We start from the raw sequence: 72089 nt of genomic DNA, 5'->3' as shown, positions 1-72089 counted from the left end.
AATAAATTCTTATTAGCTTATTAATCATGTGGGGTGCATCAGCAAATGCAAACACAATCCGATCTGCGCAAGGATTTTTAAAAGAAACTTTAAAATTCAATGTCTAGGAAATCTCAAGAAACTTATACCTGGCCCTTTGGTGTTATTCTCTGTTATTTCAACCGTATATTGAGCATTGGAAACCAAGAACCTTTTTGCTTCCACGTGCAGTTTCAAAATAAGCCGACAAGACGGGCGGCCGTCAGTGACGTCATATTTTGCCACCGTTCACGAGTGTTAGACCTGTTTATCTAGATCTTGGTTTACTCTATTAATCTCCACACCAAGGATTTTTCCATTCAGATTTGCACATCACAAGGAGAACCACAAAACTGCCCTCCTGTATTCTTCTTCTGCTCGTTCATCCTGAACGTTGTAAAAGATTGTCGGGGAAAAGATCTGTAAGGTTTTGAGAGAGAGACAGGTAGTCAGGTACTGATAATTTATTTACGTTCTTGTTGTTGTTGTTTAAGGGTAAGCTGACTTTATGCCAGCACGTGCTCTTGCTCAAGAGCAGCCCGTAGGTCATAAGAATATTTTGTATGTGGAAAGGTGAGTTTAAGGACATGAGGTGAGCCTTTATTTATGATTTCTATGGGATATGCAGGTGAGATGGTATGATTTGCAAGTGAAAGGAAAGGTGAACAGGCAAGGGTACGAACCCCTTTAAACCCTAAGTTCTGGCGAGTCAGAGATAGCCAGTAAGGAAATCGAAAAGTTATCGTCGTAGAAAAACGGAAAAAAAGCGCACAACTCTATGGAGTTAAAGTACCATATTTCATTAATCGAGGATAGAACAAAAAAAAACACCTATCGTTAGTGGAAGAGATCGATGATAGAAAAACGAAATATTATCAGTTTTAGGAACAGCAAAACAAAAGTTAGCAACATCTTAAGCGGTAGTTTGAGTGACAGCAGAAACATTCGGTCGTTAGAAAAACGGAGGGGAAAGGAAGATTGTTGAGTAGTAGAAAAAGATAATTACCCACTAAACAGTAAAGCAATTATTTGGTAATTTGGTAATTTGGTCCGAGGAGGCGATCCGGGAGAAGTATTTTGTTTATTTTGATACATTCAGAGTACATTTCCTTCGCCAGCATAGATGAAAAGCTTTTCCTTGCTTGTTTCACAGTCTTCTGTAGGAGATTGTGAAGCTCTGGGAAGGTGAGAAGGACCTTGTTGATGTAATCTTCGTCTATCGCGAGCTTAAGCTTTGTAGGTCCGTTGAGGAACACTCCAGATAACTTCTCTGACGGAGCCTCCATTTCTGTAGCTGGCATTTCCTCTGTATGGGTCGATGCTTCACAATATGTAGGTCCTTCTGTCTGCATTTCTTCGACGGCGATTTCTTCGGGAGACTCTCAGTTTGAGTTCCTGCCTCAACACGTAAAGCAAGAACCGGCGATGATGATGATGATGCAGGGGTTGGAGAAATGAACTGAGGGGTTGAGGGAACAACCTTAGGGGTCGGGGGTTGGGGGGTTGGAGGGGGTTTGGGAGCAGGAGGTTGGAGGGAAGGAAAGGATGAGGGATTGGTGATATTTTGGCGGGGTTTAGGACGTTGTGCTGGGGAAGGTTGAGGAGTTTGCAGTGTTGGAGGCAGATTTGTCCATGGGCCAATCCTTGGCTTGCTTGGAGGTCGTCTTGGGGACGATGGCTGGCGTTCTTGAGGTCTTGCAGGCGGTGGGGGAATGCCCTTCATCCTCCAAATCTTCTCCAGTCTGACGGGACATCCCTTAAACCAGGTATGGTGTGACTGGTGACAGTTTGGGGTATCGGGCAACAGCGTGGCCTTTGCTTTGAACTTTGCAAGGCAAACGTCGGTCTCGTGACGCTGCAAATCCTGCAGACATGGTGGGCCGTTATATCCAAACCTCTGGCACTTGAAACATCTGAGAGGTTCGGGAATAAAGGCTTCGGTTCGGTAGCTTCCGAGGATCCCAAGATATTTATTTACGTTGTTGTTTAAGATTAAGCTGGCTTTATGCCAGCACGGGCTCTTGCTCAAGAGCAGCCCGTAGAGTTATTTACAGGTGAGCTTAGGTTATAAACAGGTGTGCGGACGGATCTGTAGTGCGCGACCGACACTGACACAAAAATGACACGATCCGATCCGGATTTGTTTCTTGACATGCTAATTTACATGAATATTTACTATACAGAGTTAACATCTATGAATAATTATGCTGACGTGAAGGCCGCAAAGTAAGGTTGTGGGGTTGGTGGAAAGTTGTTTATTGTGGAAGAGGAGGGCTTCATTCAGGGAGAGAAAGTGATAAGCTCACTTCTTGAAATATAGAACGTCGTCGAAATCAGCGATAACGGTGAAATACTAAAGCTATAAAAATAATTACAAAGAGCTTGGAAACTAAAGTTTTTGAGCACTTCCAGAGCAATAAATATGTAAACCATGCCTTTCTAGACATCAAATTAACCCACAGAACCAACTGACAGTAATGTATGTACTGGTATTCAGTAAATATATAATTAATATTATTTATGAGGCTTATACAGTAGCTTTATATATAAAACTGCCAAAAATAAAACCTTAACAACAACGAAATTAGTGATGGAGCTATTCGAATTTCTAAATTTGCCCTAACTGCATCAAAGTACTAGTGTTCATTTCATAATAGTTTTTATACCGTAATCTTTTCTGTCTGTGTCAAATATCAAGTGTATCAAGGTTGTTATAGTTGCGCAGCATATAAATGTCTCATGCTGATTATTTTTGCAACATTAAAATTTCAATTGCCATCGTCATCTTTAGGTACCTTTATACTCTGTTATCTTAGCAATGCGAAAGTGCTTGATTTTTATAAGTTTCTCATGAGCTCACGTTCGTATGGAATATGCCTGTAAGGCCTCTAGCTTGAAGAGGATATTTCTACCGAATATTGCCCTTATGTGAACATTAAAAAACCAAGCAGAATGAGAAACGACAAATGTTAACCACAGGTAAGCAACATAAAATAAATGACAAACATGAAAAGCAGTAAATGAAGAAGGCCAAGGTTAGCCGATTGTCACTTTACATTAGCAGTACAGCCACTCTTAAACCTAGAATGTTATCAACTCCAATAATGGTTACTGTTATGCTTCCATAATAACTTGAAAGGAAAGAACGGAAACGACATCTAGTCGTGGGGAGTGTGACAATGCTCTCATGGCGAGTAGCATGCATTTTGCATTATAGTTGCTTTATTTATTTATTTATTCATTTATTAAGATAGGGCTGATGATAAATACTTCTAGCCAGTATTATTATCTTGTATGGTGGACGCTCGAAAAAGCCCCATTTCCAAGGAGCACGTGGAGTCTGAAAGGTCCACTGAATCCTACGCTCACGCGCGAACCCTCGAAATTTGCCCTCATAGTAGACATCCTGTAGGAAGGTGCTGGCTGCACGGAAGGTCTGGTGATTATCACAGTAGATGCTACAAGGCATTCCATGTGTCGCAGCACATCAACCTCATCATTAATAGTAACCCTGTCACATCGAGTTTTGGACAATAATCGAGATACCTATACACTGCAACTGCTCATAGAGGTGACCAGAAAGATGTAGCCTAACCCCCCTTCCACCTGGAGTGGGCCGGTGTGGTCTACACTGATGTTGGTGAATGGGCATGTCATCTGTGTTTGTGTGATGGGGAGTGGCAGCGGAGGTGAACATCATAGAGGGGGCTTGAAGGATATGATACATGTTACACAACGCCTTTCTTCTTTCTTAGCCAAACATCTCAGCCTTGGACACCAACATCTGCCGAAAAATAGCCATTATCAAATTCATGACACAATGCATGTTAGAAGTGTGCAAGTGTCTTAGTATGACAGCACTAATTTTGCTTTTGCAGGCAACAATATCAAAAGGTCTCTATTCTCTAAAGCATTCTTAATTATTTTCCTAGAATATATCTCATCATCAACTAAAACTAATCCTAACTGGTTAACTATAAATTCACAATATTGTTTGGTACTTTAGATCCCTTCTCCAAATAGCTACAAACAGAAGATAAATAATGCCGCTGTTCCAGACGGACAAGTTTCCAAAAATTCCATTAGCTTTACTCTTTAAGAGCTTCAATACACAATGCATCACACCTAACAGAATACTGAATTTTACGATACCCCCCATTATAAACCATCATTCAGCTGGTTCAGCCATGGCAATTTCTTCCTGGTGCTCATGAAGGGCAGCAGCTACTGGTGTGGTAACCTGGCTCATCAGTGATTCGTCGAGGCTCAGCAGTACATCAGGCGGCCCTTCACAATGAAGAAATCAGGGTCCATAGAGCCATAACCGGCACCCTTTCAACTCTCTCAAACTAGTTCCTCAGGACAGGATATCGGCTGGATTACTCTTGGTCGGCACATGCTTCACATTCATCCCACTCTCCTGTAGAATAGAATTAGCCTCCCCTAACCTATTTGCTATAAAGGTGTATCTGTTCTCCTCTTTGCTATATAGCGACCTTACTATCGGTCCAAATTACAACAGTTTTGAAGTTCAACAGATTCTTTAATTTCCTGGCTAACTTAATTCCTAATAACAAGGGTAATCATTCTAACTTAGGTATAGTTAACCTCAATTGCTTCCTTGTTGTTACTCTCATTTTACTAGTCATTAGGTTACTTTCTCCCTTACCACTGCCCCATATGCCTTGCGTGAGGCATCAGTAAAAACATGATTGTTCTTACACGGTATACAAACGTTTCAGTCTTTATGTAGGAATTACTATTCAGCGAAGCTGGAAACTGGCCCCTAAATGGATGGACATACTCACAGGAGTAGCAGTAACAGGTTTTGGGTAGTGGATGGAGTCACTTATGGTGAGTAACATTATAACGCACCATCAATTTGGGGGAATCAGGTGGGAAAGAAGTGCCATTACAGAATTCTATGGCCCATAAATTCACTAATGGCAACTTTTAGACTGGCTAAAATGAACTTCTGCAAGAATAATTTCCCTCTAACAAAAATTCGACCTGGCAGGCCTAACAGATCAAAGGACCCTGCGTTCCATTGGAACCCAATCATCTGACAGATCCTTTATCCTCCTGAAGGGTTTCAGTCCTATCTGCTCACTACTTCTATCCCATGACATTCCCAACACCGAGTTCAACTGGTTCTTTAGCTCCTCACCTTTAAAGGCTATTGCTTGCCCACCCTTTCAATGGCATATTAGCTTCATCTGAAAATTGTTTAACCATTTCATAATTATACCGCATTTCTCCTTCAGTGGCAAAGGTTGCCATATAGTTGTCGACACAGAACGACTTGGCCAATTCTTCCCTCCTGGCTCCCAGCAAATGAGTCTGGAGGACTTGTTGAAGGAGATATGGACTCTCTGTTATTCCAAATACCACAACACTGAAGGTGAAGTTAGCCGCATCTGCCGGTGCCTTGTACCACAAGGGTCGAGCAGACTTTCTGTCCTGCGGATCAAGGAGGACTCTATGGAATGCTTTAGATATGTAGGTATTTACTCTAAACTTTAGCAATACGTCGTACAATAACTCAACTAATTGCCGGGACCTAGATATAAGCAATTGTTTAAGAAGTTTTCTACTTTTGACTTGGATGATGAGTCATTCAACACAATCCAAAGGGGGGTGGTGGAGCTCTCTTTTCTTACACCAAAATGAGGCATATAGTAGCCTATTCTCTAGTCAGGAACTTCCTCTATGAACCCAGCTTCAAGATAAGTCTGAAGGGCCTGTTCGTAAGCTGTTTGATAACTATAGTCTTTTTCAAATCTCATTTCCAGAGAATTTAAGTGTACCATGGCATTACAGTACTTAACAATTCTACATTGTTCACTGCAAAAGGGGAGTCTTAGTTGATAACCTTGGTTAGTTCATACCACACTATCCTTTACCTTTTGCATTGCTATGTTATCTGATACTGAGAACTGCTCTTTGGGGTTGATACCAATTTTGTTGAGTCCACCACTCATCAACATCTCTTACAGTTCAGACATTCGATAGATGCGCAAGGATCTTCCTGCAGACGAATCAATTCCCTTTAGTGCCCACTGGGAACCCTCCCATACGAGGATACCCCTTGATTAGTTACAAACAAACTCCCATGTACTTATCCATACTGGTTACAAAATGGCTGAAATAATCAGCTCCAATCAGTATATTTACATCCTTTATTACATCACTATTAATTATCCGGTCTGCCAACCTGTACCCTTGGATCTGTTAACATTGTTTTTTTGTTAACCAATCCCAAATTGTACATGGGTGTGTTCACATTGTCATGTACTGTTAATTTTGTCGTTACTACCCTGTTTCCCATCTGAAGTTTACATGAAACCAAATCATATTCCCCACTAATAACTGTAGCCCCAAATGGTCCAATATTGAGAGACTTTTTACAACTAGTAGTTGTTAATCCCTCGCTAATTTACTTGACACAAAACTATGTTGGCTCCCCGTATGCAAACACTCTGGTGGCAGCCTGTTGGGTCTCAGCAGACAAAATGACTGAAGCGGTTGGGAACATTGTCAGTGGTAACCTTAGGTGAGGAGATGCATTTACAGTTTTCGCATTTACGCAGGGTTTTTCCTCACTCTTTCTACTTTTACTTTGGCCACTTTCGATGGAACTCTCAGAACCTTTACTTTTAGCCCGACTTTTTACCGGCCTTGATGTTTCATGATAAGATGACTGACTCAGGACATTTACATTACTGGGCTACCTATTACTACAAAACAAATTACGATGTTTACCATTACATAACTTGAAGTTCTGTTTATAACACTGGCTGCTACTGTGGCCTTGGCCTAAACATTTAAAGCATCTGCTAGAATACATAAACTGTCAGTTGCAGTCTTCAACGGTGTGTTTTAAATAATCATTTGTTGAATGTTCCCCTTGGCAGAACAAGCACGTTCTAGCATGCTGGGCTTGAAATGCAACTGTCTTTGGCCTAACAGACTCGTCTTTCCCCCTCCTCCAAACTTCTAATGAGGAAATCAAGTGCCTCGAAAACTCATCCAAAGTGTAATCACACTTTCACAATCTACCTCTTTCCAATATACGTCACCTTGAGAGAGCTTTTGGTTTATTAAACTCATGACCGTTCCCTGCTCTTTATCTACTGTACTTAAATATTTAATTTGTTCTTACAACACAGTGAACTCAATACAGAAATTTTTCAGGTCCACATGGTTGAATTTGGGCACAAATATATTGCCGAGTCGCCTATGCAATATTACCAGCATCTGTTATTGATTACTGTAATATCAGCCTAACAAATTTAACACTAAACCATAGTAGCAGCTGTCACACTCAAAGCTTTAATTATCCTAAGAGGCTCTTTCTCGAGGGCACCAAACAGATACATAAACTTAGTTACACTATTGACATGAACATCAAACAATTCCTTAAAGGCAGCATATTCACTAATTTCACCTCCAAACACCGGCAAGGGAAGTTCTGTCAACTTCGAAATTTAACCTGTTGCTGCGGTAAGCTAGCAAAGGATTCAGTTCCAGCAATGAGGAGCGAAATTACTTTGTTTGCTTAGCTGAGCACTTAGTGAATAGACAGATCAAGGAGGGATTCAAATTTTATTGTGCTATTTAAATAGACGTTTCTCAATGACTGTTCGTCGGCCCAAATACAGTCAACCAGATTCTGGTGCACTGCCACGGTGCATGTTTCCAACTATTTACGTTGGGCCTTAGCTCTTACACTGGACAGCAGGGCAATTAAAGATGTAATTTGCAAACCACCTGCTACTGAAACAGCCATGTTCTTCCAGTAACTTTAAATTACTACAGAAAGACAAAAAAAAAACACCAACACTGGCAGTCCCTCTGCCCCTCTCAGATGTTGAGCCCACAGAAGAATTGAACCCTGTGCCTGGCCCCAACATGGTCCAGTGCCAGATCCAGATCAGGACACAGATCCGCCTCCAAGAGATCCACCAACCTTTAATGACTTCGTTTTAGCAACTTGTGAGCCTGCAGCACCCGACACTACTTCCTCACCACCTCCATCTCAGAGTATGAACCTCTGGTGGACCTTACTGCTACACCTTCTCTGGGAGACCACAGAGCAATCAGCGGGAAGGTAAGCGCGTTGTTTTCAAAAGGGTGACTCCAACGAACTTTCCAAGTGTGGGAATTTTTACTATAGGCTCATAAAGGAGAGTATGATTGCTAGGACAGTTCTTAGGATCCTTAGCCTTAAGACCCACTTTTCTTGGACTTGTGTACCAGGCTGTCTTTGTCATATTCCAGATGACCAGCGACGGTTGCCCAGGTATGCTTGGGGGAAGAGCTTGGAAGACGAAGCGACCCTGATTGATCCACCCTACATCCAAGGTATCTAGAGAAAGAGGTAGTGTCATCCCCATTGAAAGCTGTGGTAACACAAACCAAAATATGATTTTCTCCTGTTTGTTTTTTAAGTTTCACTATAATAGAAATAGTTTCGCAAGCTTAAAGGAAAATTTAGACTTTTTGTTGCACTCCTGATACTGATAATGACAATGATTATAAAATAAAAGCAACAAAAAACAACCCTTAAATGAAAACTTTCCTCTTTGTTCTTGTTGGCTAACAATGAGTGACGTCACTAAGCTCCTCCCCCCAATTATACCATGCTCATCATCTTTCAGTTGTCACAGCGGGAAGGCGGTCTTTTTACTAACGTTGACATTTAACATAGTCAAATTAAGGTGCCTTGTGCCACATAAATCAGAAAAACGTAAGGAAATTTGCAAATTTTCATTGCTTTCCAAGAAATATTTCCGTAGGTAATGGCATAACTGTAGTATGTTGTTTTCATCTGTTTAGCAGACAAATTTGTCAATCAGGCTTGGAGTACTTACATATACTTTATGTGAATTATAGTTACAATTATAATTACCATTCCTATTAGCAAATTACAATTACAACTAAAATTAATATTAAATATAAATGAATAATTACAAGTACCATTACCTTAAAAATGTGTAATTAATTACATTTCAGTTAAATTACAATTACTCCAAGCCTGCCAATCACTCACAGCCATGGTGTAAAGGGGGCGTGGCCTAGGCAGCCCTTCACTCCAGATACAACCCTCTTTCTTATACCGACCTTTCCTAAATCGACCTTACTCTCAGATCCGCAGAACTCGAGACCAGACGAGTCCCGTGCTTTCTCTAAGCACTCTTTGTCTTCCATCTGTGTCTCCACCACATGGGAAGAATGTTATTCCCAGCAGACCAAGGAAGCCTCATGCAACTGATCATTGCATTATACAACCCACTGTTAAGTCGGATTGTGACAATTACAACCAGTTTTCTTTCTCTTCCACTGAAATAATCATTTTCTTGTTCCAATTCTTCATCTCTTAAGAAGCCCTTAACTGAGAACCCATATTCCCCTTTATGAAGTCATATATTAATTGCATTTTGTTGTGTAGTGAAATAACCAACACCGTCCATGGTGTTAAGAGTACTATTCCTGGTATAAGATTCGTCCTTTGTGATTTACTTAATTACTAGTGGGAGCTTCTTTAGTGGAAGATTATTATCTGGATACTTATTTCCCCGACGTGTGTATATACCTTGAGCCTGGAAATTCCCTCTTGCTTAGAGAAGAATCTGCATTGTCAGTGACAAGAAGCCACAGTTCCGCGTTCACTGAATTCAGCTGTTTATAAAAGCCCTTTGAGGAAGCTTATTTAATTCTGCTGCGTGTATTTCACTTAGCATTAAGTTATCCCATTGATATGGAAGGGAGAGATTGGAGAGACAAGTGATGATCGCGTACATGTAAGGTGCCATTGTTATGCGCTGATTCTGAGAAATGGTAGCGTCAGCGACTACAGAGACCAGCAGCAACAAAGCCACTGCTGGCACCCAGTGCTGGGCCATCAACTGTGTTCTTTACAGAAACAGGATCACACAAGAACAGGGAATCATATTTCAAGATACGTAGTAAAATTTTTTCTTTCATGAAAATCTTTATATGTTGAAACAACCTCAACTAAACATGTGTTAGATCACAGACAACTTGCAGTCAACGACACGCCTGCTTTTTGATCCAATAAAATAATGAATGTTGTAATAAGCTTTTTATCAAAGCCAATTTGACATTAAATTCATGTATCCACATAAATTAGCATGCAGGGTTACTGTCAGTCCAATGATTAATTATGATCATTTTCCTTACTACTAGTACTAAGTGTACTACATATCACGAGGCCTATCCCTAGGCCTGCTGCAGTTTTAAGTGTTAATGAAGTTTTATAATGTTATTTACAATGCCATCAATAAGTTCTCAAACCTCCTTGTATGCAGAGGACTTAGCTGGATTTGATCTGCCAGGAACACTTAAAGGTAGTAGCTATTCTTCAATCTTAATATTTTCATTTTGACCCCATAGTTCAAATTTATCTTACATTATAGCTTTAGAAGTAAACTTTTCCAACTAGCTAGCGTACAAGTAAACTTTACCAACTAGCCAGTCTGCCTGGGTTGATCATCAAATAACCAAGGATCGCCTACCATAGCCTCTAACCTTAGCTTAGCAAAGGTACCCATAACCTTCAGGAATGCTGATTTTTCTATGTCCCCCTCCACAGACTAGGAAATACAGCACAAGTTATTCTTACAGGCTAGCCCAACTTAAACTATACAGTGTAAATAAATATGTTGCATTACAGGTTAGTATGATTGTGACATGTTACACAGTTTTATATATGGTTACTATACGACTGCAGCCCATAGTAATTATTCATAAATTAATATTTTGCAGTGCCATTTCTCTAACAGTATTCATGTGCATTTATATCAGATTCCGTGTTAACTTGTGTTTTATTTTTCAATAAACCTTTTAATGGAGCCCTCTATTTATAATAGAACCCTTTTCAGAATTATTTTATTTTTATTCTTTATTAACTGTTTTTTGAACAAATACATTTATGAACTGTATTGTTTAGTATTTTGCTCAAGAAATAATTAAATTTCTCGTTATCAAGAAAAATATACTTGAAATTTTTAATCTATTTTCAGTACTTTATCTTTTTCTATACAATCTTCGTTCTTAACAGAAATGTGTTTCTTTATTGAATGTTACAATGGAATCTTGGGAATAACAAGTTAAATAAATCACTGTTTATTTTGAAATTCAAAACTTTTATAGATATATATATATATATATATATATATATATATATATATATATATATATATATATATACTATTATGAATAGAGGGCTCCATTAAAAGATGTATTGAAAAATAAAACACAAGTTAATACGGAATCTAAAGGGGTATGAATACTGTTAGAGAAAAGACATGGCAAAATATTAATTAATAATAATTACTATGCTGCCGTCTGTAGACACACACACATGAATAATATATATATAGATTATATATATATAATTATTATATATATATATATATATATATATATATATATATATATATCAAATTTTATTTTTATATTTATGTATATATTGATAGATAGAATATATATTATATATATATATATATATATATATATATATATATATATGATATATGTAGATATATATATATATATATATACTAATATATATATATATAGTAGATATGTAGGGTATATATGTATATATATATATATATATAAGATATATATATATATATAATATATATATACATATAGAAATATATATATATATATATATATATATATATATATATGTTAGGCCTAGGGTTATAATTAATTATATATTGCCAATATGTTCGCTGTGACCTAATGGAATGTGGAGAACAGAGCCGAAGCAACGACCCGAGAAAAGCTGACAAATGATTTCTGTGGGGTGGCGTGATATAAAACTGCATAGAAGACAAGTCAATGTACGTCAGTTTATGAGCTCTTTTCAAAGTGCCTTTGGGAAACTGGTTGTAGCCAGTAATGTGAGGCGTTAACGAAGTGTGCGTTTGTATGTGCGTGTGCGCCTCTTCTGTTCTTAATATACCCCTACCCAAGTCTATGGTGGATTTGGATAGAGACGTCTTTGGAAGAAAGACAAGATGTCGGGGAAGCTCAGCGAAAGTTTCTTTAAAATATAGTGTGTGAAATATTCCAGCTGCATGGGTGAGTCTTATACTATTTTAGCCAAAGAGTGGCTTGTTGTCTGTTTAACATCTATGAGAATATCCAATCTTTAATCTTTGTTGTTAAACTTATGTGAGTACTTACGAGTGGTTTCTCATGTCTTTGAAACAGACGGTTCTGGCGGAACGATGGGGGGGGGGGGGGGGGGGACCGAGAGAGTCCCGATGGGAGAATAGACATTTGGTGTGACTAATTACATTTCAGACATTTTAATATTGGGGGTTTATCGGAGTTAAATTAGTCTGTGAGACTTGATTGATTTACTATCTTTCGTTGTTAAATAAATGTATTTTTATAATGCAACTCTCTCATTTTGATTACCTGTTAGAATGGAGAGAGAGAGAGAGAGAGAGAGAAGGTCGCGAGCCGTTGGTTGCTTAGAGAGAGAGAGAGAGATTTGTGTGTTGGTTTGCCTGACGCTCTGAGTTACACGTTTACCAAATGAATAACGAGGTTCATATCCTCGTTACATATATATGTGTGTGTGTGTGTGTGTATGTGCGTGTGTGTGTTTGCATAAGTTTTGAATTTCTAAATAAACATGATTTTTTTTTCCAAAATTCCAATACAACATTCAATAAAGAAACATAAGTTTCAATTTTCTGTTAAGAATGACGACTGTATAGAAAAAGATAAAGTATTGAAAATACAGTTTTTTAAAATTTCAAGTACATATATTGAAATTAAAAACTTTATATTATGTATACACACACACACACACACACACACACACACACATATATATATATAATATATATATATATATATATATATATATATCTATATATATATATATATATATATATATATATATAAGTTTTGAATTTTGTTTCAAAATAAACAGTGATTTATTGAACTTGTTATTCCCAAGATTCCAATATAACATTCAATAAAGAAACACATTCCTGTTAAGAACGAAGATTGTATAGAAAAAGATAAAGTATTGAAAATAATTTAAAAATTTCAAGTATGTGTGTGTGTGTGTGTGCATTTAATTTTTATAGCATCTGGATTACACTGATGAAGCTTTCAAAATAGATATTAATTAGCGTTCCAACTGGAGACAGTATTTTCTGTATGATATCATTAACATTAGTTGTCTAGCAAAGGTATTTAGTATTTCAAGAAATACTTGCATACTAAAAAATCCAAATAATTTGTTTATATTTTGCTAGATGACATCAAATTTCCCACTGTAACTCCTTGATATTCTCACCATTAAATACCAGCAAAAAATTTTTCCTTTTGTTTTATTATCCCTATTATTAAGATTTTATCTTTTTTTCCGTGTTAAACATATACTTTGAATGGTTAACAATGAAAATATATCTAAAGAGACAACTTATTTCCCGGAAATCTCTGAATTATTTTCCAATTGTCTCGAAATCCTGGGATCCAAAATCGGGTTCAAACTGGAAGAAACTTTAATTGTGATCCTACCTAAGATGACCTTGTTGCACTTCTCATATCAGCCAACAGCATAGACGTAAATATTGGCTGTTAGGTATCAGGCTATTGAACCTAGGATATTATTAATATTATTTTATATTGTGCCTATGGATGAAGTTTCAATGGGATGACAGTTATTTTACCAAACTGCTGTCAAATTTTATTGTGTCAGTTTGACCCATGAATAAAGAATGACAATTAGTTCTGCCTCTAGAGAGTAAAACAAAGCTGTAAATTTGTGGTGGAAAGAAAAGCACATAACGTCGACAAATTGGTCAACTACAGCAGACAATTTTTTTTTATTTCTACATATAGTATGCACTGTCCTTGGTAAATGCTGCAAAGATATTTTACCAATCTTTAAAGAATGCTACCATAATGTACTTATGCCATATCTACAAAACTTTATGTCTTAACTGTAGAAGAAGTATACCAGCAAAATTAAATACTTTTATTTTTGCATAAAGTAGATATTCTATATAGTATATCGTGCGTAAATCATTTGACAGTCTTGACGGACATCCGAGAAAACACGTTCTAAAGAGTCCAGGGTTTCATGTATGGGTTGCGCCTTTGTTTATTTGATAATCGCATGGCGACGGCGCCAGGCAGCACGTCAGCTGGTTTGGCTACTATAGGATCATGTCCAGTCTCGCCACTCTGAGTCTACATCTATGAGTTATCCGTCCTGATTAGGCCTAATTGTTGGGCTGCTGTTAGCTCCTTGTCAATAAACCATTTCCTTCCTTTTTTTTTCGTTGCAACTTGTTTTCCAGTAAGTTATTAATGAATTCCTGCAGTTGTGTAACAAACTTATATTTTGTAATCCTTAAGCTACTGATAAGAACTTTAAAATGGCACATTTTGCTCGCTAAAATGCTAGTTCTGTATTCCTTTCTTGGTTTGTATTTATTATATACATTTTTTATTAGATAAACAATATGAATGCAAATTTACATGTGCATCCTAACAGTTGTGAAATGTGTATATTGTTAGGAATTTATTCCCAAATATTAAATTGAATAATAGGATTTAATATTAACGTAGTAAAATCATAATTGTTATGATTAATTAATAAGTAATTCCCTTTTTATCGGTAAATAAACGGACTTACATTCTAAATTAGACCTGTATGTTCATATGTATTATTATTTTAAATAGTAATAATAGGTGATTAACGATGTATGAATATGCAATTGTTAAGCCTTATAAATAAATATATCGTTTAAATATATTGTTTTTTTCAGTAATATTAAATAAGTAAATATGAGCTTCGATTGCATAACAATTCTCAATTGATAACGTCTTGCGGTTTAAGCCGATTCCGGTCCTTAAGTTTTCGTTGGATAAATTAGGTATGCGATTCTTAACTACCGATCAAGAAATGTTGTAATCCATTATTAAATGATACAAAGTAATTAATTATTGTTAAATAAATATCTATTCATAATAAAATCAAGTAATATATGTATTAAATGAAATATTCTTTAAAGCACTTCTCATTGTTACAAGGTCACGATGTAAGGATAATGGGGGTTCGCCACTTGCACAACATACTGAAGTGTTTGGAGAAGATTTAAGGCTCCACTACAAAGTCTCAAGCCTCGAGTGTGGATAGAGTCTAAGGACTTCAAGGTACTTTGTGGTGCTGACCCGTAAATTGGACTTCCATAATCTACTTTGGATAAAACTAGTGCTTTGTATATCATAAGTAATGTTTGTCTCTTAGCTCCCCAATTAGTATGAGACAATTTTGTTATCAAATTTAAGGCACTATTACATTTATTTTTTACAAAGGCTATGTGTGCTTTCCAGTTAAGATGAGTGTCAAAAACCAAGCCCAAAAATTTTACAGTATTACTAAACTGAATGAGGCTATCACCTAATTTAAGATCTATGTCTTGATTCTGTTTCCATCTACTATTTTTGTAGACACATAATTGCTTGGGTTTTCTCTAATGAGAGCTTAAAGCCTACCGACAAAGTCCAGTTGTGGATGTTTTTGATAGCTTTATTAGGAATTCTTTGTAGATGAAGACTGCTTGAGGAATAATATATAACAGTCATCTATATACAAGGAATTTTGTACACCCTGTGGTAACTGCTTTACGATGTTAATAATAGCTAGAGCAAAAATTTTCCACTCAAAACGCTCCCTTGAGGGACCACAGTCAAAATTGAAGGAGTCAGAATATACATTATTTATTCGTGTCTGAAAAGTTCTTTGATGGATGAAATTCTCGATAAATATTTGTAAGTGCCCTCGAAAACCATTTCCGTGTAGGGATTTTAAAATTGAGTATCTCCAGGTCGTATCATATGCTTTTTGGATATCAAAGAATATGGCAACTGTAATTTGCTTACGTTCAAACCCTCTCCGTATATAATTTTCTAGATGGGAAAGTGAATCTAAAGTAGATCTTTCAGATTGTGAGCCAAATTGAGTTGAAGACAGAGCCTGATTCTTACGTAGGCACCAAATTAGTCTATAATTTACCATTTTTTCTAGCAATTTGCGCAAGCAACTTGTCAGGGATATTGGTTTATAGTTATTTGGATTGCTTGGATCTTTCCCTGGTTTGACAACTGGTATGATTATAGCATGTTTGCATGCTTTTGGGAACAGGTGATTTACCCATAAATGATTATAAAGCTTCAATAAGTATGTTTTTTCTAAAAGAGCCAGGTTTTTTATCATCTCAAAATTTACGTTGTCTTGGCCTGGAGCAGAAGAGTTACAGTTAGATAAAGCATATTCAAATTCCTCTTCTGTGAAAATCTGGTTATAATATATATCCTCTAATGTTTCAAAATTCAATGGGACAGCTTCTTCACGGGCTTTAATGGCTGGAAAGTGATCATCTATGTTGATTATACTACTTATTGCTTGGATGTTACGCCCTAAAATATTCGAAATTGCGGTACTATCATGTACTGGTTGGCCATTATGTATTAGTGCATGTCTCTGAGATCTAATATGAGATCCATTAATTTTCCTACATTTTTCCCAGACTTTACTTATTGAAGTTGTGTCAGATATTTTTTCCATGACATTATTTTTCCTCTAATTGGCTTCCCTTCTAAATCTCGCCGAGATCCAATTGTAATGAGGTTTTAGTAGACTGATTTCTATAGTAATGTCTACAAGTTTCTTGGCAGTGTTCTCAAAATTTAGAGGTTTTTTACTTAAGGCATTAAATCTATTATGCAGGGTTTCTAATCTTCTTCCTATAATATGTTTTTCTTGTATCAGGTGGGATAGTGCGTCAGACCACCAGGGTACTGAATGCTTTGTAGGAGTAGTAGTTGACTTAGGAATAGATTCGTCAGCAGCTGTAATTACAAAGTTTGTGAAGAAGTCTACAATCTCATCATGACCTTGCACTCGTGTAAATGGAGGGATCTGGCTGGTTTTAAATTTATACTGGTCCCAGTCTGCCTTATCTACATTATATCGTGGGATAGTTGGTGTTGGGGTATGTCCCAGACACGATATTAAAATTGGAAAATGATCACTGGTATATGTATCATCTAAAACATTCCAATCAAATCTGTCAAATATGTTAGGTGAGCAAATACTTAAGTCTATGGATGAAAAATTTCCATGGGATTTTGAAGAGTAAGTGCTAATATCTCCATCATTTAAAATACAAAGATTATGACTGTCAATCATGTGTTCAATTTTGTTACCATGTGAATCTGTTTCATTGCAAAAGGAATCCCATAATGGGCTTCGGGCATTAAAATCTCCAACCATTAAAAAATCAACACGTATATTCGGTAATACTTGAGGTAGATTTTGTAAATCATAATTACATGAAGGTTGGTTGTAAATATTATACAAATTAAAAGTAGAGTTGTTAATATGAAGTTTAATTCCAGATAGTTGGAATTCAGAACTATTAGTCAATATAATTTCGTAAGTAATTCGGTTATTGACGTAAATTGCTGTTCCTAATGTATTCATATCAGGAACTGAATGCGATTCTAATGTATAATTGCCTATCCTCGAGACTTTTTCATTTGTTTGTTGCAAGCATATTGCTATTGGTTCATATTGTTTTAACAATCTTTGAATTTCTCTTATTTGTAATCGTGTTTTTAAGCCATTGACGTTCCATTGAATAATATAAGAGTTGAATGTTATTGTGGAGGAAGGCCTCTGTCAAGCAAAACATTATTTTTGCTTACCTTTGTGTCTGCATATTCATGTAAAGCTGCAGGTTTCTTAATATTTGACTTTATGCTAAGTCTCCTGGTAATTGCTCCTTGGGACTTTTGTTTTTGTTTTATTTTTTCCAATAAATGTTCTATGCCTCTAGCACTCGATGAGCGAGTTTTAATAAGATGGTCTACACACATGCAATCTTCGGAGTGTTTTTCTAGCTCTTCCTGTCGGTTTTTTCTTTTGAATTTGATAAAATTATTAATCATATTAGTGAGGTTGATTGTAGATGGAAGTGTCATTGTACTCAACTGAACAATGAAACATTCATTACATCCACATAATTTATCATGAGTGGATAAGGTATTTATATTTCGAGTGATTGGGTGTCTTGTTTGTTTTACCGAGACTGGGAGAGGAATCTATTTCAACAGAGGCGGCTTGTTGATGAATATTGTTAGTTGGTTGGGGTTGAGGATGAGTTAAGGATTTTCTTCTTTGTCCTATTATGGGTGATGGAGTTATATGAACAATGTTATTTTCTGAGAACTCGTTTCTTTGTGAGGTGGTAAACGTTTCAGCTTCTACATCAATGCTATTTATATTACTTTTTAGCGGATGGGAGTCATCTTTGTTGTCAAGTTTTTTTTATTCCGGAGGGGTCCCATTCCCAGGGTCTCGCCTTTTTCCCCTTGCTCTCTGATCTGGTAGGGAATCATCAGCAATGTCTGCATTGGAAGGTACTGTCTCTATACATGAAGTATTGCCATTATGATCATCTAAGAGCAGCCTATTTGTTCGTTCTTGTTATTTCGGGTATTGAATTTCTGTTTTCTAAACAAGCATCAGATATTCGGGGAACCTTATTTTTTAACATATTCTTATATGATGGATTTCTGCTTGGGTCAAGTATCCCTCTAACTTTTAACTCAAGCTTAGCCTCTCTTGCTGCCATTCCAGTTCTACTCATCAGTAGTTTTAATTCTGTATTGTACATATGGAATGGGCATTCTTTTGACTTTGCATGGTGAGCACGTCCACAATTAGCACATTTAGTATTTGGGCAATTCCATTCTGTTCTATGTTCTTCTGAACCACACACTGCACATATTTATTTTGGCATGTCTTGAATGTGTGACCAAATTTACAACATTTTTTGCATTGCATTGGTTTCGGTAAGTGAGGGCGTACTTCTCTATTTTGACCAAGTACTTTAAGCTTTGCTGGTAAATTTTGGCCTGTAAATTTGATTTTTGCTATTTTGATGGAAACTTCCTGGTTTCTTTTGCTTGGAATCTGATATAACTCCAGGTCATGAATGTTATCGTATCTTAATTTGAGTGACTCTAATATGATATTCTTTTCTGGCAATTCCTCTTCATTTTCAATTTGAGGTAGTACAACTGTACCCTGGATATAGTTAAGCATGTCATGGCTTTTCACTTTTACATTTACCCCGTGAATTTCTTTTAGGTTCTGAAATGTTTCTGGCTGGGCTTTTGTTGTGGCTTCAATCAGCCATACATCAAATTTCAGTGCTCTGAAACTCATTTCTCTTGTTGGGTGTGAGCTTAATAATTTGTTCTCTAAAACATAGGAAGAAATTTCCCTCTCAGTTTTGAGAACAAGAAATCTGGTCCAATTATCTGTCCCAAAAATATGGTCAAAATGAACTAATGTTGGGTCGGGTTTGTACATTTTTCTTTTCTTATTATTTCTTATTAATGGCTCATATGGTGCCATCGTTGTCATGGTAGGCTTATTTTCTTGGGTGAATCCAGTAGCCAAGTCTAATTCCACGCTGGGGTCATCAACATTAGGGCCTAATAATGAATGCATAAACACGAAAGTGTAGTTTTCAGCCAGGTAGTCCTCCACCCACCATGGAACCCAACAAGGGAGGGGTGTGGAATGCCAAGTTCATAGGCCACCCCTAGAGGCTACTTCCTGGTTATACACCAGATCCCCAGCACTTAAGGCGTCGTCAGTCCGTCGAGATCCGACCTAGTACTAGGGACCAAGTTTGACATAAGACTTTCCCCTTGCTCACATACGTCAGGTAGTTTTACGGGTGAGGAGGAATGCCGCCCATCCCCACCCTCCATCACATTACAGGAGTTGTCAGAGCCATCATCCATTAACATATTAAGGTCATCAACTTTAGGTTTGTCCTCACAGGGGAAGAAGTGATAGACTGAAAAAAATAGAAGATTCAAAAGAGGATCAAACTTAGTCTGGGTGCTCAGAAATGGCGCTAGTAGATTGGTTGTACCTGCCAGGGTAGAAAACTGCCCGGCTACCATCGTCCACCTCTTCCTTGCACCTCACAAGCCCCACCACCACATCAAGGTGTCGAGCCATTGGTGGGGGATGGGGTGGGGTACTGGGAGAGAAAGGCACAGGTACAAGTTGGTAAAGCCACGCTGGGATATGGTGGGAAAAAACAATTCCCAATAAATATCACCGACATCAAAAGCACTAAACCTTTAGAACACCAAAATACAATTGATATAGTGGTACCTCAGTATACAAAATTAATCGTTCCGAGGCGGCCTTCGTAACCTGAGTTTTTCGTATCTTGACCCACATTTTAAATGTAAATTGCCTAATTCTTTCCAAGCCCTACAAAAACACCCCAGTAAATTTTATTATAAAGCTAAATTGACCAATAAACAATGAAATGCAACAATTTGGACCATTCAATACCTAACTTAAACTACATATACTACTAATATGAACTACATACCTGTAAATAAAGTGCATTAGTGTACATGGTATACAAGGAATACTGTATGTACATACGTACGTATGTAGTAAAATGTGGAACCTTACCTTTCAAGTGAGGCGATCTCCGAAAGTGGCGACAGAGGAGGAGGACAAATGGCAGAAAACTTGAACACTTAACTTTACCAAACACATTAAAAAATGTCAGGAAACATTAACAGTAAACTATACGAAACACATTAACAAATGGCACAAAACGTTAACACTTTACTTTACAAAAAACTTAAAATTAGATTCCTTTTTATTTCTCTCTTTTTTTTTTTATTTTTACATTTTTTTACTTTTTTATACTTTTTTTTTTTTTTACAAAATTTCAATTTCTTCACCCCTTTCAACTTTGTTTTTTCGTAGTATCACTTGGATCTTCCTGTTTGCTTACTCCTACTAAAGGACTCTTTAAAAAATAACTATCCAAGGAAGATTGCTTCTGGCTGCTTTTCACAATGTTTCTGAAAGAACTGCGCAAGCATACGACCTGTGTAAGCCTTTTCGGGGTGTCTTTTCTACAAATGATTGCACCTTATGAAAAGCAGCTAGAGCATCCTTAATTTCTGCCGTTGTCATAGGGTTGTCCTCCTCCTCCTCGCCCCTGCTAGAGAACTCTTCTTGAACGACGTTATGTTGCATGGCCTCCAACTCCTCCAGGTCATCCGTCGTAAGCTCCTCTTAGTGCTCCTCGCGAAGGTCATTGATGTCGTCCTCGTCGACGACCAGCCCCATGGACTTGCCGAGTGCAACGATCTCGTCAAGATCTGGCTGCAAAACAGTTTTAGGATCGTCAACTGTTTCTGAATCTGCACCAGCTTCACCCACGTCGAAGCCCTCGAAGTCTCGGGCGGATACGGCATCAGGCCAGAGTTTCCTCCACGAAGAATTCAAGGTTCGCCTCAAAACCTCCTGCCAAGCTTGATCGATGAGTCAGATGCATATCACAACATTGAAATGCTCCTTCCAAAATTCACACAAGGTGAGGTTTGTGGTATCAGTGATGTCGAAACATCTCTTGAAAAGATGTTTTGTATACAGCTTCTTGAAGTTTGATATCACTTGCTGGTCCATGGGCTGGAGGAGAGGGGTGGTGTTAGGCGGAAGATAAAGAACCTTGATGAAAGAATACTCCACTATGATATCTTTCTCGAGGCCAGAAGGGTGAGCAGGGGCATTGGCCGAAACACAGATTTACCCACTAGGTGAACAAAAGTCTCGTTACCCAGGTTTTGCATTAGCCCTCCACATCATTGGAAGCTTCTCCTTTAGCACTTTGTGGGTCTTGAAGGCTCGAGGAGTCTCTGAATGACAGACAAGTAGGGGCTTCACTTTGCAATCCCCACTGGCGTTCGAACAAAGTGCGAGCGTAAGCCTGTCTTTCATAGGCTTATGCCTAGGTAGCTTCTTCTCTTCCTCTGTGATGTACGTCCGACGAGGCATTTTTTTCCAAAAAAGGCCAGTCTCATCACAGTTGAAGACTTGCTGAGAACTGTAGCTTTCGTTGATCGTCATCTCGTCGAACGTCTTAATAAAGGCTTCAGCCGCTTTCATGTCAGAGCTGGCCGCCTCCCCATGCCGCACCACCGAATGGATGCCAGTCTGTCACCGGAATTTTTCAAACCACCCATAATAAGCCTTGAAGTGTGGGGTTGCCGTCGATGTCCCTTCTCCTCCGTCATCTTCGGCCTGGGCAATCAAATCGCCGAAAATAGTGCTGGCCTTCTGGCAGATTGCAGTCTCAGTTATCGTATCACCAGCGATTTCTTTGTCTTTTATCCATACAAGAAGCAGCCTCTCCATCTCATCGTGCACGTGGCTCCTCTTGTTAGACAAAATAGTCACGCCCTTGGAAGGTGTAGCTGCTTTGATGGCTTTCTTCTGCTTAAGGATGGTGCCTATCGTCGACGGATTTCGGCCGCATTCCTTAGCGATCACACTCGACCACATGGCCAGCTTCATACTTCTTGATAATCTCCATTTTTGTCTCCATAGAAAGCATCCTCTTCTTTCTGTGAACTTCAGCAACTTTCTTGGGACCCATGACTATACTGTGCGTAATTAAGTTATGTAGTACACTAATTAAGTTCTCACACAACACGATAAAGTAGTACAACGAAATCACTAACACAAATTAACGTTAACAAACAAAATCATATATGTGAACGAACAAATTCCGTGTGCGTACGATAACGCTGATGCGAAGGAGTGGCCGAACAAGAATGCCTTTACGTAGAGCATGATGGGAGAGATGCTGACCAATAGGAGAGCAGGGTCTTATTACAGTGACTAGCATCAGGAACCAATGGGAGAGTGGGAGGATGGTGGCGAGCCTACTCAGTTGGCAGCGCTCGAGTTTTAAAATTGTTCTCGGCGGTCCAGGCGAATCTCGGGACTTTACAGCAACACCCTTTTGTAACCTGAATTATTTTCGTATGTAGAACCAAAAAAAATTTTGTATATGCTTTCGTAACTTGAATTTTTCGTAAGCTGGGACTTTCTTATGTTGAGGTACCACTGTAACTGAATAAAGTGCATAAAGACTACGAACCTTACCTTAAAGGGGTGGAGGATAGAGTTCAGCAGCTGCTTTCACAAAGGCATGGAACCTCGTCATGGGGTCTTGGAAGTGGATTTTAAAATGCGCCACTGCCAAGTAATCAACAAAATTGTACCTTCTATGCCCATACCTAGCTAGGCGTTGCCTCACAAAGTTCCCTCCACCGCCTTTCAATTGTATTTGTATGGGCACCAGTTACTGGGTCCACGAAGTTGGAGTGGTTGACGGCTAGGTGGATGTAGCCTTCGTCCGTCAGTCAATCATAAACCTTCCAGCTATCAGAAATAACAGTGGTCCCTGGTACAATGTAGTCCTTAATCACAGTAAGCAAAGTTGCAGCACTCCTGTCTTTCACTGGAACTGCAAAAAACTCTCTGCTCTACCTACAGACCCCACCAAAAACCCACTGACCTACGACAACCCGGCCTACATTATACTTTCTCTTGCCGAACTTTGCTTCATCAATCTCAACAGTTGTACCGGGACCACCTATTAGTTTCTCCTGCCAGATGTCTGTTTTCTCAAAAGGCCATGATCTAGACAGAACATTACCAACCTTTCATACTGCCCTGAGTAATGGACTGAAAAGTCCTTACGTTATGTATGAATATTTAATGATAATATTCCTGATATTATTCATGTATTTACCCTACTGTATATGTATACCTCTCATATTCTTTCAAAAAAAAGTCCCTTATGTCCCTACTACCAAATTCCTCGTATTGTGCACATTGGGGTACCTCTTTCTTATACACAGCCTTTCTTACTTCATGCTCACTCTCACTTTCACTTTCTCTACTTCCATTCTGACCCTTTTTCCCTCTTCCGAATACAGCGAATCCACTTCCATACTCACGCTCATATTCCTGACAACACTCTTCTTACCCTTCTTTCTACCCACCTGTTTCCACTCACCACTATCTAAATCACTCTCATCCCTTTCCCCAATGTATTCAGTCCTAGTCTCATCCTGTCCGTCACCCTTACTAACCTTCTTTCCCTTAGTCTTCTTCTTTTCCTCAGCCCCTTTCTTATTCTTGTCCACAGATTTATCCTTATCCTGTGTCTTCTCCTTCCTTCCCTTACCTATCACAACCAAATCACCTCCGTCACTCGTACTCTCATCCACTCGCTCTTTCACTTTCTTTACCACTCCTGGCCCATCACAAGACCCAGTAGGCCTACCTCATACAGCTCCCTCTCCTATGAATCCCATTATCATTTCCTGCATCATCTCTTGCACTGCATTCATCATTACCCTGAATTTTTTGTCCATTTTCTCAACCATTCTCTCTTACGCTCCTTTTACTTCTTCTTTCATTTCCACTTTCGTACTCCTTAGCATTCCTTTCATTTCCTCTAACTCGCTCTTCAGCTCCTCACACTCTACCCTCAACCTTTCATTCTCCACTTCCAATCATTCCTTAGCTTCCCTCGCCAACTGTAACTCCTCCTTCAGCCTCTCTATCTCCTTCAACCTTTCCTTCCTCACTTTCACCACACAACTCACTACCCCAATTGTCCTGTAGCTGCAGCACCAACAGTCCCTGTTCGGGCGCCAAAAAATAATGTGGCGGGATCACAGGTTTAAAAACAAGCAGATAAATCCCCCCCACATAAACCTAATCAATCCAGCTGCCAAACTCACCCTCTGTCACACTTTCCTCTTTACACCACAGAATACATGCAGGACAATTGACCCATACCTACACCAAAACAAAAAACTCTCAAAACACATGTACTTACCAACCACTCCAGATACTCCGGGCTATGCTATGCTGTCCACTGGTCAAGGTCACTGAGAGCCCAAACTACAAGACAAAACCAAGAACCATAACCCCACAACTCAATAACAACACAACAACCAAGGACGACAACACAGCAAACCACAAGGAACTCAACCACAACTCAACAACACAACAACAAACAAGGAACACAACCACAACAAAAGACCACTGCACAACCGCCCACCAACACAAAAACAACAACACAAAAGGGCAACACACACCCACTAACAACGCCAAAACCAAAGGATCACAACAACCCCCCAACAACAACAACCCTCAACTACAACAACTCTCACATAACTCAACAGAAACTCACAAGCACAACAAATCTAACAGCACAGGCACAACAACTCCCAAACAAACAACACCAAACTCAACAACAACTAACAACAAATCAAAAACACATAACTTATCTGACTTTCACTGCCTTCAATAAACTGCTGCCAACACTACTGTCTATCACCAGCTCTCACCAAAGACTGATTAAGGACTGACTGAAAACACAGAACTCTAAACTCCAACAGCACCAGCAGACAACCCAGAACTCACCAACAGTCAATTCAGTCGTTAACCATCCAACCATCAACTAACCCCTCTCTCTATCTCTCTCCTCTCTCTCTCTCTCTCTCTCACACACACACACACACACACACACACACACACACGTTGTCAAATGCAACTCCATAACTCCTCCATATTGGCAGCAAGTGTCGATGAGTCGGAGACCTTGCACTGATGGGGAAATCAGAACCATATCATCAGCATAGCAGAGGTGGTTTGTGGTTGTTTCATTGACCGTGCATCCAATTGGGAGCAAGTTCAGTTTGACATTCAAGGCTTCTATGTACATATTAAACAGGTATGGAGAGAGAATGCCCCCTTGCCGAAGCCTGTTTAGGGAGCCGAAGGTGTACGATAATATGTTACCCCATTTGACACAGAATTGCTGTATGGAGAACCAGCAATATAAAATGCCAATTAAATATAGAGGTGTGCCTCTTTTATGCAGCTTCAGGAAGAGCTTCAGGTAGTTTACTCTGTCAAATGCTTTTCTCACCACCACAAAACAAAGGAAAACAGGAGAGGCTAATGATAGATAGTAGTTCAGCAATTCTTTCAGTATGTAGATGCAGGTGCCTGTTGAGTGGTTTGCTTTAAATCCGAACTGGCTGTCAGTGGTGTGTCCTTAATGGTAGTAGTGCTCCAGTGAGCACATTCTGGTTCACTGCAACAGTTATGTAAATGAGAGGCTGATGTACCATAGATGGTAAAACTATAACTGAAAGGTTAGGAGACAACAATGATGTTGGCCATTATGAGTTTTTTAAAGGCTTGTGGCTTTTTTAAAAATATCTAGTAATTTTATAGAGATAATTTTTTGTATCTTATTTATAGCAGTTTTTAATTCCATTAGAAATCAAAGTTCTCAATTTTACCATTTTAAACATTGATCATTAGGGTATCTATTTTAAACTCCTTATTTATATATTTCCATTTTCATTCATTGTCATCATAGGCTGAATGGCTCTGTGGGTCTCAGTACTTGGCTTATGCCTAAATCACATATTCCATTCCAACATCCTCGACACAGTCATCCGAAACAACATTTACTTTCCTGTCTTGGTGCCCAATTCAATCTGAAAAACTGCAACAGGCTGATCTTGTGTGTTCTATGCGACTACATGAAAAGCACTTCAAATGTCTAAACTAACAGTCATCAGGCTTGTGAGAACCTCTGTTGCATCGCTAACACCGAGTTTCGACTTTGTATACATTGTGATTCTTGCCAATTCCCTGCTGCTTATACATAGTGATTCTTGGCAATTCCCTGCTGCATATTCCTCAAGTGGAGTTCAGCCATCTCCATACTGCTTGCAACACCTGCTCTCTTAAAATTCAAACCATTTTCAGCCAATTCAACTCGTGGCTTTCTCTTAAGAGATCCCAACAACAAACTTCAATTCTTGGCTCCTTTCTTCAATTCAGCAACATAAGCAACTATATTTTCTCCCTCCTGGTAGCGCCAGTGAAATTTGAACCTTATAGCTCTTGGCAGTAGGCACCTCTGAGGGAAACCAGGTTATGGATGAGGTTATAATGCAACTTCCCAACCAAAGTCAGAAACGTAGCTCAGCACACACACTGCTGTAATCTTGTTCAAGTGCAGGAAGTAGTCAAAACGCTCACACCATGCATTAAATCTTCTCCCTCTTCAAAAGTCTCAATGTTGCCAATGTTGTTAGTAGCCATCCTCACCGCCAGTGATAAGTCTGTGAGAAGAGAAACCACCCATTTCATGGTGTCCTTATTGAGAATGGTTTATTGAGTGAGGAAGAGATTGGGGAGGAAATGTTTTAGGAGGAGTGCGTGTGGAAGATTGGCTGTGTGAGTTGGATATACAGTGGTACCTCGACATACGAAAGGCTCAACTTACGAAAAATTTGAGTTACGAAAGCAAATACGAAGATTTTTTGGCTCTACATACGAAAATAGTTCAGGATACGAAAGGTTGTTGCTGTAAAGTCCCGAGATTCGCCCGGACCACCGATAACAATTTTAAAACTCGCGTGCCACCGAGTAGACTCGCCACCGTCCTCCCACTCTCCCATTGGTTCCTGATGCTAGTCACCGCCATAAGATCCTGCTCTCCTATTGGTCAGCATCTCTCCCATCGTGCTCTACGTAAAAGCGTTCTTCTTCAGCCACTACTTCGCACCAGCGTTATCGTATGCACGCGGAATTCGTTCGTTCACATATACGATTTTGTTTGTTAACATAAATTCGTGTTAGTGATTTCATTGTACAACTTTATCGTGTTGTGTGAGAACTTAACTAGTATACTCCATAACTTAATTACGTACAGTATAATCATGGGTCCCAAGAAATTTGCTGAAGTTCATGGAAAGAAGAGGATGTTTTCTATTCAGACAAAAATGGAGATAATAAAAAAGTATGGAGCTGGCATGCGGTTGTGTGTGATCGCTAAGGAATACGGCCGAAATCCGTCGACGATAGGCACCTTCCTTAAGCAGAAGGAAGCCATCAAAGCAGCTACATCTTCCAAGGGTGTGACTATTTTGTCCAACAAGAGGAGCCATGTGCATGATGAGATGGAGAGGCTGCTTCCTCTGTGGATTGAGGACAAAGAAATCGCTGGCGATACGATAACCGAGACGGCAATCTGCCAGAAGGCCAGCACTATTTTCAGCGAAGGGACATCAATGGCAACCCCAGACTTCAAGGCTTCTCAGGGGTGGTTTGATAAATTCCGTAAACGCACTGGCATCCATTCGGTGGTGAAGAAATTGAAATTTTGTAAAAAAAAAAAAAAAAAAAAAAAAACGTTAAGTATAAGTAAAAAATTAAAAATCAAAGACAAAAAAAAAATTTAATTTTAAGTTTTTTGTAAAGTTAAGTGTTACGGTTTTGTTAGTGTGTTTCGTAAAGTTTAGTTTCTGTTTCTTGACATTTTTAATGTGTTTCGTTACGTGTACGTACTACGTAACAAATTTTCTACCGTTTGTCCTCCTCTGTTGCCACTTTCGGAGATGTCCTCACTCGAAAGGTAAGGTTCAACATGTTACTACATACGTACGTATGTACGTACAGTATTTCTTGTATACCATGTACACTACTACACTTTATTTACAGATACATATGTATTAGTGGTACGTATTAAGTTAGGTATTGAATGGTCCAAATTGTTGTATTTCATTGTTTATTGGTCAAGTTAGCTTTATTATAAAATTTACTGGGGTGTTTTTGTAGGGCTTGGAACGAATTAAGCAATTTACATGTGAAATGCGGTTCAAGATACGAAAAGCTCAGGTTACGAAGGCAGCCTCGGAACGGATTAATTTCATATGTCGAGGTACCACTGTATATACAAGGGGGTTGCTAAATGGTTTTTAGTGTGTAACAACATAGTGTACTTTTTACATTAGGAAGGGATGTATGACAGGGAAGTATATGTGCCAATGTTTTCTGTTGAGTCAGCTGTGAGTAAGCGTTTGTTGGTGCTTGATCGGTTTGGGCATATGGGGAAAAATAAATTATGGGAATGCATGAGAGATTGTAGCACCTGGGTTAAATAAGATTAGTATGGATGTAGCTGTCACATGTGAAGACTGTCAGAGGAGAAAGTATCAGTGTGTGCATGCAAGTCCGCCTGTGTTGCGATTGCAGATGTTTGAAATGCTTGTAATTGATTGTGTTCCTTTGCCGAGGACTGCAAGAGGACACGTAGGGATGATTGTGATGGTGGATCACATGAGTAAATTTGTTTATGCAGTTCCCATTAAAGATAAGAGGAGTGAAACTGTTGTGCAAATGGTGGGTCAAGTGATGATGCTTATGTGTGTGTGTAAGCCAGCGAAAATGTTTAGTGATAATGAACCTGAGTTTGTGGGATGAGAATTTGAAGAATTGTTGAAAGAATGGGGTACTGTGCATGTGTATTCTACTCCATATATGCCCAGTGCGAATGGTTTAGCTGAAAGGACTGTTAGAACGATGACTGAAATTTTGTGAATGATGAGTAAATGTGACGATTGGAATATGTATGTAGGACGTGGAGTGTGGATACATAACGCCACACTGCAAAAGAGTATAGGTATGTCCCCTTGTAAATATGTTGAATTTTGACGGGATTGTTAGGCGATGGTTGGGTCTGTCGGAGAGTGATCGGGATTTGTGGAAGAAAGCGGGTGAAAGGTTTGAAAGTTTTAAGATTGGGGATAAAGTGTTGAAAGAGGTGATTGAGATAGGAAGAATGAATGTGAATATGGTAAGGGAAAAATTTGAAGGGCACTTTTGAGATTTTGCTAGTGGGACCGAGTGGATTGAGTTATGTTTTGGGGAAATTGCGAGTAGGTGGGGGGATGGATGAGGTTAGGGCACACCATAACCAGCTCTGTAAGTGGAGGGATGTACCACAGTATGTTTGGGAGAATGTGATGAGTGAATGATTGAGGGTGAATAAGTATGAGCCGAGTGTCAATGAACAAATGGGTCTGGGAGATCAACAGTTAGTGTTGGTTGAGTATGGGAGAAAGTGGAAGAATGTAGAGAAAGGGAATGGAAGGAAGAAGCTTGGACAGCATGATAAGGGCATTAGTGTTAAGGTGCAAATGGTTGATAAAGCGTGTAACAAGGAAGACTTTGAAGGAATGAATGATACTTACAGTGTATGTGGGTTTGAATTAACAGGGATAAGTGAGACTTCAGTGGGAAGGAAACTGAGTAGTAAGGAGGTAGTTGATTGTATGGATAAGTCTTTGCAAGAGTTTGACAGAAGTATGGATGAACTTGAGTGGTTTGGTAGCAGAAATAGGGGAGATGTTGGGATCAGAGCTAGATGATGTTGATGAAGTGGTGAATGAGATTTGGGAGGATAGTAGTGAGGGAGATAATGGGAATTTGAATGAAAGTGGGTTAGAAAAGAATGGCGATGAACTGAGTGTGTGTATGAGGGTCCTTAAACAAGATCCAAGGGGCCTGCATCCGAGCATCCTTGGGTGTTGTGAGAGTAAGGAGACATTGTCAAATGTAACGGGGGAGGTAATATGGAGGAGTGATAATGGTTGTTACATTTGACAACGTCTTCAAGGGTTGCATGAGAGAGAGTGAGAGATAAGTGAAAGCGTCGTTGGGTTGGGAGTTTAGATGTTTTTGTATGTTTGATGTTTCGTGTTTGGTGTTGCTGTATGATAGTATGCAAGTGCATATTTGTTTTTCTGAAGAGGGTGAGTGAGCGAGCGAGCGATTGAGAGAGACAGAAAGATCGTAATTGGCAGATGGATAATGAGTGGTTTGATGGTGGGTGTAAGCACCTGGTTTGTCTGTTGGAGAAGTCACCGAGTATATCAATGTCGAGCGTCTGTTAGGATAGTCATAAGGAGTCATTAAACGGGAAAAGATGGTCAGTCAGAAGTAGCCAGTGTTATTTGGTGTGTTCTTGATTGTTAATGATGTTGTATGGTTGTTGTGCATGTGTCTGTCTGGTGGTTGTTGAGCTGAAGAGGTTTGGCGTACTTGGTTTTGCATTTTGATGGTTTTGTGAGTTGTCTGTTGGAGATAGTGTTGGTGGGCTGTTTGTTGCGCTGGGTTTGAGTTGTCTTATGATTTTTCATGTTGTTTTTGAGCTGTTGGTATTAGTTTGTGTAGTGACTGGGGTAATGTTTTTTGAGTTGTTGTATGGTTTTGGTGCTTGTCTTGTCTTGGGTAGTGAAATTCGGCAGTTGTTATGCCTCTAAGACTAGACTATATCCAGAGGATGGCACAGCGCCTAGACCTGAGTATCTAGAGTCTGAGGTGAGTATGTACATGTGTTTGTGTTCTGTATTTTGGTAAGCCAATTGTCCTGCCTGTATTTAGTAACATGAAGAGGAAAGTGAGGCAGAGGGAAAGTATGATACTCGGTATGACTAAAGTAACTGTGGGGAGATTTGCTTGTTTGTGATCCCGCCACAATGTCTCTGTCGCCAAGGTGCTTGGGGCAGCGACTTGGCATTGTAATTCTGTTTTTACATCTTTTTATTTGAGGGATGTATCTCTAGTTCTAGGCGACCTTCATTCTTTGGGCCCGTTGGTGATGGCAGGACAGGTCATCAAACATGAGAATTAAGTAGTCTTCCTGTTTTATGTTTGTTCGCTATCCATATCTTATATTTTGTTGTATTTGTATTTTTTTTTTTTTTGCATTATAACTTTTGTAGGCAGCTTTTGGTTTAGTTATAATGGGAATTAGGCAGTTAAGCATTTATGTTTTGTTGATGACATAAGGACTGGCCTTTGACAACTCACGCTGCTTCCATTGTCAGTCTTGACACTGGACTAGTCGCTGGGTCATCAACGCTGGTGACTACGCTGCTCCAAAAGTTGATTCTGACTTGGGACTAGTCACTTGTTCGCCTGTCCTGACGACACATACTTCTCCCATTGTCTGTCTGGACACGGAATTAGTCAATGGGTCATCTGGCGAATCGTTCGCCATCCACTTTTTGTTTGTTAGTATGGTGCTTTTATGTTGTATGGAACCAGTGGTTACTCAGCAACGGGACCAACAGCTTTACGTGACTTCCGAACCACGTCGAGAATGAACTTCTATCATCAGAAATACACATCTCTCACACCTCAATGGAATGGCCGAGAATCGAACCCGCGACCACCGAGGTGGAACTCTAATACCATACCAACCAAGCCGCTGAGGCACTCATCTACTTTTTGTCTTGCCTTTTTTCTTGGAGTCAGACACTCGCACAAAATCAGGAGACATTCAGTAGCACTGGGGTTCTTGTTGATGACATCGGTTGCGTTGTTACAGCCTCCGATGATCACTGAACATGAGACCAGTTTGGACTGTCAGGCATACTCATCCCCCTGGACTGAATCACCTTTTGCTCCTCGCTCCTTTCTCTTGGTGCCAGAAAAGCTCAAGACAGGAGTTGCTCATGAGACAATATCGCTGTTGGCAATGTTGGGTTGCATTGATACACCCCCAATGTTCATTTAGCAGTGAATCGCTCACAGTCCAAGCACTCAGCCTTCAGGAAAGTCGCCAATAAACTCGCTCTCCTCTCTCTTGGTGCCAGACAGAGCGAGTAAGGAGTTGCTTATGAGACGTTTTCGCTGTCGCTGACATTGGGTTGTGTTGTTGCATTCCCAATGGTTGCTTAGGATTGAAGTGATGAGACGATTCAAGCGTTCATCCTTCGGGACAGAGTTGACAAATTCCCTGTGCTCCTCTCTCAGCGCCAGACATTCGTGAGAGAGTAGGTGTCACCCAGTGGTTTTAGTGCTTGATGAAGTCATCGGGATGCAGTTTTTCTTTACCCGATGTCGTCTGGTTGGTCACCTGACTTTCGTAGACAGACAGACAGACTGACTATGCACTTACTCCTTGTCCTTTATTTCTGCAGTTCATCTGCATTATAGCAGGAGACTCAGAGTTATTAGTATCTTAGACTTTTGGTTGAGTTATTAATTTGGCATAAGATTTATGCAATTGTTTTTGTTTTTTTATAATTATCTTTTTTATAATTATCTTTTTTATAATTAATCGATAATTTTTTATAATTATCGATTAATTGGATTACGTTTATATTAAGGTAATATTAATTAATATGGAATCTTATAATAAAATAAATACTTGCCTGTATAATTTATCTAATCCTACCCATCCTACCCCACGATCGCCCTAACACAACTGATTTTCAAGGGAAGGTTTTGTACCTGTCAAACGACAGTGTTGTCAACTGGCGGACATAATAGTAGGTAACAGGGTCGCCAATGTGGTTAAATTTTGGTGCAGTTTTGGGGATTTAGGGCTACGTAAATTATACAGGAAAGTATTATTAATATTAATTTTATAAAAATTCCATTATTAAAGTTTTTTCTAGGATATTTTATTTTTGTTATTTTTTTTAGATGAAAAATTAGTTGCTTATTTAGATAATTCATGATGAAATTTAAATACTCAAAAAATGAATTGCAAGATCTCCAATATTATTAGTGTTTGAAGTTAATAGTTACCTCATATATTTTGATATTCTGAAAATTTTTTTTAAATTCTATGCACTTTTCTCTAATAATTGACCATTTGTGAGTTACATAAAAATGGAAATATTTTTCATACTACAGGCAGTCCCCGGGTTACGACGGGGGTTCCGTTCTTGAGACGCGTCGTAAGCCGAAAATCGTCGTAAGCCGGAACATCGTCAAAAATCCTAAGAAAACCTTACTTTTAATGCTTTGGGTGCATTGAAAACTATGTAAATTGCATTCTTATGGCATTTTTCATCAAAAATATTGATTATTTTGCATTTTTGGTGTCATATTTCATCTGCCAGATGAGCGTTGTAGGCGTCGTAACCCTGGAAATAATGTCTGATGAATATAACTGAAAAGCGTCGTAACTTTAGAACGTCGTAAGCCGAGACCGTCGTAACCCGGGGACTACCTGTATTTTACGAATGGACTAGTGATGCTTAAAATTTCAATTGCAATATCTCCTATAGAATTTGCGATATGAAGTTAAAAGTTACATCTCCTGGTGTATTTTGATATTCATCTTTTTTTCTTCTGTGAACTTCTTTCCTATGAATGACCGTTTTGTAGTTACACGAATGCTACATTTTACTTTTATTTTAAATACCTATGAATAGAAGTTTTATTACAATACTCCTATATAATTTTAGGTTTGAAGTTAAAAAGTCACATCATATGAGTCAATCATATGATGTATTTTGGATATTCTATCATTTTTCTTCTATGAACTACTTTCCTATAAATGTTTTGTAGTTACATGAAGAATGCTACATTTCCCTTGTTTTTTTGCAATGAATACATTTTAATTACAATATCTCCTATATAATTTGAGCTAGGAAGTTTAAAGTCACATCACATCATGTAATTTGATATTCGGCACCTTTTTTTCCTTATGAATTTCTTTCCTCAGTATGACCATTTTGTAGTTACATAGAGCGCTACATTTTTCCTAGTTTTTTCGCTGAATAAAAGTCTAATTGCAATATCTATATAATTTGAGGTATGAAGTTTGAAGTCACATAACATGATGTATTATATTATTCTGCATCATTTTTCTTTTATGAACTACTTTCCTATAAATGACCACTTTGTAGTTACATAAAGAACGGTATATTTTTCCAGTTTTTTCGTATGAAATTATGATACAAATTTAAATTGCAATATTTCCTATATAATTTGCTGCATGAAGTTAGTTTCAATTGCAATATTCCTATATAATTTGGCAGGTGAAGTTAAGTCACATCACATGATGTATTTTTGATACTCAGCATTTTTTTTTCTGCAATATTTCCTATATAATTTGGTGTATGAAGTTGGTCACATCAACATGATGTATTTTGATACTCGACATCTTTTTTTCTATGAACTTCTTTCCTATGGTCAACCGTTTTCCGGATAAAGAAAATTATTAAATCTGACATCAATCAAATTTTGCATGACCATGGCAGCCAGCAACTTGATATTTTGAGACAAGGACTGAAGCATTGGATGTGTTTTTATTTCAACTTTTATTCTTCTATGCCATACTTTCATATGATTAGCTGTTCCCATGTTTTTAACCATCTATATGGTAAAAATTGTTTCTACTTAGGCCAGTTTGATTAAAAAAAAAAAAAAGTGGAATGGGGCTCTTATCTGTATGACCAGTTCCAGTGTGTGACTGATTACTTCTCTCTGCTGCTCACCAGTAGAGAAGAAGGAAGAGCAGCAATTATCCCATTCACTATTGCTAGTAAAATGAAATTGGGTTTCTTTTATGAAAATATTCCAAAGAATCTGATTTTTGTGGGAATATGGAGGGTTGTGTCCAGTATCACCAAAAGAAATGAGTGTCTCAGGGGTGGGCATAATATCAGATTCTTTGGAATTTTCTCAGATGAAAATTAGTTTTATGTTACTAGTAAGAGTGAATGGGATAACTGCTCTTCTTCCTTGTTCTTCTCTACCGGTGAGCAGCGGAGAGAAGTAATCTCCCGCACTGGAACTGGTCATATACAGATGAGAGTCCCATTCCACCGGTTTTTTTCATTGTTCCTACATATTACAAACTAAATATGGAAGCAAGTCCCTTCCTCTCTCTTACAAGGGGAAAACAGAAAATGGCAACAAACAAGGTACCATGATGGCTAACATAAGTTTTGTTTCCAACAACCACAGGTTCCTTTTATTTCTACAACACACAATGTAACAGAAGTACACAGTCTCTTAACCCAGATGTGGCTGCTGAGTAACCTTCAACTTACCAGATCGGAAGCACTCGAGTCCTTCCTACATCCTACTTTGGCCAGGAAGTGAGCCCAAGTGTGCTGAACCTTCAGTCTGTTCTGAGGCTTACTCTATTTTCCCTTCGAGAGTAAATCTCCCTTACATTAAGACCAAAGGTTTGCTCTCTACATATATGAACAAATGACGAATTTTAAATAAATCTGTATTTTTCATAACTAACAAACCTGCACTCAACATATAACATAATGGCCCACCTAAAGGAAACCGACGTGTCGTGGCTGTAATGAGTTAAGGCAGGTCAGCTGTAACCCCCTCATTCCGCCATCTTGGCTAGCTTCCATTGCCATCAAAATCCTTATAACAGTACTTTCTTTAACCAGATTCCAGCTGGCAATAGGGAATTTTTCCCTATGTTAAGACTGCAAGTTTGTTAATAATGAAAAATACAAATTGATTTAAAATTCATTTTTAGAGCTATTTAGTCCACTTCTTACTTTTCATATACCTCCTTTTACCATCTTAAGCCGAAGCCCTAAAAATCAAAACCTCTCCCGTATGCCGGCGCCAGTTTGGAGTGAGCGCGGAAGCGGAAAAAATATTTTTTTCAAAAAATCACAGTGCACTTAGTTTTGAAGATTAAGAGTTCAATTTTGGCTCATTTTTTTGTCATTGCCTGAAGTTTAGTATGCAATCATCAGAAATGAAAAATAATATAATTATCATATGTAAATAATGCGATATATGGTAGCGAAAAAAAAAATTCATAGATAATTGTATTTAAATCACGCTGTGCAAAAAACGGTCAAAGCTAACGAGTTACTTTTTTTCGTTGTATTGTACACTAAATTGCAATCATTTTGATATATAATACATAGTAAAACAATAAAAGCAACACCGGAAAAATATTATCACAAAATGATGTACGAATTCGTAACGCGCGGACACAAAAAAATGTTATTTTCAAAAATTCACCGTAATTCTAAATATTGTTCTAGAGACTTCCAATTTGTTTCAAAATTAAGACAAATGATTGAATATTACGATACTGTAAGAGTTTTAGATTACAATTGCAGATTTCGACCATTTCGGACGAGTTAAATTTGACCGAATGTCGAAATTTTTATATATATATTTTTTTATATGCACATATTTCGGAGATGGAAAAAGCTACAACCTTCAATTATTTTTTATTGTATTCTTCATGAATTTGCCCACATTTTGATATATCAAACTCTGTACGTATTTCGGAGACTAGCGGCCGCGAATCGGCGCGCGTTGTGAAGGTAAATATATTTTTCAAAAATTCACCATAAATCACAATATTGTTCTAGAGACTTCAAATTTGTTTCAAAATGAAGAAAAATGACGGAATATTACTAGGCCATAAGAGTTTTAGCTTACAATTGCGTTTTTTTAACTATTTCGGTAGAGTCAAATTTGACCGAACGTGGTTTTTTTTTCTATTTATCGTGATTTATATGCAAATATTTCGAAAAAAGAGAAAAGCTACAACCTTCAATCATTTTTAGTTGTATTCTACATGAAATTCCGCACATTTTCACATAGAAAACTTTATGTAACAGCTAATTTTAAATGGTGCAAACATTTCGACAATCGCACAAAAAAATTTTTGATTTTTTCGGAAGAGTTACCGCGCGAACGTAAGGAAAATTTTTTTTCATAAATTCACCATAAATCGAAATATTGTGCTAGAGACTTCCAAGTCGTTGCAAAATGAAGGTAAATGATTGAATATTACTAGAATATAAGAGTTTTAGCTTACAATTGCGTTTTTCGACCATTTCGGTAGAGTCAAAGTTGACCGAAAGTTGAAATTTTTGCACTTAACGTTATTTATATGAAAATATTTCGAAACTGATAAAAGCTACAACCATGGGTTGTTTTTTGTTGTATTGTGCATGAAATTGCGCACATTTCCATATATAAAACTATGTAACGGCAAATTTAAAAGGGTGCAAACATTAGGACAATCGCACGAAAAAATTTATCGAAAGTTTTCGCACGAACGTAAGGAAAAAGTTTTATCATAAATTCACCATAAATCGAAATATTGTGCTAGAGACGTCCAATTTGTTGCAAAATGAAGGCAAATGATTGAATATTACTATAATATAAGAATTTTAGCTTACAATTGCGTTTCTCGACCATTTCGGTAGAGTCAAAGTTGACCGAAGGTTGAAATTTTTGCTCTTATCGTTATTTATATGAAAATATTTGAAAACTGATAAAAGCTACAATCATGAGTATTTTTTTGTTGTATTTTACATGAAATTGCGCACATTTTCATATATAATACTTCATGAAAAGGATAATTTAAAATGGTGCAAAAATTATGTCAAAGTGACGAAATAATTTTTGAGATGTGTTACTGATACTTTTTAGTGCAATAAGAAAGAAATTCGCGCTTGCGCGATTGCGTAGCGATTGTAAACAAAACAACGCCTTGATCCGTGAACTCCCAGCATCCCCCAAGGCGCGTGATTCAAAAGTTTTTGGCTGGTAGGCCTATAAGTATTTTTCCGCGAATTTTTAAAAAAACTTTTTTGAGCCGACGTATGATACGTCCAATCGGCATACGGGAGACATTTTGACTAGACGTTTAATACGTCCAATCGGCGTAAGAGAGTTATATATATATATATAGGGTAAATATATATATATTATATATATATATTATATCGAGGGATATATATTATATATTATATATATATATATAATATATATATATATATATATATTATATAATTTAATTATATATAATATTATAAATTATATATATATGTATATATATATATATATATATATATATATATATATATATATATATATATATATATATATATATATATATTATATATATATATATATATATATATATATATCTATATATATATAATATATATATATATATATATACATATATATATATATATATTCTCCAAATTCTTGTTTAAAGTTCTTTGGTAAAAGATAAAATCACATACATTTCTATTTTCACGGAAAAAATTTGTTATTTTCCTCTTTTGAACTGCATAAAATGTCAAAAGTATGCTTAGTATTTATTGAAACGCGTTAAGGCATTTAATAGAATATATTAAAATTACATCCTATTGAACCATATACATTATTTTACTCCCAATACATAATGAAGTTCCATTAAAACATAGGAATACTCTGTTGTCCTTCAAATTTAATATTGCATTTTCAGGAATAGCTTCAGTACCTTTCAGTGGCTCTGCTAGTGATGGAAGGATGCGAGGTCCAAAGTTTGTATCTGTATATCGGTAGTAAGATAACTTCATGGATGGTTTTATACAACGTTCTTGGCGTCTCAAACGGGCAAAAATGGAGGCTGGTGTATCGTTATCAAATATAGGAAGCTCACAACTGAAGATACCATTATACGGCTGAGGATTAACTAAAGTCACAACAATGTTGGGTGCAGTTGTAAAAGTTAGGAAAGGTTCAGCAGGAACAACTTCCTCTTGAGTGCGCTCACTTTCACATTCCTCTGTCCAGCGAATTTCAATTCCTTCCAAGTCCAAAGTACCACGGAGGAAGTCCAAGTTCTCTTCCAAAATTTTGCGTTCATCAAAATCCACAGTGTTCGACAGAGCTTTTTCTCCTTGGATGTTCATCCTTTCCCTTACTGCTTGAGCAAAAGGCATAACTTTCTTCATGTACTTCTTCAAATCTGTAATACTTCCCAGAGTTTTAGAAATAACTTTGTTATCAGGTAAGCAATTATTATTTGATTTGTAGAGTCCATGCATAGTTTCTAAAATGGTACTCTGCCATTTTGGGAAAGTCTTTGCTACCCAAATGGTTCCATGCGAAGGAGCCTGAGGTACAACAGCACTCTCCCGCTTTCCTTTACCTGGAGTCATGTGAGACTTCAAACGTAAACGGAACCTGTGAGATGCATCTGCAAGATATTCTGAAGCCTTAACAAGTGACAGGTTAGGTTCGTCAGCTGTTGGCCAACTAGAATGTAAAATAGATTTTGTGTTTCCAAGGATATTTCTCCAAACATAATCACAAATATGAGGGCACACTGGAGAAAGAATAAGAACTTGAGTTGTTAGATAACGATAAACAAGGTCCCAATGCATGCCTGTCTGAACCTGAGCTCGCTCACGGTATTGATGGAAAAGGTTACTATATTCAAAGAACCCAGTACGAAGTGCTTCCTTGAACATCATTGCTTTGAAATTTTCATCAGTTTCTCGAATCTTCAAATTCATCTCTGATATAAACATCTCATCATTTACAGTAGAGTCACTTCCTGTGCGCATGGAGTCCTTCTCTGCAAGCAGCTCTTTTGCCAATTCAACAAAGGTCCATAACCTGAGTACTCCCGAGTCAGCAACTTGTGTTTCAAAATTGGCATCCTCTACAGAGTCACCGGAGTTAGCCAAGGCAAGACGCATACCATCAGCACCATAACAATCTAATGCATCAGTAAGAGTAAGGAAATTTCCTGTTGACTTGGACATCTTTTCTGAATTAAGTAACAAATGTCCATTTGCACGAACTCCTTTTGGCCATTTATCTGGCTGTGTAGGCCACATGGCTGCATGATTATAAATGAAGTATGTCAAGTGATTGGGAACAAGATCCTTTCCTGATACCCTCAAATCAACAGGATACCAGTAACAAAATTCTTGACGCATCTTTTCTACGGTTTTCTTAGGAATGGTAGTCTTGGGCATTGCGTTCGTCTGACAAAATACAAAATCCCAAACATCTAGTGTCATCTGCTCTGGTTTAACATTGTAAGTTTTATTTGTTGTTCCATAAACATCAGAATGAAGTATGTGTGCAACAGTATAATAAGACATGTAAATGGTAGAATCTGACAGAGATTCTATCAACCATTGTTCATCCCAGGGAAGGCGAGTCCCTAGACCATATGTCCTTGAACAAGCATGGCCTTTCAACCAGTCCAGAGTAGCCTCAAAGTTTCTTCGCACTTCATCATGGAATACTTCCATGGCATCTAGATTTTTCTGGGCTTCAGCCCTCCATGTTGGCTCACCATAATCAAGATACCACTGATCACAAAGAGCCACAACACATTCATCACCTGAGCGCGAAATTATCTGTTTCTCAGGCTCCTGGTAAATCATTGCTTCATTTCTTTTAACCAACATATCCTGTATACCTTTCTTAACATCTTGTACTTTCTTTCCTTTAAATTCTCCAACAAGTAACATACCTTCATAAAACCCTCGAAGGTAAACCTTTTCTTTGGCTTCAACTAACTTGTCTCTATCATTCTGAGATTTGATACCCATTGCTTGACAAATAGTGGGTGCACTCAGAGCCCCATATTCAGGAACATCAATAATAGGAATAGGTTCCACATTAACCATTTCCTCAGTAATTCCATACTTCTCACGAAGAGCTGGTTTATTCTTTAAATCCATGAGAGCTGCAAAATCATCTGGAGCATCAGAAGGTACAGATGTTACAACACCTGTTCCTTTTTCTTCCTTTACAGTTAACATTGGAAGAGTGTAGATAGTCTTGTAACTGGTGAGTGGAGCTCGTAGTTTTGTTCCCATCAGATCATGTCCTTTAAGTTCCAAAATGGGCTTGACTTCATTTTCAAACTTCAGCATACCTTGGTAAGCCATATTTTTAGCAGCCCTGCGAGTACATATAACTACCTCACCAGCCTTTGTCTCAACAGCAACATAAGTTAAATCAGGTCCAAGCCAGCAATTGGTTTGTCCATACATTGTCTCTGGCCTTAATGTAGCTGCTATTAGAAATACAGGCTTGGGAGCTAATCCAGCCAGTTTCCCTTTCAGTTCTTGAACTTTCATCTTGATAAGAGTGTATTCCTGGGGACCCACACCTTCACCTGTTGAACGATCATGGTCCATACAAGGTTGGCCATCTTTGGGAGAATAAATAGTGTACCTGCAAACATAAGATAAGGGTTAGTCATAGGTATACTCCTTAAAAGTTTCCAAAATTAAACTAAGCAAGACTTACTGCAATTTATTAATATCACAATTTTTAACAATTTTAAAAGTAAATTGTACTTTTCCTAACTATACAAACTGAAGTCCTTTACATTAGGAATTACTCTCAGCTAAGGCTGGAAAACGACCATTGAACTTACAAACGTCGCGGTTAACTACCGTCTGGCAGTCAGGAGTCCCGTCCCAGCCAGACATAGCATTCCAATTTGCTTTAGGCCCAGCTATCAGATTCAGGGCACCTATGTAAATGACCTCAGGTTTGTATAGGTAGGAAAAATACAATTTCCTTTTAAAAATTGTGATTTGCTCCTACACAAAATACAAACCCTCAGTCCTTTACATTAGGAAGACACACTGGTTGGAGGGAGGAATCTGATAGTCTCTATAAACTGACTGGCGCTTGTCATATCTAAGTTCCCTTCCTGGTCGATGAGCCAAGAAGGAAATCAAGCCTTTGACTATTTGATTGGAGAATAGGAACCGTGGGATCAAAAGTCAAACTTCCAAGCCAATTCATATGAGAGAGATAAACATAACTACATATGAAAAGGCAAAAAGAACCTTTAATGTTGGAAACACTAAGGCAAATACAAGCCTTGAGTTTGTCATATGTCAAAAACCTTCTCCCTATTGCTAGGGAAAGCACAGTACATACGTTTCTATAATCTAATCAAGGAGCAAAGAATGGGCGCTCGAAGGATAACGGCTGCCAGTTCCAGCATGTTACAGCGTGTCCACACACTGCCCAAAAGGAGAAAGAAAGATGAAAGGAGAAGGAGAGCCAGTCACTCTCTCATTCATATTCGCATTCATACTGTACATCAAAGGCGAGATGCAACCTTGATTGTTAAAGGAGCTGGATAAGCTACACAACTTGTTGAGCAGCGACCATGGGTCCTATGGAAAAAGTGTCCAAGGACTTGTTGGATATATCACGAAGGTATAAAGAAGTAAATGTGGTCTGTCATGACCACCACCACCCCCCCCCCCCCCCCCCCCCCACCACCACCACCACCTTCCCTTTCAGCATCTTAGGAACAAACAGGTTCCTGCAGAATGCGAGTGAAGGACCAATGCCTCTGACTTCATGAGCTCTTGGACAAAAGTAAACGGTGTCGTCCCTTCCTTCAGCAGAGTTCAATTTGCTTATTGTCCCACGAAGCCAGAAAGAAAGTGTTCTTGGACACTTCTTCCTTGGGCACTCCCATACTAATGAAAAATTGTCAACACTCAGGCCCGGTAAGTCATCCAGAAAAGGACTTGAACCTAGTGTCAGGGACCGATGGGTTCCAAGTCTTAACTACAGTCTGGGAGACAATTAAGCATAACCGATCCCCATCGCCTCGAGTGTTTAAAATCAATGGAAAGACTGTGAAATCTCCAACTTTTCACTGACACCAGGGTAAGCATCGGCACAAGCAGAAAAACAGTCTTGAGGGTCAGATCCTTGTCTGACAACTCTCGTAAAGGTTCGTATGACTCATGAATCAGGCTCCTCAAGACAATAGACGCATCAAACTCAGGAGCCCTGAGATCCCTGGGTGGGCAAGGGCAAGACCTTTAGAAGCTTCTCATGAGCACTGATATTTCCAAAGAGGAGGAAACAGAAGTATGCGACCTGCTGAATAGTAGCATTGACTGGAGAGAGACCCCATCTACAACACTAACCACATTAGATAGCCCATTTCCCTGGTACGTATAATGCTGAAGAGGACTGTCCAAGAATCCTGCTCTCTCTACTGCTGTTCCGCGAGAAAAGCCTCTCGCTCACAAGAGATGGTGGATAATCTCCAGTCGTGAAGACACAGGGACTGCACTGCCATATGGTACTGGTCTATGTGGGGTTGACATTGAAGGTGGTGCCAGGGAGGGATGTCTCTTGGTCCCTTGGAGAGAGGAGCTAGCAGATCAGGATACCAAACAGCCTCAGCTTCCTGTTATGCTGGGTGACAAACAGATCTACAACTGGTCACCCCCATAGGTTGAACAACCTTTCCGCCATGTCTGTGTGAAGGGACCGTTCTATCTCTATCACCTGATTCTGGTGACTAAGCTTGTCAGCTACTATATTCCTCTTGCCTGGAATGTATCTGGCTGACAGCTCCACCGAGTCACAACCCACTCATACACCTGCACTGCTAACTGGTGAAGCGGGAGGAATAAGAGATCCCCTGCTTTTTTATATATGCCACCACCGTGGTGTTGTAGCTCATTAACACCACAGAGGATCATCACTCGATCCTGGAATTCTTGGAGGGCTAAGAAGGCAGCCTTGAGTTCCAGGATATTGATGTGAAGGTGCTTGTTGTGATGGTTCTACATATCTGAGGTCAGCAAATTCCTCCAGCTGTGTGCCCCAAACCCTCAGTCGATGCGTCTGAGAACAGAAGCTGTCCGGAGGGGGAGTATGTAACTCTACTCCTATTAAAAGGTTCCTGTCATCCAGCCTAAATCCTCTCTCACCTCCTCAGACAAGGGTATGGGAAGGGATTGAGTCCAAAGCCTAGGACCAAAACTCCTTCAGTCGCCACTGGAGAGACCAAAGGTGAGGCTGCCCATGAGGGACCAGCTTCTCCAAGGACAACAGGTGACCAATCATGACTTGCCATTGCCAAATAGGCTGGTCTTAACAAGACAGGAGCATCTGTGCTGCCTTACTGAACCTGCTGATATGAGGGTCCGACAGGAAAACCTAAAGCTGCTACTGTATATATCAGCATGCCCAAGTACTTTGTCCTTTGCTTGGGGTTGAGATCGGACTTCTCAAAATTTATCACAATCCCTGGATTGTGGAAAAAATCCAGAAAGCAATCTCTGTCCTGTACCAACTGCAAGTGAGAGCTCGCCAGGACAAGCCAATCATTAGTTACCTCAATAGACAAATCCCTTGCGAAAAGGCCAAGCTGAAACCAGGGTGAACACCTGAGGAGCAGTCAAGAGCCCGAACCAAAGTGCCCTGAACCGGTACACCGTCTCCCCGAAGACTGAGCTAAGGTACTTGTGGGAGGACGGATGGATTGGTACTTGGAAATACACATCCTTCAAGTCCACCATAAGCATGAAGTCTCTCTCCCTGACAAAGGCAAACAAGAAGCGTGCCGTTTCCATCATGAATCGAGTCAGGCAAAAAGGTTCAAGGGAGAGAGATCTATTACCAGTCTCCAGCCTCCCAAAGTCTTCTTTACAAGAAAGACCTGGCTGTAAAAACCTGTTGACTGATCTCTTATGACTTCCACACTGCCATTGCTCGCACAGCATGGATTGCACTTCTTGCCTCGGTGCTAGATCCTTGGTTGAACCAGGGATATGTGTTTGAAGACGGACAGAAACATTGGTGAGGGGGTGGCCGAGACTAGAAGAGAAGTAGATATCCCTCCCAAAGGACATCCACTACCCAGGTCTCGACTCCATATTGCTGCCGTGCTGCCCAATGGCTTGATAGACACCCCCTACCAGTGGCAACAGCTGGGGTGGAATGCAGCCCCAAGCGGTTCCCCTTCTTTCCTTTGATCCCACTCTCAGAAGGGAAGGGGAGCTGGAAGGAGTGTGGGTTTGCATTTCCTCTACACAAACAACCTTAATATACACAGTACACAAAAGCAGAAAGATCCCACCAGGGAAAGAAGAAACAGCTGAACAGCAGAGGTGTGCAGCAACACATCTTCACTAGACATCAACCAAAAGCAACCTGTAATGTTGATGTCCAGTCGGAACAGGATTCCTAGTTACCGGGACAGTAGTTGACTGCCTAACTACAGCTACCTTGTTCGAAAGTTCAACAGCCATTTTCCAGCCTTAGCTGAAGTAATTCCTAAAGTAAAGGACCTACATTGTAGGAACATTTATACTAATTTTTGTTTCACAAATACACAAACCTCTTTTGTGTAGACATGCTTCAGTTTGAAATGAATTACCTTTACTGCAAACCTCCACCAAGACTATTGGCAATTAGATATCCAAAATTACTCTTTTCATTCAAGTTTTCTTCCATAAATAGCACAAAGTTGCAATTTTCCTTAAATATATGTCAGTGACAGAAAACTGCAACAATAATAATAAATACAGTATCTTAAGACAACCACAACACACTGTTCCTTTCAAGGCATTACAAAGAGACAGAAAAAATAGTGAGCCTCCATTCATTAGGTCTCGCACAAAACCAAACCAAGCCCATTGCTTCCATACACCTCTCAAGCATAAATTCTTGATTAGGTAGATAACAGTATGCAGCCACTTAGTAACTGCACTTGACTAGTGTGTGTTCAAAAATAACCTATAGTGGGAATGATTACAACAATTAGGGGAATGAGGGGTATATTACTCTTTCCAGAATGTGTTCTTCAAAACTAGGGAGTGTCTTACATGACAGTCCCACCTTATATGCTGACAAATATGGTATCCAGAAAATAGAACATTTTAGTTCATATATGTTTCTTTCATACTTTTTAAATATTCCCAATATCATTCACTCTGCAATACAGTACTTTTTTCAAGCATTACCTCTGTTTGGTCCAAATTTCTAGTTAAAACAATTTCAAGTACTAATAATCTCACCTCTTCCCAAACTTTATCTTTCCCCTTTCTTTCAGCCGAATAAACTGCCACCTCACAAATGAATCATAGTATGGGTTGCGATCTGTAGTGATGAAGGACCTCCTCCAGTCCACATGGAGCCCCACACGTTTGAGATCAGCAATACAGTGAGGGGGAAAATATTTTAGCCAATGATCTTCATCAGTGAACTGCTTTATTTCATCATCCCCAAGACCAAGACTTCTCATAATCTGCCACTGATATTTCATACCTCCTGATTTGGCCACAGCTTTGCTCTGTAATCAGTAAAAAAAAAAAGAAAAAGCGTGAAGATTTTTAAAAACACAAATCAATCTGTGTTAACAAATGGTTAGGTGATTAAATTACAACATACAATCTTCTTTAAATTAACTATTAAATTTTTCACAATTTACTGTAGTATTTCTCTATAAGCCTACAGCAGTCAAAAATTTCCTTTTTGTATATATTTAATGCTAACTTTCCTAATACTTCCTTCTTTTGAGTCCCGAGTGACAGGTATAATTACAAAGTAATGTGTTGTGTTCTAATACAGATTTCATTTTCTGCTTTTCAACTCAGGTATAGTTAACCTCTTCATTACCGAAAGTTTGTTTGGAGGTAGGTGGGTACCACCATTGAAGTCTACTATACCGCACCGGGTGCATAAAGGTGGTACACATAGTACCACCAAAACTCCTCTTTTCAGATAGGGACTTCCAATCATTCTGTAATTTCGGTTTTGAAGAGTTGGAGCAAAATAAACAGTATGACACGATGCCAGAACGTATTGAATTTGAACCCCAAAAAATAGTATTATTACTGCTTATAGTAGTGTGTAGGTGACAGATGAACTGCGTCTCAACAAAAAATCACAAAACCAGACAAGCGTAAACATGTAATAACTTCTACCCAAGTAAAAACCAGTTGTATCATCATTTACTGTATTTATTTATTTATTCACTTATTACATTTTACAAATAAAAGATATGAACACCAGATAAATGAAGGTAGAAATAAAGCCTTATAGTAACTTTATATATAAAAAACCAAACCAGAGAAAAAGCAAAAAAGCGATTTTTTCTGAGGACAAGAAACTTGAAAAATTAGTTTAGATACCCCTAATGCCCCTAAAGTTGTTTTCTGTGATGAAACTAATCTTAGAAAACGTAGAAAATGACATCGCCCAATTTTTGAAAGATATACTATAAAATTTGCGATTTCCATATTTATTGGCGGGGCTTTCGCTTTAGTTTTTGCTCTTTTTTTTTGTTATTACGTGCTTATTTACTGTTCTATTTTGATATACTTTATGTGCATGTTCCAGGTGCAATATACCAACATTCTGTAAGACCGAATTTCTATTCAAGACCGTAGTTTTCTCATCGACCACCAGTGTCCCTTGTACAAGGGACACTGAGTTTCACATTTTTTTTCATAAAATCATTTATTTTCCCTGTAGGATGATAAAACTAACAGAGAATATGCGTTATTATAGTGCTAATAATACCTGATAATTTCATTAGCCTGTCTTGATTAGTGTATTTTTGGCAAATATTTTTACGATGGGCACCCCTCCAAACTCGAGTCACTACCGAGAGATTCAGTTCGGCAGCGAACACAATGTTTACATTCTGCTCACCCACCCGGTAAAGAAGGGGTTAATCATTTTCAACTTGTGTGGCATGGTCTTAGCAGGCCAAACACAGAACAAGAATTTGAAAAAAACTGGCAAATTTTGGTACAATTCTTTAAATTTTTAAGCTTCTCTGTCTCACTTAACTTTGTATGCTTCACCGTTTCACTGACAAGATTACAACTGAACGGATACTTAAGATTTTGTAGTGAAACAATTCTCTAAATTTGTATGCTTCAATTTCTCACTGAAAAAGATTGAAACTGAATGGATACTCAAGTGATAAGTCATTATTTGATATTTCATAACTTTGGGATTTTATTTACTCACCCTAAATCAAATTTGAGTTAATAACAATAAGGAAAAATATAATTTATGTAAAACAATGAAAATGCATGAAAAAATTACATACACTGCCTTGTTAAAAGCATAATATTCTTAATATTATGAGTATGTTAAAGGAGAGTGATGGTATGTTTGATCAATTTGCCTTTAAACCAAATGCAAATCAGTAAAACAAATTCAATAAAATATGATTGGCAAAATTACCGCTTGGTAAAAAATGTGTCATGAAAACCTGATTTTTACTCAAAAAGAAACCAACTGGAAATTGCAGTGCTACGAAACATTAAATGTAGACCCCAGAGAGAAAAGGAAACTAAATTAAAATGACATAAAACAAAAATTATTTATACTACTTATCAAGTAATTATATTGTCTAAAGTTTTACTCACCTGCAAAATAAATTTTGAAATTTGCAGTAATGCTAGTTTGTGTAGGTTAATGGGGCTCACCCACTTTTAGGATGAGGAAGGGACAAAGCAGCTGAGAGCTGTCACTTGTTTTTTGCCCTTACATCCATATGAGGGGAGGAGGAGGGCTTTGATTCATAATTACTTGGTATTTATAAATTATTTTTACTATAAAAATGTCATTTTTATGTATGTAACTTATCAAGTAATTACGTTGCTGAATCATACATTGCACTAGAGGTAGGAAAAAATGCACTCTTTCTATTCCCAAACATTACTGATGATAATGAGTTAAGAGAAAATGAAATTGCTAGCAATGATATACGTAATGTTTGTTGTTCCTTACCAGATAAAGAGCTGTTGCAGGTAGATACTGCCTCTGGTTGGCATTCATCTTAACCATGTAGGGTGTGGCTTAGTAGCCCTGACGCACCTCTACATTAGTGGAAGCCTCTAGCCAGGGATAAGACCATTGGCTACCAAGCATACATATACAGTACATACTCAATAAGACATTAGACTGTTTAGCATCAAATGGCCTAATATCTTGTTAAATTTTGAAGGAACAGAAATGTTGAGAAGAAATTTTGTCGGTGCATTAGGCTTCTTACATTGCATAGAGAAAGGGGTCCAAGCCCTACAAAAACACCACAGTAAATCTATTATATATTTGGCAATGTGTGTTTGTATATATATGATTGGTATGGGCGCCCGGGCCGCCGGTCTGACAGGACTGAGGTTCTGAACCAAGATGGGCTTCCACCCCAGGAAGGTCGAGACCTACATTCAGGAGCCCGTAAACCCCCCTTAGAGCCCGCGCTCCCAAAATTTCTACTTCCCCCTCCAAAGGGTGAGAAGGGATTCCCTGAAACAGAGCTGGTTCTGCCCGTGAAACGGAGCTGGCTATGCCCATAGACTTAAAGTTACTTTACAAATTTCTGTATACATATGACTTATCATTTGGAAAAGAATACTATAGGGTAAACATCAATAACATCAAAGAGGGTGGTTTTAGAAGGGGGTTGACAGAGAGAAAATGAGAGGGAGAGAAAGAGAGAGTAAACTGGGTGTTAGGGAGAAGAAAGTGGAAAACAGACAGACAGATGGACAGAGTTGGTATTACTGAGAAGAAAGAGGGTAAGAGACTGATTGTTGGAGAGAGAGAGAGAGAGAGAGAGAGAGAGAGAGAGAGAGAGAGAGAGAGAGAGAGAGCTGTGGGGGTGTTAGGTAGGAGAAAGATGGAAAAAGTGAGAGGGGGAGAGAGACAGACAGACAGACGGAGAAGAGAGGTTGTTTGGAGACAAAGCGACAGAGTTGGTATCAGTGAGAAGAAAGAGTGAAATAGACAGTGATGGTTGGAGACAGAAAGAGTCAGAGAAAGAAGCTTTCTCTTTTCTTTCTCAGTTTCAAGCGCCTTCACTTCCCAGTCAGGTTGGCTTTTGCCATGACTATAAATACAGCCCAGAGACAGTCACACAGAGTGGCTGGCATCAACTTGGAGCAACCTTGCTTTTCTCACAGGCAGCTTTATGTGGCGTGCTCAAGAGTGGACTCTCCAGAACGTCTGTTTATTTTGTCACCGGAGGGCAAAACAAAGAACATAGTCAACCAAAAGGCTCTCCGGTGAATTGGAATCTCTCTGCCAACACCAAGAATTTTTCTTTCCATACATGTTTAAGATACTTTATTTTGATATTCATTTTCAAGGAGGTTTGTTTTGTCAGATTTGCATTCCTCACAATTAAAGTTGTGGTACTGTATTCAATTGTGGCTTGATTTATCCATTTTCTTTTCATAAATTATGCTCTGGGTTACACGGACCAATCTAGTTGGGACCCAGCCATAGGGCGGGTAACCAGCTAGTTTTATAATAAAGCTAAATTGACCAATAAACAATGAAATACAACAATTTGAACCATTCAATACCTAACCTAACCATTACTGTGCCTGTAAATAAAGTGTATTAGACTACAGGGTGCAAGAAAAACTGTACGTACATGTACGTATGTATGTAATAAAATGTGGAACCTTACCTTTCAAGTGGGGCAATGTCTGAAAGTGACAATAGAGGAGGAGGACAAATGGCAGAAAACGTGAACACTTAACTTCACGAAACACATTAAAAAATGGCAGAAAACATTAACACTAAGCTTTACAAAACACATTAACAAATGGAAGAAAACATTAATACTAAGCTTTACGAAACACATTAACAAATGGCAGAAAACATTAACACTACTTGATTACCTTCTCTTCGTCTCCATAGAAAGCATCTTCTTCTTGCCATGAACTTCAGGAACATTCTTGGGACCCATGGCTAATAACGTAAATAATTAAGCTTACACACAACATGATAAAGTAACTTACAGTACAACGAAAGCGAAATCACTAACACGAATTTACGTTAACAAACGAAATATATGTGAACAAACGAATTCCAGGTGTTTACGATAACGCTGCTGCAAAAAATGGTCAAGGAACGCCTTTACATAGAGGCATGATGGGACAGATGCTGATCAATAGGAGAGCAGGATCTTACCGCAGTGACTAGCATCGGGAACCAATGGGAGAGCGGGAGGATGGGGGCTATACCACCAAGGCCAATACTAGCCTACCGATACACATCTTGGAATTCAAGGTTTGATTTTTAGAATTGTAGTATAAGGTGACCTCCAATTTTTAGGGATGAATTTTAGGATTTAAAGGTTGTCTAATGCGTGGAAATATACAGCATTTTATAGGAGTTCCTAAATAGCTAAATGTCACCGAAATGGCTACCAAGATTTAAGAGTACTTAGATTTAAGAGTACTTCACCAAATAACTCCAAACAAATAGAGACGCTAAATCAATTCCAAAAATTCCACTGCTGCTGAACTGTGTTAAACAGCACCAGCCAACAAAAACAACTGAAGTTCGTGTGGTGTTGGTTCCTCTCTCCCCTGACCAAAACAAACTAGCACTACCATGAATTTCAAGAATTCTAGCTGTTGACAGATTTAGAAACTATGTATAGCTATGTAACTACTTGGCAAGTTGCAAACATAAAAAATATTAACTTACGAGGTCAAATTTCTTAATTTCCTAACTTGTATTTTTTCAGGTTAGTTGTATTATTGGTGATCAAAATTTGAAGCGAATCCCTTCAGACATAAGGTAGAATGAAGCCCTTACTTTATAATGGGATGTATGGAGTCAGCGTCCCCTTAATCTTTCTAGTTAAAGCCCCAAAAGACCAATCTAGAAAACTTATAAATTTAAAAATCTTGAATAAATTCTTAAGAAAGTTATCTAATTCAATATCGGAGAACATCACTTAAGCACGGCGAAGACTGACATTCAAGAAGTCAATGAGCCCAGAGAAGTCTCCCTGGGACAAGGCAGCCACTCCCAGAGAAGGAGCTTACCTGGTAACATACACAATGTATCTCCAATGTACTTAAAAAAAAGGGGGGGGAGGGAGTTACACAAAAGACGACTTTCCTTGCTCTCTCTACTCTGAGGCAGCTCTCAAAATCATTAACTGCCTTCCTAGCAGAGGATGAGAGCACAATCCCTTAAAGTTTAGTGGAGTCACAGCCACAGAAAATCAAAGCCAGGGAAAACCCCAGGAACGCTTGCAGCAAATAATTCAACAAGGCTGCATAAGCCGAAGGTGTAGAATTTTGATCTACTTTGCCAATGTCACTCTCCTAGGAGATCAGTGTTAAGTGTGAGTCCACATCTGTTTGAAGAGCCATGTGCACTGCTGTTGAGAGCTCCTTCTTAAGTAAATTCATGATGGCGGGAAGCTGTTACTGAATCAGGGCTTATGATGCATCCACATTGTCATCAGCAGGAAGTGAAGGACAAGGAAGCAAAGCTGAAGCGGCTGGCACCAACGCATGGTGTCTGGCGCCAAAACCGTCTGAGACCATGGCAAGTGCTCCCTAGACTGATTGGTGCATTCAACTGTAACATGATCAGGTGAATGAGAGTAATCAGGCACTAAAAAGTGCTGGGGTGCTAATGGGCGCTCTGGCACCCGAGGGAGATCCATCGCCAAACTCAGCATGGGTGCAAATGGGAGCTCAGGTCAAGTTCTCAGTCACTACTGAGCGCTCAAGGGCATGTGGAAGCTCACGCGTCAATGAAAGGTTGTTCCTAGAACTATGTTTCTTCGACGAAAAATGCCCTGGCGTTAGCACTTACCATCTGGCAGAAGATTCCCAAAACTACATGATGGTAGCAAGGGATCCCTAAAATGATTGCACAGCGCTGCTTGAGAGCGAACACAGTCTACTGCAGGCCTTTTCAGTGGCTGTGATTCACCACCATAGCGACACCGGCACTTCCACTCTGGACTGGAAGATTCAGAACTAGAGGACAGTTGACTCATTTCCATCTGGATGTCTTTCCAACAGCCATCCGAAGTTACAACCTGGGATGCTACAACATGTCTGACCAAGGGGGCACCTGTTCATGGGCAGAACCCACTGGCCTCACATGTGTAGGGGAGTACGCCAGTGACCCTTGCCTAGGAGCATCAGCAGGGTGAACAGACACCTACCCAGACTGTCGCTTCATTAACACACTTACTATCCACTTTGTCCGTAGCGACTTTCACTGATTCACCCAATTGGGCCACTGTTTCCACTATTGGACCAACTTTCTGGTGAAAATTACGATCCATTTTGGACTCGAGGCTTGCAAGGGGGTCGGGGTCCAAAGCAAAGGGGCTGGGCAAAGAAGCAGGTTGATTAGTTAAAGACTTAACAGAACTATCTAAAGTCTTATTCCCACTTTTTACTCTTGGCTCTTGCAGCCAATTTATGTTTCCTGTCCTTGTCTAATTTATTTAAATGTGATTCTAATACCATTTTTTTTTGCATCCAAGTCAGAACAATCATTGCAGGTCAAAGTAATGGAGCACACCTGTTCTCTATATTCCATACACACAGTGAGTGAATCATACTTGGCTTTCATTAGTCACACCGTAAGCTAGTTGCACTTGAGTCAGACATAACAAATCAACTAAACTAAAAGTCAATACTATAAGTCAATTCTGGTTATAAAGTCGTTACCAAAGAATATACGGAAAATTTTACAAAACACAAAGCCAAAGGCTGCCAATACATCATCAAATCAAATCAAGCTGACCACCCACAACTGAACTTCAGTCAACAGCTGGCAGAAAACCAGTGATAACTTTCAGCTGCATTGTTCCTTCCTTACAGTGAAAGTGGCTAGGGCTAATTGACCAACATACACTAGAGTTACTGCAAATTTCAAAATTTAAGCTGCTGGCGAGTGAAACTTCAGACAATATAATTACTTGGTATGTTACATACATAAAATCTGAAATTACAATTCGTTTCTCACTTTTTTTCCCTTGGCTTTGTCCTTGATGGTAACTTCCTGGGGTTGTGAAGTTTCTTGAATATCCTCTTCCTCTGGGAATTCTGGTGGGTAGCCAAAATCTGCCAACTCTCTCTTCAGTTTATCAGCACTTGCCTTAATAGGCATGCCTGTTGAAATAATGCATGTACTATTTTAACCATGATCACTGGTTGCAGACTGTATACATTTGAAAAATTCTTTTGCATATCACCCTGCCAAGAATACATAATTCATGAAATCAGCCAAGAACTAGATAAGTTATGAAAATGAGAAAATATATAACATGAACTCTAAACCACACACTGGTATCTGACCACATGAACAATGGACTCCAAATTTATCACACAGTGTGTGACCACATGAAATAAGAGTGAAAAGTACAAAATAAAAGACAACCTTGCATAGTATTTGACCACATGAACTAGAAGTGAAAGTACAAAATAAAAGACAACAACCTCGCATAGTATTTGACCACATGAGCTAGAAGTGAAAGTACAAAATGTAAAACCAACAAACTATCTTTATATCAAAACTGTTTAAGAGAAAATACATAAAAACATGATTAACACAATCTTCACATTTTCTCTTACTAAAAATTACATAAATGTGGTAAAATCAATGACAATTTTCCCAGTTTCTGAATAAAGATTACAATATTAGATAAAATTTAGGAAAATCAAACAATAAAACAGTCAAAACTTGGCTTTCATACGCCCCTCTTTTTGTAGGTTTAGGTTTTCGTAGACTTTTTTCTACGTAATTTTTTCTCAGTTATCATGTTTCCTCAGTTTTTGTACACCAAGAAACACTCCATCCGGGGCCCAGTGTGTAACCAGGCCCCGTATCGAACACCCAAAGAAAGCATCCCATCTTTTATGACCAATTCTGCTTTTGTGTTCATTGTTTTTGTGCTCTTTTATTCAAGTGCAACTGCTAAATACGCCATCATGGGGCCAAAGAAAGTTCCAAGTGCTAGCTTCTGTGAAAAACGTGAGAAACACTATAAAATTTAAGAAAGAACTATAACTGGTTCACTTAAGGTAGATTCTTGGATGATCCCTATGCCTACGAGACGTTAGTTTGGCGGCCGCTGATTGGCTGGGAGCTGCCTACCTCCCGGTACCAGCCAATCAGCGGCCACTAAACAAACGTCTCGTAAGAATAAGGTTCATCCGAGAATCTACGTTAAGTGAATCAGTTATAGTAGCAGTGTTGAAGGAGGTTGCATGCCAATCTCGGTGAGAAAATGCCTACAACAAGCCCTGCTGTTAGTGAATTTAAAGCCAGCAGAGGCTAGTTTGAAAAATTCAGAAAATGAATGGGCATACATAATGTGCCTACTTCAGGGATTAGGGACAAGTTTGCAAAGTGGGATGTAAAAAATTGTGGAGAATTATCATCGCAACAAAGAAGTAATCTGTGCCTCCAACATGTTTAATGACAATGCTATGTTTAACTTTAGGCAAATTTTAAAGAAACGCCAGAAACACAGCTCTCTGGACAGTTTTGTTGTGCAACAGGGGTCCAGTAACTATCAAGCTAGTCTTAGTGCCAGTAAAAAACGAAGAGGGGAAGTAATCTCAGATAGTGCCAGTAAAAACAAAAAGTAGTAACCCCAGATAGGTCCTTGATACCTGAAGCCCTTCTGGAGGCCAATTCCCCTTCCAAACAATAACCTCTCCTCCTCCCCTACCCTCCCCTCCCCTCCTCTCTGTCTTCCATACACTAACAGGAGTTTCCCATAAAGGTAAGTTATGTTAAATGTTCATTTATTCATTTCAATAGTCATTTATATTTCTCACTGTTTTCTGCATGTAAAACTGATTTTATTCCCTATAAATTGTATTTTTTGTTAACATTTTTGAGGGTCTGGAATGCATCAATTGTTTTTACATTATTCCTTATGGGAATTATTGTTTCGGTTTTCTTGTATCAGATTTCATGGGAGGTCCTGGAACATATTACATACAAAAACCAAGGTTCCACGGTTTCTAATTTTATTCTTCTATGAAGCATTGATGAAAAAAAATTTCTTAGGATTAAAAGTGAAAGCAGGAACTACGTAGTAGTTTGAATATATTTTTTTAGTATAATCTGATACTTCATCTTAGCCTGAGGCAGTATCAACGCAACTAATGCCAGGTTCCAACCTGAAGGACATGGCAAACTTGCTTACAGTTGTAATAACCATATTCCAAGACGCCTTTATTTCTCTGTTGATATGATCACTTTGCATGACTCTTAGGAGGATCTCACGCCACATCCACAAAACAGGGCTATTCGTCTTCCATCACTTGCACTAACATGATTCTAGACCCACCAGGCAATAGTTCATCAAAGTATTTAACTTCCCAGAACAATACCAAGGCCAGACGAGGCTCAAAATACCGGAGGCCTTAACTGTTTGTAAGCGGCTGACATCAACAAACATCTATTTTGTGCCAAACAGTTTGAACAAATTTTAAAGGAAAAATATCAAATCACTTCAATGGAGGGTCATAAATGACTTATAGCAACTCTTACACAGCAACTCTAGTAGCTAACTACAGGATAGAGAGAGATCAGTTTGACTTGAGATTCATGAGGGAATGTGCTGCTCCTCCGAATCCCAATAAGTCTAATAAATTTTACCAGTTAAATACTCAGAATTTGTTACTGATTTTAGCTTCTTAACTGTTATGATATTGTGAGCTGAATAATTATAATTTTATCAAATAAAATGAAAAATTATTGGAAAACAAACAAAAATTAAAAACTGAAAAATTATTGAAAAAACAAAAATAACTTGGTAAACATTTGCATACTTTGCTTACGACTGTCTTGGAAAAGAATTCCGCACAGGATTGGAAATACAACTGGACCCCCTTATTTCCATTGGGTGCGTACCAGACACTGCAAACCCCCCATGAAGCCTTAGAACCCCCTGAAAAGGAATCTACAAAAACTAGAGGCTGATGTAGCTCCAGGACTCATGCAGAGAGTGTGGATCCTAGAAACGGCGCACATAGTAAGAAAAGTGATGTACTCCTAAGGAGGCAGGATGCAACCCAGAACCCCACACTATAAATACCACCAGTCGAATTGGAGGACTGTGATAAATTACACACATAAAAAAAAATAATAATACAGTAGACCCTTGACTCACGAACGCATTGACCCAACGTACAAAACTCGATCCCCACCACCAAAATTTATAGGTAAAATTTCACCCTTGACCTACGAACTAACTTTGAGATACGAACAAAAAAAATGCGGAAAATAAAAATTCTGTTTGGGTCATGAACTAATTTTGAGACATGAAAACATTTGAAAAATGCTGGAAATTTCTGGAAAATAACAATTTCACTTTGTTTCACAAACTAATTTTTAGACACAAACATTTGAAAAATGCGCGAAATCGCCCAGCACAACGTGAGAGCGTTTGAGTTGCCATGGGAACAGCCATCCTCCAGCCGACCCACACGGCGTCACCCACGCATCGCTCTTTGTCTCATCTCATTGTGTACAAGACGTTCGTCAATTCTCTTAGCATTTTTTGCGCTAAAACTTGTGATTTTCTTCAAAATAATGGGCCCTAGAAAGTGAAGAGTGGTGGTGAAAGTAAGAAAGGTGAAGAGTGATGGTGAGAAGAGGGTGCAGAGGAAGATAACCATTGAAATAAAGAAAGAAATTATAGAAAAGTTTGAACGTGGTGTTCGCGTGACCGATATCGCAAGTGATGTGATAAAAGCCGCATTGGAAAAGTGGAATGATGTCCAGTGCTTCCTTGAATTGCATCATCCGGACAAAATTGTTACGAACAGGATCGTGAATATGCTCAATGAAAATTTAATGAGCCATTTCAGAAAAGTTATGCAAGGAAGGAGGAAAAGGCAACAGACATTGGATAGTTTGTGATTAAACGTTCACCAAAAAAACCTAGAAGAGTTGAATCTCCGAACGAGATCTCCCCGACCTGGATGGGGGAGGGTCTCCTTCCGCACAATAACCTCCTCCCCACCCACCACCCTCCTCTTCTCTTGTCCGTCAAGCCAGAAGTCTCGCCAGTCATAGTAAGTGTTCACTTTACAAACGTTTTTATAGTGTTAGTTTACCATTTTAAATTATATTATTAGATATATTAAGGTTTTTTACACTGACTTTTACATTATCTGTGTAAAATAAGGCAAAATATACATAATATATATTGGTTCGTAGGGGTCGAGAACCAAATTAAATATTATTCCCATTAAACCTTATGGGGAAATTAGCTCCGAGTCACGAACATTTGGAACACGACCTAAGGTCTAGGAACGGATTGTGTTCGTGAGTCAAGGGTCTACTGTAATAATAATAATAATAATAACAATAATAATAATAATAATAATAATAATAATAATAATAATAATAATAATAATAATAGTCTATAGAAGTAAGTATTTACAACATACAGTAGTACCTCGAGATACGAAATTAATCCGTTCCGAGGCGCCCTTCGTAGGCATGAGGTTTTTCATATCTTGGACCAACATTTTACATGTAAAATGGCTAATCTGTTCCAAGCCCTCCAAAAACACCCCAGTAAATTTCATAATAAAGCTAAATTGACCTATAAACAATGAAATACTACAACAATTTGGACCATTCAATACCTAAATTAATAAAAAAATGCAAAATATAACCTGTATATAAAGTGTATATTAGTGTACATGGTAACAAGAAATATACTGTACGTAAAATGTGGAAGCTTACCTTTCGAGTGAGGCTACGTACATACGTAACTATCCAAGGAAGATTGCTTCTGCCTACTTTTCACAATGTTCCTGTGTGAGCCTTTTCGGGGGGTGTCTTCTACAAATGTTTGCACTTTATGAAAAGCGGCTTTCATTTCTGCTGTTTTTTTTTTCTTTTGTACATATGTACGTATGTAAATTTTAAAAAATATATATGTACATACTACATACGTAACTATCCAAGGAAGATTGCTTCTGCCTACTTTTCACAATGTTCCTGTGTGAGCCTTTTCGTGGGGTGTTTTCTACAAATGATTGCACTTTTTACTTTCTTTTACTTTACGTAGAGTTTTTTTTTTTTTTTTTTTTTTTTTTTTACAGAATTTCAACTTTGTTTTTTACCACTTGGTTCTTTTTTTGCACCTCATGACTCTGTTGGCCCTGGTGTCCATCAAAACCCTGTTCAACCAAATGCTCTCTCTGCAACTGATTTGGGTACTGAATGTTCGGCTGCTGACCTTCAACATAAACTGAAGTGCCTTGATTATACGTATACATACTGGTATGCATGTTGTAAATGATTGGTCTACACCCTCTATTCAGCAGGGAGTGGAGATTCTACCAACCTTGCAAAGTTTCCAGTTATCCCATGAGAGAGACCTTGATCACTTGTCCCATGTGAGAGATCTTGGTCACTTTTTTTTTTTAATTTTATGTACACATTGACGATCCCGAAAACAAATACCGCATGCGTACTATAACAATGCTGGTACCGAGTGGCCGAGCCACGCCACCACGTGTACATAGTAGATGCATGATGGGAGGGACGCTGGCCAATAGGAGAGAAGGATTTCATGGCCGCAACTAGCATCAGGAACCAATGGGAGAGCAGGAGGATGGTGGCGAGTCTACTAGTACTAAGATGGCAGTGCGCAGCGCGATTTTCAAAATTGTTATCTGGGCGAAGCTCGGACTTTCAGAAACCTTTCATATCTTGAAAACTTTTCGTATGTAGAGCCGTTAAATTTTTCGTATTGGCTTTCGTATCTCGAGTTTTTCGTAAGTTGAGCCTTTCGTATGTCGAGGTACCACTGTATAATTAATAATAATGTGTATGAAAAAATATAAATACCTGTGCAGTGCAATCCAAATGGAAAGAGGCATTTCTTTCCCTTCATCCTCTGGAAGCCAACAGCAAACTGTAATTACCATAAGACAATTAGTTAAAAAAACATGGTGGAGGGGTGACAATATCCTATAATTCTGTTATGTAATTAAGTATGTATTACAAATGTCAAGATTAAAAAACTCAAATATACAATATTGCCTCAAATCAATTATATACTATATCGAAATAAAAAGACAAAACCTGACCTTAAGAATTGCTTAAAATAAAAATTACATTCGGATGATAAAATGAAATTCTATAGTAATTACTTAGCTAAGTTTCTACTCAATGGCAGCTTGAATTTTGAATTGTATTGCATATAGTAGTATTTAGGCCAAAGGCCAAGCACTGGGACCTGTAATGTCATTCAGCTCCGAAAAGGAAATTGATAAAAACATGCAAATAGAAAAATCTTGCAGCATTATCAATTCTTAGTTTCCTTACCTGTTAAGAGAGCTATAGCAGACAAAACTGCCTCTGGCACAGCTACTCTGAACTTAGTAGAGGTGTGGTGTTAGGCCAGGGTCACCTACTACAGAGTGGGGACCTTACAGCAAGGAATTCACCAAGCACTAGTAAAGCACAGACATTGCCCCTGCCCTAGGCACAGTAACACGAACAACATAAAGCCAGGATACCGACAAAACTACCTACACCAAATATTAAAAACCACCACCCTACCAACAATTCTGGAGGGTATCCAGTACCAAGTACATTAGCCCCAGACTCCCCAAGGACTCAACACCGATTTTCAAGGTGAAGAGCAAAGTAGGAAAGAATGCTTCCTATGCTGCTTCTCCCATTACCATGCCAGCCACCACAAACAGACCCAAGGTACTGCATTCATTAAAAATAGTTTCCACTTCTTCAAAATAACGATTTGCAATGATTGACTTACATTTCCAGTAAGTGGACTGGAGAATGGAAGCCAACGAAAGATTATATCTGAAGGCCAGAGATGTAGCCACTGCTCTAAATGTAGAGCCTCCACTACTAACTGAGAGTGGGAATCCTGAATGAGGTCTCTCAGAAAGAATGAAAGGGCGTTCTTAGTGAGAGGACGTGATGGGTCCTTAACAGACCACCACATGCTATTGGAAGGTCCTTAAATGTTTTCAGTCCTGTGAATGTAAAACTTCAGAGCCCTCACTGGACAGTCTCTTCTCTCTTCATCTTCCACTCCTACTATACTAGAAAAGTTCTTGATAGTAAAAGAACGAGGCCAAGGTTTCATAAGATTTTCATTCTTAGTGAGGAAGCCTAAAGTAAACGAGACGAAAGCATCTCCATTAGAGAAACCAACTCTCTTATCTATGGCTTGAATTTCAATCACTCTTGGTCAAGGCTAAGGCAATCAGGAAGTATCTTTCTAGTCAAATTCCTAAGTGAGGCAGAAGCTAGAGGTTCAAAAGGAGGACCAGGCAGCCATTTCAGGACTACATCCAAATTTCACAATACCTACCGAGTGCCCTTACATTTGCAGGTATCAAAAGACTTAATCAAGTCTGATAAGTCCAGATTCGAAGACAAATCTAATCCTCTGTGCCTTAATACAGAGCTTAGCATAGCCCTATATCCTCTGACTGTAGAAGACAATCCTCTAGACATCCTTAGGTACAGAAGAAAATCGGCGATCTGTCACAGATGTTTGAGAAGACCTAATTTCTTCTACACCAAGATCGGAAAATGTTCCACTTGTAATGGTAGACGGAGGATGACTTTCTTCTATATTTCGAGAACGACTTTGCAGCTGCTCATGAAAAACCCTTTGCTCTGAGGAGTCAGACAACAGTTTGAATCCTGTCACAGCCAGCATAGATAATCCTTGGCGGAAACTTAGCATGTGTGGTTGTCAGAGCAGTTTTCACCTTTTGGGGGAGTAACCTGGGAGACTTAGCAAGTCCGGGAACCCTGAGAGGTCAGAAAGGAGCTATGAGGATCATTGACACATTCTCGTGTGACTGGAACTTTTGGGGTGGAATGGCATAAAGTTCCTAGTGCGACCAGTCAAGAAGCAAGGCATCCACTGCCCATGCTGCTGGGTCCGGCACTGGAGAGCAAAAATGTGGAAGTTGATAGATTTCTGGCAGTTGCAAACAAGTCGATCATCGGTCTTCCCCACAACTTCCAAAGATCTAGGCAGACCACTGGATCCAGAGTACATGCTGCAGGAATGACCTGATTGTGACGACTGAGTTGGTCTGCTAAAACATTCATCCTGCCTTGCACGAACCTTGTCACTAGCTTTGGGTAATTCGAGTGGGCTCAAAGGAGAAGGTCTCTCGCTGCCTCACAGAGAGAAAGAGTGGGTCACTCCTAGCTTAGAAATGTACAAGAAACCGGTTGTGTTGTCTGAGTTTACTACCACTATCAGACCTCGGGATTCTGGACCAAAAACTTGTAAGCCCAGACTGATTGCAGACAAGCTCTTTCTGGTTGATGTGTCAAGCCATCTGCAAACAAGTTGAGTTTTGGGTTCAGAGGGGGGAAAGCAACTTTCCTTCTGGTAGTCTTCTCTCTGATCTTCACTAAAGCAGATGCTGTTTGACTTATAGTGAAATCGGAAGCATGAAGTCATCCAAGAACATTTTTGTTCCACTAGGACCGAAGGTGAAACTGAAGGATTCCCATATGAAGTCTACCCAGCGAAATGAACTGTTCAATAAAAGTTAAGGGGACTGCTTCACTTGGGGGCCTTAAATACGGCAATTTTGTGGTCAGTGGGCGAAATAGAGTTTTACTCATTTCCGGTAACACTGATGTGTGCCACAGCCAGACGTAAAATATTAGTGCTGTAGCTAACCTCTAAGTGGGTCAAAAATAATTTTTTGTGTAAGTATCCGCAATGAAAATATCATGAAAAATATGATGTTTTGATATCCTTTGTTCCATTGCATTTTACATAAATTTTCCATAGGTAATCATATTTGTCATACAACATTTTTCCCATCCCTACGATTTCTGAAGCGGAGAGGCAGGAGCAGCAGCACAAACAACATTCCTTAGTCGGCAGTATCCTACATACCTTTGACATAAACGGATCGTTACTCTGAGCCGAGTGGATTGCCAAGTACTCTTTAGCTTATAAGTGCTTTTTTCTCGTTTATTCATCAAAATGACAAGGAAGAAGTATTCAAGAAAGCGTGCATTAGCTAGGGAAAGGCTGAAAGAAAGACAATGAGTGAGATGGTGCCTCATGATACTCACCCCCTTGGGGGGGTTTAATATCACTTTTTTAAAGTGGGGGCACCAGATACCATAGAAGTATGCCATTAGAATAAGAAAATCAAGCTTAGGTAAATTTTTATATTGCTGCCTATGCAGTTTTCACTGAGAATTTCATTATGCAAACTTTAACACACAATATCTCAAAGCTATTTTTTTCAGCATATGGGTCGCTTTAAAACCCTAAGGCTTTTTTATTTGTTGTCCGATTTTCAAAATTCAAAATCCATTGAGATCGTTGATAAATTCTACATTGAAAGAATTGGATAGAGCAACTCTTTGTGAGTATTAATTGCTTTAGTTATTAAAATTTAGCTGAAAACTAAGGAAGTCTTAGGGTTTTAAAGCAATGCATCTAAATATCGGGGAAAAAATTAATATAAAAAACTAATGGATGGAAATTTATGAAACTTCTTGTAATTACTTTCCATTAGGTGACTTATAAAAGGGTAGCAAAACATAATTGCTCCAGGCAATATTTCGATAACTTCCCCCCCAAAAAAAAATTGGTGGTCCCCTTAAGGTTCTGAGCAGGCTCATCCAATTTCTGGCGGTACTAGAGTGGAAGGGGGTGAAACACTCCCTGCCATGGCTTTTGGTCTCCTGACGTAGCGCCTCCTGCCAGCGAACTTCTCCCACTGAGCAGCAGACCATGAACAACACACTGTAGATGTTATTACGCCATCACAATCAACTCCTCGGCACGAAGCACAAACCGTATGAGAATCTACTTCAACCAAGGAGCGAATTCTGTTACACTTCTTGCTGTCTACCCACGGGCAACACCTAAGGAAGTAAACGGTAACAAGGGCTGCAGATTAAGGGATTGCTGAGAATCCATTTGAAAACTCAAGCAAACCGTCAAAAACAGCAAACGAAGAACAAAAAAACTGGAAATTTCCCACCAGGAAAAAGCGAAGTCCAGTAGAAAGTCGGGCAGAGAGCGCAGAGGTGCGTGCTAACACAACGACGGCCGAAGGCAAATAGAATGCTCAACCCCGGTATTGGCATAACCAACATCTGGACGGTAGATAACTACTGCATTGCCTAGTTCTGCGGCCGCGTCCAGGCTCCACCTTAAGTAGATTTCTATTTGTAAAGGACCAATGGTTTGTACACCGTGTAGGAACAATCCAAAATTCAGCAGCTTAGTCAACATCGTGTGTGGACCTAACAAGTGGCAAAAACAAACTGACCTGTTAGCAGAGTTGTTCCTCTCTCATACCCTGAAATGGGTGGGGCCTTGTCACCTACCTAAAAGCAAAAGATTTGCTACTGCTAACTTCAAAATTCAAGCTGCTGTTGAGTAGACTCTTAGCTAATTAATTACAGGATAAGTTGCATTTTGTATAAAAACTTAATTTACAAAGTTTCAAGATTATCTCATGGTGGAAATAACTGTCAAGGACAGAATGAAATGAGCATACCTCACTCTTAGTAAGCGTGAATGTGTGGCCTAAATGAAGACGTCCATTCATATAAGGGTAAGGAAAGCAAGCAAGGAACGTCTCATCGCCCTCAGCATCCACTAGTGGAGGGGCATCTTCTTCAAATATTTTCTCTTCATCCCAAAGTTTCTGAATATTTGACTCAATGACCAGAAGTTCTTCCAGTTTCTTCCTTGACATCTGGCAAAGAAAAGTAAGTAATGAGCAATCAAATATTTCCAATAGGAAAATTAAACAAATTCACATTAAGAATGTCTAACTTCTTTAATTTACTAGCAACTAGGTAAAGCTAACCAGAAAATGTAAATGTCACACAACCAACACTATCAAGTTTCATTTATCCAAAAACTATGAGTATCAAAAATACACAGCACAGTAAGGAGTAATATAATTACATATTCGGGGACTTCTATGAACTGAAAGTGTTTTTGGCACAGTGCACCAATTTATGCCTCCAAAGTCTCAGCATCCTACAAGATCTACATTAAGAAACACCAGGGGGGAGGGGAAATCCAGTTTGCACAGCCACATTTATCCAAAGTACCATACGTATTGCATCTGAAATCAGCTGATCTATATGTTATACAGTCGACCCCCACCTGTTTGCATTTCCAGATTCACAGCTTTTTGTACAGCACGTTTTAATAACTGAATGCTTTTGTGATAAAACTATTAAAATTGAAATTTTTACGATAAAATCACAATTTTTAAGTGAATTGAATTTTTCCTAACTTTACAAACTTTACAATAGGAATTACTTATGACAAAGCTGGAACACAGCCGTTAAAATTCTTGAACATGGTAGTTAGGCAGTAACTACCGTCTAGTAGGTGGGGAGACCCGCCTGGCCAGATGTAAACAATCCCAATTTGCCTTTCGGCCCAGGTTTCAGATTACGGGATGGCATGAGAAAAATAGAAAGGAAACTCGATGTGTTGGTTTACAGCATCAAATGCCCAACCAGCAAGTGTAAATTCAAGTCCTATTCTCAACCTGAAGGAGGAGAAGTAGGACGAAGAAGAGGGGAAAGGAGAGACCAGCCACTCTCACATCCTTCTTACCTCTAGAACTGCACACCATATGCGAGATGCAACTTTTCCTCTTGAGGGAGCTGGGTAAGCAAACAACGTTTAGTTTAGTATATCTTAGTTTTACCACACCACTGAGTTGATTAAGGGGGCCGGCCGGAACCCTTATATACGGGGGTATAGGGCGAAAAATGCAAAGTCATGAAAAAATTCATGGAACTTCATATGGCAATTGAGAATACGTATACGAAATATTGAGTCAAAATTCCTCTTACTTTCGCAGTTACAGGGTAATTAGTTAACGTAACTCAATAAGCCTAAAAACCCCTCCACCACCAACCCTGTCCTTCTTCTTTCCTTCGCCTTCTCTCTCTCTCTCTCTCTCTCTCTCTCTCTCTCTCTCTCTCTCTCTCTCTCTCTCTCTCTCTCTCTCTGTGTTGCCAATTGGTGTGTTCACCCTCCAAACTGGGTATAAGACTTACACAAAACATGGAAATTGGTGAAATTAGCCTATGTATTGAAAGTATATACACAAATATTAAAGCAATTTTATCATTATTGCATTACTATGACAACTAGAATTCATGGAAAGTTTATAATAATGCATCAACGTATGTGTGAAGCTCCACTAATGTGGCAACGATGATTTTGCCATTCTTAGCATGCAAACATTAAAGGTTACATTTATTTCTGGCATACAGTTATTTAAAAAATTAAAATACTAATATAGACTTAAATCAACGAAAAGTTAGCAAAAAATATATATATATACGTATATATATAATCCACTTATCCGTATTCTGCTCCGCTATGGTTTTCGGCAGCAAGATGTACGACAAGCTTGAAAACATTGGATTGTATCTACTTTGGAAATATCTGTAATTTTTCGGGGTAATTTGGTTGCAAAAAAGGGGTAATAGACATGAATTAAATAAAACATTTTGAAATAAAGTAAAGTTGAACTAAATAATGAGTAAAGCAAACAACTAAGGGAATAAAACTTTGCAGTGTCGTCGTCTGCTGCTCACAGTTAGGTATATATAACAGTTTGTGAAGTGAGTTCTTAGGAATCAGGAACAGCAACGTGGTTCAAGTGCAATGTGGAGTGAATTAAGACCAAAATGTGTATAATAACAATCAAATAAGCACTGTGGAGTTTCAGTTGTGATGGCAGTAAGGATAAAACCACTGATTACAAGGTAAAAATGAATTCAGTTCAAACCATGACCCCAGGAATAAAAAGTTGCAAACTTTCACTAATATAGGCAACAAAATGTTGTTTTATTGTGCTGATTACAACTGCAATCTTGAGTAAGATCAATAAATATATGGCAACATTGTTCAAATGAGTGCTGGGAAGGCTGGGAAAGATGGTGGATTGTCTGTGGTTACGAACGGCAAGTCACGAGGTTGCCGCCATATTGGATTTCAAAACTGCCATGAAAACATAACTTACGAAGAGCTCACATGCTTATTTTAGTTCGTATGGGGCTTTCATATATCACATTATGTTCACAAACCTTCAACCTTTTGAATGGTAGGCTTAAAGATGTAATTGTGTTCTTGTTTCACCAATTAAATATCAAGTGAATAAGGTTGAGACACGCGATGACGATGGATCGACTGCGGTTGTTTACCCTAGGTGGATTTTGCCTATGAAACGGCTCCACTGTCAACTTGTTTATCGCTTATTTCTGATTGTATTTCGTGTTTCAAATGTCATAAATAAGAGGAAATAAAATAATACAGGAAAACCTTCCCCCAAGTGTTTTACCTTACCCAAAAAACCGCATTCCCATTGGTCCCCCTTCCCGTAGGATAGAGTTCAAAGGTAAATTCTCAGTTAACTACAGCTGACCAGAAAAAACTAATGTTCAATTGTTAATAAGCTACCAAAATGCTATAGGAAACTGCAAATCGTTGCTAAATACTGGCTGTCTCGATTACTTAGATTAACCATTCTGATTAAGGTACAGCCTACATTTCAGGCAGTTTCCACTCCACCCAAAAAACCACAAATGCAGTCTACTCAGTAGGTACATGTGGTTTTCAATTTGCATTTTCTTCCCTAGCAAACTGGGGTACCACGGGTACCTATTCACTGGCTCCCATGGTCGGATTTCTCACTCCTAGCTACCTACACGGCTCACAGCTGGCTGCATTCTCCACTCTCTCAATCCCCCAGATTAGCCTACCAACTGGCTCCCCCGATAAAGTTCTGGGAAGTTCTGCCTCTGCACGAAATTCATAAGATTTGCTGTACATAGGCCTAGTCTAGGTTACGCTAATACATAGCCTCTAGTAAGTAGGTACTACGAGTCAACAAATGGCTAGGCTAGACTCTAGATAGCTAGGCACTACCTAGGTATAGGCTATAATAGGCTAGCTAGGTAGGTAGTCTCAAAGCACTAAGGAACTGAACTTTCTTAGCTTGCATTCCGTTATGTTTTGTACGGACACGACAATATGTCGTATGCTAGCTACTACCTACTAGACTACTAACCTACCTAATGTCAAAATCTGCGGCTAAAAACTACTAGGTATACACCTTACTACCTAGGTAGCTACATACCTAAGCTAGTACGTCATGGGATGAACTAACTTGGCGTAACTTAGGTAACCTTAATACATTAAACTTGCGTCAGTAACATCATTACCTTCCAATATGTCCCCTTCAACAATTAAAAGACTTCTTAGTAGGGCCGCCTTTCACTGCCTCGTGAAAATCAGCTGGAACAACACGATGAAAGTCGGCTTCCACGGTCCACCGTAAGAGCGCCACCTCACAGAATGTACAGATCTCTTAAACTATTAGATAACAGGTTTTCGGTAAAATTCTTACTTTAGAAGTTTAGTCGCTGCAATGAACCTAATGTCACCGAAGAGACGAAAACTTAGAGGAATGGAACGCAATATAAAGTTTAGGCCAAAGGCCAGGCGATAGGAGTTATAAGTGGGGAGTAGTAAGGCCGAGAAAGAGAGTAGGTGTGTTTGTTCTATTTTTGACTATTTTTGTTGTAACAACTGGTACTGAAAAGTTGATCGTGTGCGGGAACCTGAGCAGCTTTTTTATTACCGGTTGTCACTTGTCACAACAAAATTATTGTCAAAAATAGAATAAACATCTCTACAAACGCAATTATTGTCGGCAATTGTGGCAGGCAATAGAAACGTTATTAAGGCCGGGACCCAGGCCCAGTCAGCCCACGAGCAACTTTCGGTTTGCGCCACCAGCGCCTCCTGTTGCCTTCATTGTTTTTAGTTTAGTAGTAACTTTAGTTGTCAACTTGTCAAACTACAAAGTGGGAGATGACTTGGTAGGCTACTACGTCATGTCTATTGTGAGATCGCACCTTTGCAGTGGGACAGAACTAAGTACTACTGATTTATTATGTTGTTGATGCTGGAGATTAAGTTGGCCTTATGCCAGCACGGGCTCTTGCTCATAAAGCAGCCAGTAGGCCATATGAATATTTTGCAGGTGAAAGGTGAGTTTTATCGATAGCAGCAAGTACTAGCGAGTCAGGGATAGCCAGTAAGGAAATCGAAATAATGATCGTCTTAGAAAACGGAAAAAACAAAACTCTATAGAGTTAAAGTACCATTTTTCATTACTCGAAGATATTAAAAAAAACGAACGTTAGTGGTAGAGAACGATGAAAGAACGAAAAATTATCAGTTTTAGAAACAGCAAAACAGAAGTTGGCAATAGTTTAAGCAGTAGTTTCAGTGAGTTGAAAAATTTCGGTCGTAGACATGAGGCGTTCGAAAACGGAGGGAAAAGGAGGCAGTTTAGTAGTAAAAAAGAAAAAAAAAAAGTGGATAGGTAGTAGTTGCCAACCAAATAGTTAACAACTAATTACGGTTCTATGGCGGTTTATCAGTGCGAGGATATCGTCTTTGAGACTAATCTCTGTATCTTGGACTGCATGGCAGAGTGCAGATATCGTTTGCTCTCCCTGTCCAAAAGGACACTAGGCAGCTCTATATATAAATCCATAAAACTCTTCGTAGGTGGGCAGGATATCAAACTCGCCCATGAGAATGACGTCTGTCTGAGCACGTCCATCAGCCTCAGATTCCGTTTATAAGTTTGGGTTTTAATGTCCCTCCTGGGACTGACACCTCTTGTTTGAGCTCCTGCTCAACACGCACTGATTTATTAGTTGTTTGTATGGTGCTTTTACGTTGCATGGAACCAGTGGTTATTCAGCAACGGGACCAATGGCTTTACGTGACTTCCGAACCACGTCGAGAGTTGTCTGAGATTAAGCTGGCCTTAAGACTGGTTTACAACTACACGCACTTTCGTGGTGCGGGCTGTCACGGCATGGGATCGCAAGAAACCGTTACAAACCGCACTGTAATCGCAGCGCCTCAGTGGCGTGGTTGGTATGGTGTTTGCGTCCCACCTCGGTGGTCGTGGGTTCGATTCTCGGCCATTCCATTGAGGACTGAGAGATGTGTGTTTCTTGTGATAGAAGTTCACTCTCGACGTGGTTCGGAAGTCACGTAAAGCCGTTGGTCATGTTGCTGAATAACCACTGGTTCCATGCAACGTAAAAGCACCATACAAACAAAAAAGCGCACCGCCTCGCTGGCGGGGGCAGGCGATGACCATTAAAGCCGCGCGACGCCGCCCGAATTTTAAATCAATTAAAATTTTTGAGCGCCATCTGGTGGGTTGATGAAGTCGCACGAGGCCGCATGCGGTGTGGCGCAGCCTCGAAACAAAAGAAGTAAGAACCAGCACGGTGCCGTGCCACACCGCACCACACCCGTGGTGCGACATAGTACCACCCGCGAGGGAGTGCTATGGTGTGATGTTACCGCGCCGTGCAGTGTCCTTACGGCACCTTCATACAAGATTAATAAATGGTGCGCACATGTTGCAGGGCGTGCGGCGTATTACGGCGTCTCCCTAGGTAGATTTTTTATTTTTAGGTGAACTTCAATACTTTTTTTTTTCTTTAATTAAGAAATATTACTTTACAAGATTATATTTTACAATTTTGTATATACGTTATAAGATCTATGTATAATATAATATTACCATTCATTATTTTTCTAAATATGTTATTAAATTAGAAACATACTGATCCGTGAAAATTTTTGTAACATTAGACTTAAATCCTATAATATTTACATCAATTCTTAATATATTTAATAATTTGCTGGTCAGTACTCATTTCCAAATATCTTGCCATCCATATACTTGAAATCAAATCTGCTATTATTACCATTGCTGTATTTTCATCCCTTTTTGAGTTTGCTTCAAAATCTAGTTTTAAAATCCTTAACCTGCTATTAGTTTTTAATTTACAAAATTTTCTAATCAATTCGAATACCCAGGACAACAAATTCTTAACCAAAGGACAGAAATATACCATATGCATATTAGTTTCTATGCATCCACAACCACATTCCTTAACATCTTTTATTTTCATCATGGCTAGCCTATAATTTGTACTTAAAACTTCATGAACATACTTAAACAAAATTTCTCTACTTTTATTTTCTATATACTTATTATATACATATTTCCAAATTAGTTTCCAGTTGAATAGTGGATACAATTTTTCGATATTTGGAACATATTTACTGTTTTTCATTAAATGTTCATATACCACTTTCGTTTTTATCTGTGGATAAGAGGTCATCTTATTAGCACTTCGTAATATATTTATCATACTTTCATAAAAACTAGGTGTAAAAATAGTGCAATCCTGATGTTGGCATTCATTTTCTATAAGGTAGGTTGCTCTGACTTTACAATAATAAATAATAATTTGGTAACCAAAACAACGATCTTTTAAACATTTTAGAAATGTACTAAACATGATTGACTTCGCTTTACACTGAATATCAATAATTCCACAACCACCTCTTATTTTGACAAAAACATAGGTCGATTGGATGGAAGGTTGCCGCGCATTCTGGGGAGGATAAAAGGGACCAGACAGACCAAGTGGGCATCATTCGCGCTCTGACAGCCTGTCGACAATGTAAAAAGAAAGAGAATTTTATTTTTTTAATAATAAATGATTTTTTAGTTATTTTCTTAATATTAAATGATTTTGTACATTTTATATCATTCATAATGTTTCTTTTTGTAATAAATATGTTAAAATACTGACTGTCATTTACATTTTACTTATTGATGCATATGCCATGACAATATATATGATGATATGATATGGTGAAATGAAATTGAAAAATGAAAAAGCATGGCCATAAAGAATAATAACATGAAGAAATATAACAGGAAATCTAACATGAAATATCATATATGAAATAAATAGAACTCGAAAAATAACTTTAATTATAAAATGAAATGTAACATTAAATAAATATGGCCATCAAATGATATCACATACAAGGTAAAGAACAATAATATAATATTGAGAACATGATCAAATGAACACAAACACATACAAATATGATAATGAAACAATAATTAACACTGGACATAGTTATTAACAGGGGAACAATGAAAAATCAGTAATAGACTAAAGACAT

At 38.7% G+C, this 72089-nt stretch overlaps 1 protein-coding gene across 1 annotated transcript; it reads right to left on the bottom strand.

Annotated features, from left to right (window-relative positions):
• Window positions 1–38756: 38756 nt before the first annotated feature.
• LOC135219237 (leucine--tRNA ligase, cytoplasmic-like) lies at window positions 38757–68366 on the bottom strand. The gene is made up of 6 exons (XM_064255829.1): window positions 68228–68366; window positions 64522–64722; window positions 59834–59900; window positions 53972–54117; window positions 46228–46502; window positions 38757–41608 (listed from the first exon to the last, which is right to left on the bottom strand). Exons 2-6 carry the CDS (start codon window positions 64720–64722, stop codon window positions 38788–38790), a joined length of 3510 nt encoding a protein of 1169 aa, XP_064111899.1. The 5' UTR covers window positions 68228–68366; the 3' UTR covers window positions 38757–38787.
• Window positions 68367–72089: the final 3723 nt, after the last annotated feature.

The sequence above is a fragment of the Macrobrachium nipponense genome, chromosome 1, assembly GCF_015104395.2.
Source record: "Macrobrachium nipponense isolate FS-2020 chromosome 1, ASM1510439v2, whole genome shotgun sequence".
NCBI lineage: Eukaryota > Metazoa > Arthropoda > Malacostraca > Decapoda > Palaemonidae > Macrobrachium > Macrobrachium nipponense.
This window is presented reverse-complemented; position numbering and strand designations above follow the sequence as displayed.

Bases quoted from the DNA above. Each gene is read 5' to 3' on its own strand.
- LOC135219237 (XM_064255829.1), bottom strand. From the start codon at position 64,722: ATGTCAAGGAAGAAACTGGAAGAACTTCTGGTCATTGAGTCAAATATT. The intron at 54,118-59,833 runs GTATTTATATTT...TTATTTCAACAG, and splicing joins ATTTGGATTGCACTGCACAG to GCATGCCTATTAAGGCAAGT. The intron at 41,609-46,227 runs GTGAGATTATTA...TTATGTTTGCAG, and splicing joins AAGATAAAGTTTGGGAAGAG to GTACACTATTTATTCTCCCA.